The sequence below is a fragment of the Melampsora larici-populina genome (assembly GCF_000204055.1).
Source record: "Melampsora larici-populina 98AG31 unplaced genomic scaffold MELLAscaffold_35, whole genome shotgun sequence".
Lineage (NCBI taxonomy): Eukaryota > Fungi > Basidiomycota > Pucciniomycetes > Pucciniales > Melampsoraceae > Melampsora > Melampsora laricis-populina.
Window position 1 is genome coordinate 210,443 of NW_006768799.1, and position 59,430 is coordinate 269,872.

Below are 59,430 nucleotides of genomic sequence, written 5' to 3' on the forward strand. Positions count from 1 at the left end.
TTGTAATCTCCCCAGATATAATGTATAGAGGACATGTATCTTTGTGTCTTTGTTTTAAATTACAGTTGATCCAGATTGGCTTGACCAATCGAAAAAATCAAAAGTTTTTTTGAGAGTGATACAGGCCAAATACAGGCTTGATTTTAAGCATATGCTACAATCGAAGCATGGGATTTGGAATATCTCTTGACCGTCGAAACCGGTCAAGAGCTGTCTACATACCACACCACCATCACCACCACACCACCAACAAACCACTGTCACCTTCCTCGATGCCCAATGCCGTTCGTACTATACTCACCCCAAATCAAGGCTCTCGCTCTGTCCAAGCTCTTATTGGGTCAAAACACCCAATCAATCAACGAGCAACTGGTTACTGCGATCAAACCGAGAACCTTCTCAAGATGGAAGGCTCTCTACGATGAGACTCGAGCGGTTGTACGGGATCCTGCCACTTACGAACGACGAGGCCGACCAACTCTATACACTGACGAGGATCGAGACTTTATGGCCGAACTCATTGACGCCGATCCTACACTGTTTCTCGACGAGGTTCAAGCTGCCATGTACAATCACACGGATCTCGTGGCTTCTCGACAAACAATCTCCAACGATCTCAAGGACCGTCTTGCTCTTACCGTCCATAAAGTCTCTGCCGTCGATCCGATGCAATCACCAGCCCTTCGATCAGCCTATTCTGCTCGAATCTGTCGAATTCCACATGACTTTCTTGTTTTCCTTGGTAAGTTTTCCATTCTTCTTTCTTTCTCTTTGATTAAAGAAGCATGAGACTGATTTAAACTTGAATTTACTTCAACTTAACCTAGATGAATGTGGTTTACGAGCACAAGATGTGCAACGGAAGCACGTTCGGTCCAAGCGAGGCGAGCGACCGAGAGCGTTGAAGCGCAAACGCAACGGTCGTCACTACAGCATGCTGGCTGCAATATGCGAATTGGGTTTGCTAGCAGTCAACAGCAAGATCAATGCTTATACTCGAAATGAATTCGAAGCATTTCTTAAACACGTTCTTGTAAGTTTTTTCTCTTGCTTCAAAATCTGATCCACTTCAAGAAGCTGACTATACATCTATTGACTGTAGCTTCCTGTAATGCAACCTTACCCGAATCGGAATTCTGTCCTTGTAATGGACAATGCACCGATTCATCGCCGTGGCATCATTCAAGAGTTGTGTGACAGGGTGGGAGTTCTCTTGGTGTATCTACCACCGTACTCGCCGGATTTCAATCCAATCGAGCGGGTCTTCAAGGTGTTCAAGGACAAGCTTCGTCGGGAGGGGAAATTTGCAAATGCCATTAACAGGTTTCGATGTCTTCATAAGGCAATGAGTGATGTCTCAAGGGAGACTTTTATTACAAAACTGTATCAATTTTGTGGGTACAGAAGATGGAGCAATCGACTTCCATAACATCCTTTGTACATTATCAGATCCTCAAATATTTTTTAATTTTAAAAAAAATGTTCTACAGAAATCAAAAGGTCATTGAACCAATCTTTAACATTATCATGTGAGAAAAATACCTGCGAGATAAAAAAGTTCTCTTTGAGAAATGAGAAGGTCTTCAGAGGAAGTGCCAATTTATTGATTGTAATGTCACACTGATAAATGAAGCAACTTATTGATTGTACGCCTTTCATTGATAAATGAAGCAATTTTTCTTGTAAGAAATAACTCAGTTATCAACGCAAGTTCTCATAGACTTGATCAAGTCAAACTGGGGCTCATAGTGTTTATTCAAGCACTTTTTTATTCATTGACACAGACTTTTTTATTGCAGAGCTATCAAACAAAACACAAAAGGGATAATAATATTTTAATGTACAGTACTGTAGCTACAACACTTTCCAAACACACTCTTTGAGAGATCAGTCAGTACATTTTTTTTGTTGAGGAAGAAAACTTTAGACTGGGCAATGGTTTCTTCTTTTGAGATCAAGTCGATAGGAAGCCAATTTCGCATGGAGACGAAGGCGAGCTCCGAAGGGAAAACCAAGCTTTTTCATTTCGTCCACACTGAGTTCTTCAGACTCGAACATCTCAAAGTCGACAATGTCCAAATCTTTGACTATACCTCGAGTCGTGGAGTCGTCCTTGCTGATCGTACAGAAGTCGAGATAGTCTTCGATTTCCGGAAGTGGTCTTGGGAGTGTCATGTCAGTTTGAGCTTCAGGCGGTTGGTGGTTGGTGGTGTTGTTCAAGGCGAACAAACCATTGCCGACTGGAACCATCGTCGCAGAGCTCGTGGATTGAGAATTTGGTGCGGAGTATGCATGAGGGTTGATTGGTTGTTCAAGATCTTCCCAGACAAATTCAGGTCCGGTAGGTGGCTTGTGGACCGAGACTCCTGGAGTCTTATTCGCCTATTCCAAAGATATCGGTCAGTTTTGATTGATTGTGAATATTAACAAAAGAGAAACTTACCACAGCTTCGGCCCATAAGTCGAATGCGATAAAGGAGAGATGCATTCCTTGGCAAGGGTTCAATGGGTTGATCATTCCCATGCACTCCCTCCCATTGATCGAGCACTTTCCATACATGGTCATGAGCTTGGTATGTATAGACTGAACAGTCGGTTCGACACCAATTGACTGTTTGAGCAAAGTCGTTCATTAGTTTGAGTTCTTCAAGATCAAAGGAAAAAGATGAGACGTGGTACTTACTGCCATCTCTAACTGATCGTGTCGAGCGCGATCAATTGTGTCCGGATCAGCATGGGCCAATGCTTGATCGACTTGGAGTTGCTGCTCAGAGTTCAAAGTCAGTTGATCAAAAACGAGAAAATGGAAGCATGAAGAAGACAAGTCACTTACTTTCGAGTTGTTACGAGCCATTTTCTTTGGGTTTTCCATCATTATGCGGAAACCCATTTCTTTACCTTTACATTTCTTGCTGATCGCCATATTCTTGAATGCAGTAAAGATCAAATCGTTTTTGATCACCGGAGGCAAAGTTTTACCAAAGACGCCACCTTGAGTTACGTAAGCTTTGAAAGTGACCTGACGATCATTGTCAGCTTGCTTGAGTATTCGTCCGGTACCGTTTTTGTTGGTGTTGCACAGATCGAAAAGGGAATTCTTGATTTCAGTCAATGACACGCCATTGACTTGAACCATCACATCGATGGAGTCTTCAGTCTCGTAGTCGATGTAGTTTTGAGCCAAACCGTTTCGTCGCTCAGTATCAGTAAGTGGAATGGGTATATAAGCCCTAAAGAATAACTTGGCTTTTGATGGTTTTGATTCGTCGCTGGCAGCAAGGATTGACCCAGATTGGGGGAGCGGAGCGGCGATGAGACAGGGCGAATGAGTGAGATCCAGCTCAATGCGTGGAGCTAACTCAAGGACACGTCAGTTTGAATTTTTCGAACAGGCTCTATGAAAAGAAGAAAAACTTACTACGCTCTTCACCTCGAGCTTGGATATTGTATCCTCCATCGCCAAACCTTGGATCCAACTCGCTGGCATTCCAAAAATGAAGTTCCTCGGCGGCTTCAGATCCAGAATGTTGAGGAGTATTCAATACTGATGAGACACCGTTGATAGGTGGAAAGAAGTGAAAGTATTGGTTAGTTTCATTTAATCCAGAGAAATTCTAAAGAATAGAGAAAGAAAACTGACAATCATTGATATTGGCTTCCGCTTGAAGTCGGCAACGGAACTCACGAGGACCACCTTCTCCATAGGGATTGACATGGATCGACTCTGAATCGAGATATTGGCGTTGACCATTAACTCGAACAAGTTCCCAGTGGTGACCGTCCCTACAAACGAATAAACAGTAGTCAGAAAGAATGCAACAATGATGAGAGTCGAAATAATGAGAACAAAACTTACTTGTTCATGTAATAAGGACTGCCACCGCGGCCACGAGGAGGACTAAGACCTTCCTGTGGAGCCCTTCTTGCTCTTTTTTCAGCGCTAAGAAGAAAGAAGACAATCATTGGAAGTCAAGAAAGTCGGTTGATTGAGTGGTTGGAAGTTGAGAAGATGGATAGATTGATCGGGTTTAAATAAGAAACTCAGGTGAATCCGATGTGATTGAGGTTTGAATGAAAAAGGAAGTGATGTTGAAAGGGAAGGGGATTGGATATCGATTGAAATCAAAAAGGAAACGATATCAAAAAAGGAAATGAGATCGAATGTCAGTTGAAATCAAAAAGGAAACGATATCGAAAAGGAAAAGATATCAAACTTACGCTTCCTCGAGTGCCCTCGCGTCCTCGGCAAGTTGGAGTTGTCGCTTGCTTGGTCCTCTCGGCATGGTTGTGAAGGTTTGGACAGGGTATCGGGGTTTGACGGTGGTATTGAGGTTATTGTTGTTGGTGTGGTGGTGATGTGGTGTGGTATGTAGACCAGCTCTTGACCGGTTTCGACGGTCAAGAGATATTCCAAATCCCATGCTTCGATGGTAGCATATGCTTAGAATCAAGCCTGTATTTGGCCTGTATCACTCTCCAAAAAACTTTCGATTTTTTCGATTGGTCAAGCCAATCTGGATCAACTGTACCTATCAAGTCACTCTAGAAAGGGATAGAAAAGATAAAAAATTTGGAAAATCAAGTATAATATATACAAGTTTTTTTTCCTTTTTTGTTTTTTTGAGCATATCTCATCGGTATAGCTGGCAGACCCGGCTGGCCCGGTCTGTAGGGGAGGGGTTGGCCCCGGTCCGCCCAGATTTACTGGGCCGGGGCCGGGTCGGTGCATTACCCTTCAGGGACATTTGGTCCTTGATTGATAAACACAAGTTCCGGTTCCCCTCATCTGGTTTCCTGTCTTTGAGAAGGCTCATAGTGTGTTACATGTACATGATGTCAAGACTTGATCAAGGTCAGGGAAATGATATCACTGGTTTCTTTCTTTCTTCTGATATTCTCTCCCTTAAAAGTATGTGATTCATGACTCATACATACCTGATCAGTTTGCCACATTCTTGTGATCTCTTGCAGCTCCTATTTGTCTATCTGACTGACCAATGACCCTTTGAGCAAGGCTACAGAATGTAACAGACATCTCTCTTTAACTGATTTCTTTTCCATATTCACTTGGACTCAATGCCAATTTAAGAGATCCCAGGCTTCTCGCACTTTTCAAGCAACCCTTTGTGGTAAGCGAAAGGTAAGGTGGCTTGCAAATCTACATTCAAGGATAAACTGAAGTAGAAAAACTTGACCACAGAATGGCCTGTGAAGGATCAATCAGGCACTAAAAATATATACTATACAAATGTATGACCCTGAGGGACATAGTTTTCTGATTTGTTCTCTGGTTTTGAAACTTGGAAATTTCAACTTTGTCAAAGTGTGTTTTGCACACATTCAGTTTTCCTCAATTCCAAGTGGATAATTGGGAAGAAGTAGACCTAATGCTCCTCGAGACAAAATTGGTTCTAACCTTTGAAAAACATCTGTGGGAGGAGTGTTCTTGCATCTAAAGATGTTATATTGATCAACTTGAAGGAAAGGGGATATTGATACAAAGGAGACTTTGAAATAAGTTTTGACTTTCTGGAAGTAAAGTGATGTACATACTACTATACAGCTGTTTAATGAGGATAAGGATAGTTTTCTAATTGATCATCAATGGAAGAACGTGTTGTTACATGCCATGTGTCGTCCTTTTCCTCTTCATGAAAAACCCTGAATTCAATTCCTCGAGATTCACAGAAAATATTTAACGAAGACAGAATAGGCTCTAAAGATATATTTATAAGATTACACTGAAAGTTTATACGTAAATTCAATACCTTAAGTTTGGGAAATAATTTCGCGTTTGGATCGAACAGAAAACTATCTTCTCTGAGATGGAGGAGAGTAAGATCGGGGTGGTCTTTACACCCATTCCAGCATTGTATAGAATGAAAATCAAAGCAGAATCGTATCGTTAGGTGTGTTAAAGCCGGTAGAGAAAATTGATCGAATTCAATAGAGCTATAGACATCAGCAAATTCGACTTCCAGATGAGTCAAGTTACTTTGAATCTTGAGCTGGAGTAGTCGAGGAGGGACTGGTTGATATCCAGTGCAGCTACGGCAGATATACACACGCCTTAGGACAAGATGTTCAAGATGTTCGAGATTATATAGACAGCCAAGAAGACGGCCAAGATCCTTCATGTTGTCCACTATGATATTCTTAAGCTCGAGTGATTCAAGAAGTTGAAGATGTTTGAGAGGCTCTTGAAAGCACCTTGCGTAGATACGTGAAAATAAAGGGCCTCGAATTTGGAGATGTTGAAGATGTCCGAGTTCAGAGAACAGTGAATCAAGATTGCAACATAAGTTATCCAGTCGTTCTTTTGTGTGACGGCCCCACTCTGGAACTCCAAGATAGAGTGTGGTAAGGTTTTCACAATGAGACAGCACTTTGATTAAATTCTCTTGACACAGACCAAAAGCTGTGCGTATCGAATGGTGCGGTCTGTATGCACGGTTTCCTCCGTCATTGAAAACAGCTAGATTGTCAGAATGAATCTGATCGACTTGCCAATACTCTTTATCTTCTTTTATAAACTTGATTTGCTTTATATCAAAAGATCGAAGTGAATAGCGATGTGATTTTTTGTTTCTGATGGCTTCATTGATTGAAATTGATTCCCGAGGTGTCTGGAGCCATTCCGAGCGCAATAACACATCTAGTACCTGTACGTGAGATCCGTGTTTTGGTAAGATGTCGCTGATCCAAAAGGACATTGGTGCAGATAATACCGAAGGAAAGCTGAGAGACTAGGTAGAAACAGACAAGTTCGGTATCATATCCTGATCAATACTCATCCAGCATGTCCTATCTTGGTAGCTATACTGAGTCAAAGTTTGCTCACATTCCATATCATAGGTTGACTGAGATGATAAATTTTTCGATTCACAACTGAAAACGCTTGAAAATCGGTCAAGAGGGGTGATTCCGGCTTATGCTGATAGATCCATAATCTCGACTGCTTTCCGAATAAGAGAGGATGTCCTTGCCGAACCTTCGTGCATAGATGTTCTTTAAGATCACTAGGGTCATCGATAAGATGTTTCATGATCTGAAGAAGCAGTTCGTTCGGTAGTCGACATAACATATCTGGATGAGTCTGTGGCGATTTTTTGGTCCGAGGAAGTCGAGCTTTTGCTTTTCTTGGGTTTTTCATTTTGATCGATGGTGCTGATCGACGGGTTGTCGATTGGTCACAGTTGATAATAAGAGTTTGATTCAGTCAAATGTGGGGAAGGAATCGTAATTCGTCAAATTTGACAAATTTGACCTTCCAGACCCCCAAAAAGGTCCGCTGACCAAGTGCCGACCCTGGCCGACCCTCTCGGCCAAATCATCAGATTCTCCTTTGCCTTCTCAGAGCATCCACAGTGGTGGGCTCCAAATCGGGGCTATCGCCAAATTTGGTGACTGAGCCCCGATTTTTTGGTGCAATGGCAGTCCCCATCGCCAAATTTTTTTGTAGCCGGCTTCAAATTTCGAGCTTTGGGCTATTACTTTTTCTAAAATGAATGGCACCCCTGGCCCGAGAAAAAAAAAGTTTCCAGTTGCCGCAGTTGCCGCAGTCACCGCAGCTGCTGTGATGAATTTTTTTTTGCTTGAGAATGATCCATCACTCCTGATTTGAATTTCCTTCTCTAGCTCTTGTTCTTTGTACAATCAAAATCAACCATGAGCGAAAACCAACATCTGGATCCAATCTTTCTCGGTATCAGCCAAACCAACAAGAACAAAAGATTGTCTTCTAGATCTGAATCATCTGGACCAGAAGTCTTAGCAGATTTGACTAATGGGGTATGTCTCACTTTCTGTATCTATTCTTTTTTCTTATATCTAGACTGACTCGCCTCAAAATTTCAAAGGTCAATTGTGCTTCAAAGACCAAGGGCAACTCTGAAAATCGTGCAGCAGAAGATGAAGATGGCCCCTTCAAGTTCAACTTTAACTGTGATTTCTACGTGCCCAACAAGCAAAACAAGTCTGGGTTTCACCAAATCACCTGCTCCAACTGTACGATTGAATGGGATTCGAACAATTTCAATTTAGATGAACTCAGGTTAAAATGCGCTGAACTTGCCAAAAGTGACAACACAGGGGCGCACATCAAGTCTGTACTCAACAAGGTAATTTTCGATGAGGAGAGTGGGGGGGTTTGGACTCTATACATTGCTTCAAACCACAGCTTTCCAAAGACAAACAGGAACCGCAAAGTGTTAGATCACAGCAATTTTCAATCGTGGGTTGAAGAGGCACATGCAAGTTATCCTAAAAATAAGGCTGGGATTTCATTTGTAGCTCCGCATCCGAGCAAGCTCAAGGCACGAGCCGAGGCGGTGAGTACAGTGTCCAATTTATCCCTGGATTTGATGCAGCTGACATCCTTACCTTGCAGGCTGCCCAAACTGATGCTGTGATAGCGCATGCCGAACAACAGGAAAAGCGTCAGGCATTGAGGCCATCAGATAACTTTGAATCTGATCCTGAGGTGAGTCTGTAACCATCTTCATTCTCCAACTAAGCCCACGCATACCAATCTCAAAGTGTGTGTAAACACATAGAATCTACACTTTTGAAGTCCGAACGACTGCATCCGGATTGATTTGGGGCCCCACCAAATTTGAATTCGTGCGATTTGGAGCCCCGATTTGGAGCCCACCACTGTGGATGCTCTCACCGACTTTTATCATAGACTTCAGCCTTAAAAAGATTTGTACACTTATGGCGTTCAAACATGCGCAAGAAATTTGCAAGTTGCAAGAAAGTTCTGTGCAAGTTCTTTTAAACATCTTGCATAGAACTTCCACAAAACTTGCAGACTTAAGAAAGTTATGTGTGAACCTAGGCTTCCCCGCTTCGAGGACTCAGTTTGCCCTTGATGAGATACATACAGCAGGGGGTTGTGAAAAAATTAATTAAGCAAGATCCGTGCAAGAAATTGGTTTTGCAAATTTCTTGCACATGTTTGAACGCCATAACTTTCATTCTTATCTGCAGGACCAGGACCAAGGAGAACGGCCGCGGAACAAAGAACAAATTGCCACGAGATGGAAAGAACCAAATTGATCAAAAGAAGAAAAATCGCTGATAAGTACTCACATAACTGGGTTCGATTGAAAAATATCAGAAACAGCGTACTGCTTAACCTCGTTACGGAGTTTGTCGGGCAATAACCGGCGAGGCAGTCTTTAACATCCTTTTACATCCTTAAACCGCTGATAAGTACTCACGTAACTGGGTTCGATTGAAAAATATCAGAAACAGCATACTGCTTAATCTCGTTACGGAGTTCGGCGGGTAATAACCGGCGAGGCAGTTCAATAAAAGCTCAACCTTGTTGTCTTTTAAAAAGGAAAAATCCACCAAACTCCCAGATAATTGGGACGTTTAAAAGGAAAAAACCCACCAAGCTCCCAAAAAATTGGGGCGTGCTTGCACACAAGGGAAAAAAGCATTATGGTAAAAAAAAACAGATTAAAGAATCTGATCATCAACTGGCAACGACACTCTTTGTTCCAACGAGATGGCCAAATTCTCCAAGGTGTACTGGTCCTTTTCAATTTAACTTGTTTAGCTAGTGTTTCATGCAATAAAGCCCAATGCACTTAAAAAGAAAAAAAAATAGACTTCAGCGGAGTACTTAAAGAGAACGATAGTTGGACTTGTTCAAGTATGATAAACTCTAAGATCAAGACAATAATGGGATTAATAAAAAGACAAGCAGCATTTATCAGATATGCAGAACCTTTTTAGATTTTTATAAATTTAATTTGTTTGGATTGAACAAAGTCATGATGAGTTTAACAAAGTCAGAGAAGAGAAAGATATCATAGAAGAAACCCAAAGTTAGATGAAAGTGAATCATATCAAATCAATTGTAATGTATCATATTGAACCGGTCAGTGGAGGGTGTATTAGGGTGAGATCCCGCCGTGTTTGTGCCAATTGAAACTGAAGGATCTTGAACCGAGTTTGAAGTCGGAGTTGGTGTGGGTGTGACTGGTTTGTGGAAGGATTCGTGCGTTGAGCTGGCAAGGAAGGGGAAGTGTTAGTTGAGTCCATATTGAACTCAATTTTTTTTAAGAAACAGGTGGTCAGCTCATGCCGATTTCAACCCATGTGAAAATACCCATGAAAAAAACCCATAAAAAAGTTGGGTTGTCATGGGTTTTTTTCATGGGTTTTCATGTTGGGTTGTAGGTTTGTACACCGCTATTGATTTTCTTGGACAGCAAAATCTTCAGAGCAAAGAAATGAACAACTTTTATAGAACAAAATTCACTGATCAAATAAGAGTCCTCTTGCAAGAGAAACACAAATGCAATCATTGGGGTCAGCTGTCAATTTTATTTCAAAACTACAGTTGTTGCTTGTAACCAAATTTCAACTTCAAAAACTTCTTGTCCTTCTTGGGAATTCTCACAGTGATATACAAGAAATATGAACAGGCATATTTGAAGGCAATGACATGGGTGGCCACAGTTAAAATGGGCACACAGGTTGATTGAGAGGATGTGAGAGTTTAGGTTTTGGAAAACCTTCCTACCAAACTGAAATTTGCCACCCCTGCTGGCCCACCAAGACCAGCGGATAAGTCATACGTCACTTCACAGACATCCAAGCTTGCAAGGAAAAATTGTCTGACTAGAGGGACTTGGTTAACTTGGGGCACCTTTCACAAAACAAATGTACCACCTCAAGTATCCTAGATGTCTTTTTTGTTGGTCCAAGAGGAGTCTTGTGAATCAGTGCTATGTAGTTATTGAATAAAGCGCACACATGGACTGAGGCACAAGATTGTGATACACCATATGTCAAAACATAGAAAACAGCGCATCCTACCTGAAAGGGTTATATTATGAGACAAGAAATTTCCAGAAAATAGACGGAGAAGGATGATCTTGAGAATGGTGATCAAGGTGAACAGATTAATGATGAAACCTTGGATCTCAATCCCTCATACTCACAAACTCTTGAAACTTGATGTTACTATTGATACATATCATATTGACACTTCCAAGTCTGGATGTTGAGTAGCAATACTGGACGAACATTTGCAAATTTAGTACATTGTAGATCTTCAAACCCTCAAATCATCATGAGATCGTTGACATCATCCTGAACTTTCCAAAACATCTACGTACAGTCAACGATGTGCCCCTGAGATTTCTAATCCATTCAACCCCTACTCTTTTGTTTTGGCAACTTCACAAGCTTGAATTCTCGAACCAATAGATTGAAGACAGATCCAAAGAATAAAGCCATCACTGTTTTTCAGGTCCCAACATAGATGTCAATATTGAAGTTGAACTTGTCCGTCACTTTTGAATACAGAAAAACGCGCACCAGTGGAAGTAACAATGATCACATTATAAGGCATCGAGAAATCAGGCGTAGCTAGATAAATCAAACCAGCCGTAGTCCAAAATCTTTCACCAGTCTTAGAGATCAGTAAAACTGCCGGAGGCAGGTCAAATCCACGATTGGCATCTGATGCATATTCAGTGTAAAGTAATAAGGACTTGGTGTACTCAAAGTCAATCCTTACACAACTCTTAGGTGGTAATCTCAGGGTCAAGGATAGAGTCAGTGGACGTTGTCGTGCTCGTGATGGTGTGATGTGTTTTTTGATCACGATTTGATCTGTGTAGGTCAGAAAAATATGAGTTGCGAAGGTGCGCTTAGTCAGACATAGATTTAATAATACCAAACCTCACTTCTCCCGCAGATCTGAGAGGTTTATTACTTACCTGCTTTCTTTTCGTCGATTGTGGTAGTGAGTGTATGAATGTAAGCATTGATCCACCAAGGTAATTGCTCAATATAAACAGCCTCGATAGCTTGATTGGCATTATTCCTGATCTCGACTCCTAATCGCCCATCTGCTTGACCTGCACCGGACCAAAATCGCTCAATTGAGACTAATGAAGGAGCATAGCTTGAAGCTGTCAAACGCCGAATCAATTGTTAGATTCCACAGACATGGTGAAAGCGTGGTCGTTCACATACGGTAAACCAAATGAGACTCAGATGGCCAATTCATCCCGATTTCCAGAGGCAAGACCGCTGCCTCAAGGCAAAAGCAAAAGCAAAGACAACACAAGCAGATAAGCAAATGAAAAAAATGTGGTCTGGGATAATTTCAAATCAGATGACCAGATGAGACTAAACCTGTGGTTTACCTTTCATCAAATCGAAGGAATGAAGACCATTGATCGGTAATCCATCAGCTTCAGCTCTCGGTTCAACAACTGCAGCAGGGTCATCAACGACAATGATTTTACTTGAACGAGCGACTGGGCAGACTCTTTCCACCGATCGATCAAAAGTAGACTTAAGGGACCAATCTAATTCAAGACAAATCACAGAAGCACGGAGATGAGGTTCCTAAAATAGAGTTATCTGAAAGTTTGACTGCCTTTTTCAGACGTAGCCCTCACCTCGTTTTCCTTGCCCACCGGCGCTTTTATCACGCCTTACAGGATCTAAAACAGATTCGATGATCAATTCTAATTGCATCCCTGCTTGTCCATCTCCTGTACCCTTTCTAAGCTCTACCGCAATTGATTGCCAATGTGCTTCAAAAAGTCTATGAGGATTTATGAGCATGGATAAACCAGCGTGGCCTTTACAGGGCAATAATCGCAAGACAGGTGACAGGTTTTCAGTACATGGTTGCTCTAGCGGCAGTAATCCATGAAAAAGTTCGGCTTCAATCTCCTCTCCAGTATCAGTCCTAAAACGTTCCTGATTTCGCCTTGGGAATAGTGATGGAGGTGGCCGAGTGATGTGAGCCGGTTGAGAAAGCTGACCAAGAGAGGCGCAGAATAAACCAGCCAATGTATTCGTTAACCCTGCCCAATTATTATCAATACTGCTTGCATGTTGCATGTCATGGTTCAATTCGTTGAAGCTTGATGCTTTGGGTTCTGGTCGATCAAGCCAAGCCCAAACCTGAGCGCCTCGTGGTTTACGATCAATGGGGTGAGCGACAGAGGTCGGTTTCGCCCACCTGGTATCGTCCCACCTGCCTCTACTTAGTGAGAGGCCAAATTCAGCGATTGAAAATTGATGGATAAGCTCTGAGAATGAAGGTGGAATCAGATCCGATTCTCTAAGTCGGATGTTGGATTGGGTGAAGGTATCGTTAATCACCGAAAGCAGGTGGGCAGGTGTAGTTGGAAGTGATGATTGGAGGCTGAAGTTGAAACGGGCGTGTAGTTTGCCATCAGGCAGAGGCCGAAGGAGCAGTGTCTCGTCGTACACGTCAGGGCTTGATGAAATGAGACAGAAGGCTAATCTGGAGAATGCTAATGATCCTAAGAACTTGCTGGTTTGAAGGTTTGAGATGCGCATCGAGGCCTGATAGTTATAAGGTGAAGAAAATGCTGAGCTCGATCAATCCCAAAGGTTTCCAAAACATAAATCCAAACTACAGTTAGGGAAGTAGAAATGCATTTATCAAACTACGTTTACAGTGATCTCGCTTAAAAATGAGTCAGGTTTGCAGACATCAAGACAGCTAGGCTGATAAGCCCCTCTTCCGACGCGGCCACGTCCTCACAATTTTGCTTAAGATTCCTTTTTGAGGGCTATGAACCCACATTGACATGCAGGGAAATAAATGCCACCACAACACTACTTAGAAGCTTATGGTTACTGGTATCAGAGAAACATAGCTTGAGTTCTAAGCTTATCAAAGTCCCTTACTTCTTGTCACAAACTCCAATGCACAGCAAGGGACTTCACCAAAACTTACAGAAACTTATCGCTCAGAGTAGAGGGTTTGGCAGGAAGCTTTCCTGTGACCCATTTAGAGAATTCCATACTGAAGATCTTTACATGAAGCAAAGAGAAAAAGTGTGCACCAATCCCCTGCGCAGGGTTTATGCTCATTCTTTTAAAGGATTCAATCCCCTGTTGTTTAAAATGTGGTTCAAAGATTGATCCTTAAAGGCAGATTTGTGCTCAAGGAGGACATCACATGCGTGATTGACCGTAAACTCTCAATCTTTGAGATTATTTTTAGGCAAGAGGGAGCTAGCTTTCTTGGAAAAGAATGGTGTACATTATGCGCAAGAGCAAAGTGCACATTTTCTCTCAATAGACCATGTAGTAATCTCTGGTAGTGGCATGTGTAGTCTAGATGGACATGAAGGAAGCTCCTGCAAAAGACTTGACTTTGAGCAATGGGTTTATGCAAGTTTATTGCAAGTCCCTTGCTACCCATCAAAGTGTGCAATAAGCAGTAATGGAGTTTGGTAAATTTACTTGAGTTCTGAGGCAGTGGGAAAAATTGAGGATGGATCAGCCTTGATGCACGCGATGAGCTCAATCTGACTGCCATTGACTGACGGAAATCCCAGAGGGGAAAAATGTTAAGCCAAAAAATTAGGCAGCTCAAATTGTAATTCAGTGCAAAAACTCTATTGAGATTCGAGAAGTTTAAAACAAGTATTTTACTGCCAGCTGTAGGTAAAAAATTTTGTGGTGGTCCCATACAATTTTGAGCAATCAGTGTCCTTCATGATGATCATACCCACAAGTTCATTTCAACCTTTACCTGAAAACAAGCAATCAGATGACGATACGACGATCACTCTACCTATCTGTCTACTCACATCAGCTAACCTCAAGGAGATTTGTAAGAGATTAAGATTAGATCAAACTGGTTCAAGGGTAGCTTGTCTCGATCGAATCAAAACCAAGTTGAGCGAATCAAATGCGATTGGTGAATGTCTTTCTGCTTATCGTAAGATGTGGGGATCTCAATATTCATCTGAGTTGAGATCTCCTTCATATCCTAGATAGTGAAACTTACTTCAATTCTTGACCAATTTGATTTCTATCTCGATCACACAGGTTCAGATACTAGCGTGATACGTACGGATAACAGGAAGCATGAAGTTGTTAAGACTCCACGAGTCGTACCATCAGACAAAAACTCCCGAGTTCCGCCCAAAAAACGCCCGCGTCAGTCTACCGGCACAAATATCACATACGAAATACATCCTGTGATCAAACCACTTCCTTCCACCCGTCAATTCGTGATCACTTGCGAAGACTTAGACAAACTCGTTGGGTACACACCTGATAAAGACTCAAATCTGATCACAGTCTTTGACCTGCATCAAATCCGCGAAGCTTTTTCTATCAGACCATCATTCAATGATCATACACAGTTAGGAACTCCAGTAAAACTTCCAGGTTCTAATCAACTAGAATATCAAAACCATTTAAAACAAGTAGATATTAGAAGTGTGCAAGTTTGTGATCCTCAATCTTTACTCAAAACCCGATCAGGCCCCTACAAATTTCGATCTCATGCAATCCGTTTACGATCAGCTTCTCATCGTCATCGTCGAATGAAATCTTTACCAGCCAGAATCGAAGAAAACGAGATACTATCAACGGCTTGGTGGTACATATTATCAGCTTCAGAAAGTTTAAGTAAAGATAAATTAGAATTCCTTCAAGTTTTAACAATATCTATTGATTTGAATGGTGAACCTAGGAATGAAAATCCAATCTCTTATTTTCTCTGTGATCCTGCTCAAATCAATGATCAAGAAACTATTGAAATGTTAGATACAGTAATGAGTGATTTGTTTTAGTTTTTTTCTTCGGTAGTCTCTTTTCTTAATCCTTCTATGGTTTTCATTCATTTTTTCAAGTTTGAGTGTGTGATTTTCGATTTTCGAGTTTTGTGTTATTATCTCTGAACTTATCTTTTCAAACCAGACTTTGGAGAATTGTCAAATTACTCCGTTTGGGTCATTTTAATCTAATAGTAGGGTTCCATTCCTTTGCTTTAATCTATGGCTCACATAATAGCGGTTGAGAGTTCAAGCGCTACCTTGCTCACTATCAGAATTAGGAAGCTATGTTTGGTTTTGACTTTTAATGTTGGTTTCTTTGAATGCCAAGCTTTGTCTTATCATATCCTGACTAATATCAAACCTGCCTTTTCTCCACTTTTACTCGGCCAAGACCCCATATAAATGGTCTCTAAGTTGAACAAGGCTGTCTTGACCCAACTTCACAGTTCAAGTATTATGTTCACATAAACTGCTTCAATTGATGTTCAATGGGGTCTTCAACATCATTACACACGTCATCATCTTCTGATTTCTGTGGTACAACTATAACTCTCTCCTTAATCTTTGGTTTGCAAACTTGTGAGTCGATGTGCTGGGATCCTGGTGAATTCTTCCTGAACAATATCAGATTAAGAGGCCTTGTGTGTGATGAAAAATTTGGGTATTCCATGTGTTCAAACTAACCCATCAAGGCATTGTACAAATCACAGTGAAAGCTAGCTTTGATGGATGATATATGGGTTTGACAGGGAAATATCAATATGATTGTGTTTTATGTCTCAATCATGATTTTCTTTTCAAAAGCAAAGAATTGCTTGTTTGCATATTGCACTATCCAAACAAGTCATGTGTAGGAGACTGGTATACAAGCTTAGCACAGTTATCTAGTCAGTTCTCAGAGTCAGAGAGCCCTTTTGATTGTTACACAATAGATAGCCATGCACTTTTTGGTATTACTACCTTTTTGTGATTTTGGTTCAAAAGGGTAACAGTGACAATAGTGGGGTTCAAGTTGGAAAAATGCCTAAAATACAACTGTCCCTGTATCAAAATTCTACTTGAATTTTTGAGATTTTGAAAACACTATCAGAAATCTCCACCTGAGAAGCACAATACTAGCATTTTATTTTTCAAAAAAATGTATTTTGTAGGGCTGGGAGGGCAAAATGCATAAAATTTTAGACACTTTTTTGGCCAACTTGGCTGACAATATAGTTTGCTTACACATTCCAAATCTAAGGTGGAAGGAAAGGGCCTTAGGAATTGTATGTTCTGTCAGGGTGTTTACTATTTGCAACTCATCTCTTATTGAGTACCTACAAATGCAGGGAATTGAGCAACAGTGACAGTTCAGTTCCACATACTCATCCTCAATCTAAGGTGGAAGGTAGGGAAAAATGGTCTCTGTGAGCAGTAAATAGACCCCTGGATGGGAACATGAGTCTTAGGGATCAAGATGTTGGTGCAGGGTTTTGCACTGATGGTGTGCTGGCTTCCCACAAATGAAGCCCTCCAGAATCTGTGCCATGGCTGGTGGTGTACCAGTGCACTGATACTTACAAAAAAGGCACTTTTTTCCTTCAAGACTTACAAGGATGAATGGAGGCTGTTTGTTCTTTGATTGTAATCAAAAGAAGAGGTATGTATCAAGATGAATCTAGAAGTCATGGTTCATTCAGCATCTACATCCTCAATTACAAGAGCTTTGAAACCAAGACTGTTGAGATCAACAACATCACCTGCCTTGAATTGGTTCAAATCAAACATCTTGTCAATCAACCCATCAAAACTTTCATCAATGAGGACATTGATGTCAGTTATTTCTGCAGAGTAAGCCCCTGCTTCAAAGATCCACCATGGGGTACCATTGCTATTTGTCTTTTTGAGCAACTTTTGATTGTTGGACATGATATAGTGATTGAAGCTGATGATGTTCCTGGATCCAGAGTTGATGAATGAGCCAAAAATCATTTGTTGTAAGTTTTTGGTAGCTAGCTTCCACCAAGATCTAACCTGGGCCTACAGCCCTTTTTGGAAATCCTGCTGGTGTGCCATTGCACCAGCAGGCCTTATGCCAACACCTTAACCCAGGGACCAGATTCCCCTCTGCTACTGTTAAACAGCGCCATGAATATTTCTTTAGTAGCCGTTGTGATATATGTAGTCAATTTTTAGGAATATGTGTCTCAATCTGAACAAAGTTACAGAATGTATTACATGTGATTTGCATATCTAGATGAGCAGATAACTGAGCTGAGCTATATGTACCTGATAGCTAAGAATTTGCTCAGATGTTTGCACATATGTAGCATATGCTTTCTGGCTCAGATGTGCAGTGCAAGAATCATGTTCCCAGCCTAGGTCATGCAATGCTGGTGGTGTGTGTTATGACCTGTCACGCATGTTACATATAGGTCTTTGCATACTTGTCTCGTGTCCCACATATTGCCTCTCCTCACTTAGCAATCTATTACATTCACAAGACCACCCTTGCTGTTCTCCTTGCATCTCTCTCAAAGCTACAACATATTGCTAAGTCTACTTATTGAGATCCAAGAGAAGAACAACCAAAGAAAGAAGAAATCAAAAAAGAAATTAAAACAAAACATTCAGAAAGAAGTTAAAGGAAGTGAATCAAAAATTTTCAAAGTTCATAAAGTCAAGATTAAAGTTGAAACTATCTGCACTCTGCAATCAAAGTTGAAAGAAGTTAGATCTGATATACATCAAAATTAAATTAATATCCTCCGCGGAACCCGCATAATCTGTATCACCACCTTGTTCTTCCAAAACGCCCAACTTTAAACTTCCTTCTCAATCAACGGACTCCAAGTCTTCCGAAAAGGAGTACTACGAAACGGAGGAAGCTGCGATGAATCCCGAAGTTGCTGAACCCTCGATGGCTGAAGTACTGAGGCAAATGCAGGAGCTCAACTCGCAAAGCCTAGAGGTCAAAGCAAACCTAGCCAAAGAATCTCAGAAACGTATAGAAGCTGAGAGAAGAGGAATGGAGGCGGAACAGCGCTTACGTCAATTTGAAACGGTTCACAATAACCCCGCTCAAACACACCAAAACCCCACTCCATTGCCTCAACCACCAACCCAGCATGTGATTAGTCAAATTAAACCTCCTAAGATTGCTACTCCCAACAAGTTCGATGGCGCTAAGGGACAAAAGGCTGAGGTTTTTGTCAACCAGGTGTCCTTGTATATGCAGATGAATGCTGCAGCGTTTATCAATGAGCAGGCACAGGTTACTTTTGCGTTGTCATACCTTGATGGAAAAGCTGGTTTATGGAGTCAGTTGATCACTGACGGATCAGTTATTAGATCAGGAGAAAATGAAATTGGTTACCTGGAAAAAGTTTATCAAATCTTTTAAAGCAACATTCTTTGATACGGAGCAAGTGACAAAGGCCGAGAAAGAGATACGAGAACTACGTCAAAACCAATCAGTTGTAGACTATTGGATTACACTGTGAAAATAATGTGTTTCTCCCTAGCGAAAAATGATTGCATTTTTGGAAAAATGATTGACAAAAAATTGTACCTGGAATTGTGGGCCCAGTTGTGGCCCAAAACGCTTGGAAAAAGATCTGGAGAGAGATACAACACTCTTTGTCCTGCAATGTTTTTTCGGGGTTGCTTAAAGCCTCATACTCAGCATGAACCCAGCAAGCAATTTTTAATGTTTTTACCAGCTTTTTCCCTCTCAAAGAAGTCCAAAAAATCCGGAAAAATCAGGAGAGATCATAAATCCCCTTTGTGATGTGTGGTGTTTTTTTTCGGATTTTTTGATGCCTTTGTCTTGGATACATGCAGGTTAGAACATTAAAAGTCTGCCAAATAAAGTTCCAATGCATTTTGGTTCACAGGGGCATCAAAATTCCACACACTGTCTTCAAACCATGTACAGATGATCTTGCATCCTTTGTTGTGCTGCAAAATTTTTTTTGGGTGGTTTTGGAGCCTTGTACATATGGCAGTAGCGTTTAAGTACCTAAAATTACACACATGTGATGACTTGCATACTGAGCCAGAAAAATTCTGAAAAAAACGTTCAACAAAGGGGATATTGTCCTCCACTTGTAATTTTTTTTTCAGATTTTTCTTGTCACTATTGAAGGGTGAATTTAGTGCTTCAGTGCTGCATATTTATGTGTTGATCCACAAAAATTTTGAACATCACCAAACTGAGTGCTAGAATTTTTTTACAATGACCAAAATCTCCCAACTGGAAGAAAATAGCACATTTTGCCTTACCAGATTTTTTCAGATTTTTTGGGCCAATATCAAGCAAGGCATTTTGAATGCTATAATCAATCATTTTTTGCCATGGAAAAACACATTATTTTTGCAGTGTTAGATTTTCAGAATTGGTGTTAGTGGTTAAGTGGCCTGAGAATGTATTGATATCACAATTCAAGTCAGGCCTGAAAGGAGAGATCACAGTTCACATGGTTAGAGACCAATTTCAAGAAGTTGAAGAAATGGCAAAGCTGGCTGTAAAAATTGACAATGAGGTTAACAAACATACAAATGATTCTCACACTACAGTAGTTCACACCGCCACCCCACCAGCACAAAGTACAACTATTGACCCGGACGCCATGGATTGTTCAGCTTATCGACTGGACATATCAAATGAGGAGTATAAGAGAAGAGGAAACTTAGGAGTGTGTTATAGTTGTGGAAAAGACGATCATTATATCAGAGACTGTCCAATCAAAAAGAGGCAAGGAGGAAGAGGAGGATGGAGAGGTAGAGGTGGATATGGAAATGGAAGATTCAGACCAAGAGTTGCGGAAGTGGATGGAGTAGGAGATGAAGAGAAAGGAGAAGGACGAGCAGAGGCCTCAAAAAATGGAGGCGCTTGAGAGTGCTAGTGGTGCCTCCCTCGAGCGGTATTAACTTAACAGAAGAATGTAGTGACATAAATTTGCTTGAAATGAAAGATACCCAAATTATCAATCTTGTTACTATTTTTGATGTTAAGAGTGCCACACCCTTTGCTGCGAGAGCCTTGGTAGACAGTGGAGCTACCCATGAAGCGATGAGCGAGCGTTTCATTCTCACTCACAAACTGAACACTGAACCCCTACCTCAAACCAGAAGCGTAACTGGGTTCAGTGGTCACGAATCAAGAATAACTCACATTGTTGACCTTCATGTGAACAAACTGGATTCAACACCAACAACCTTCATAGTCACGGAGCTACAAGACAAATATGATATTATTTTAGGAATGCCATGGATTAAACAAAATTGTCATCTCATTGACTGGAAGAATGGCAAGTTCAAGAAGGATACATCAATCATTGCAGCTGTTGATTTGGTTTTGTCAAGTCCAAAAGAAGCCTTGAGCAACCTATTTAAGGAGCCCATGAGGCAAGTTAGGAAACTTGACGAGGGGGTGGAGTGTAAGAACTCATTGACACCCCCGCAATGTGTGTATAATTTCACTCCTGATTCCACAGAAAAAGAAGCAGCTGGCAAGCCAGCACATCCCTTAGAAAGCTTTACAGATACGACTAACGAAGACAAAACCAAAATGATTACTACTGAAGAAGGATCCAAACTGACCAAGACCAATGCGCAAGAACCCAAAACAATCACCAGTGAAGACTCATCCAAATCTGCAGCTGTTGATAGTACAGCTTTGTCAGTGCTGAAAAAACCCACGAAGGACAACCTGGAGTTGAAGCCCGAGAGGCACGCTAAGCAACATGACAAGGGGGTTGAATTTATTGGAAATTCACTAAAACCCCCGCAGAGTACGTGTATTAATCTATCAAGCCCAAATGTACCCAAATATGCTGGCAAGCGTTCTCTTTTTCCAAAACAGAACTCTTTACTCCGACTCCGAACAGGACTTCCAAGGCTGAATCTAATAATGAAGAAACTACAAGAATCACGACGCCCAGCTGCAGCAATGATTGATGCGGCGAAAACATCTTGGAATGTTTCAGCAAAGCTTGCTGCTGACCAAGTCAAGGACTCACCTGCAAAAAGTGCCGCCGAACTCGTACCGGCATACTATCATGCCTACCTGCCCATGTTTGAAAAAGACAACTAAGAATACAAGAAGTGTTCGTAGAAAGGAAATGAGAACATGCTTAGAGTCTTCAGAGTGAAGCTCAGCATGATGGTCTGAATACTTATGGCCACTAAGTGTCGAGTACGATTCGAGATACAAGTGTTGTATCAACAGGACTGAAAAATGGAACAATCCGACGTACGACTTCTCCTTGGGCGGCGCCTGTCTTATTCACGGGCAAAAAAGATGGTAATCTACGACCATGCTTTGACTATAGGAAACTCAATGCTGTTACTGTCAAAAATAGATATCCTCTCCCGTTCACTATGGAACTTATTGATAGTCTACTGAATGCGGATGAGTTCACCAGCCTTGATATGCGGAATGGCTACAACAACCTTTGAGTACGAGAAGGTGATGAAGCAAAGTTGGCATTTATATGCAAAGAGGGACAATTTGAGCCTTTAACAATGCCCTTTGACCCAACTGGAGCACCTGGATTCTTTCAGTACTTTATTCAAGATATTCTGAAAGGACACATAGGACGTGATGTAGCAGCATATCAAGATGATATTCTCATTTATACTGGGCCTGGAGTTGATCATAAAGCAGTAGTAAAAGAAGTGTTAGATATTCTAAAAGGTCAAAATGTGTGGCTGAAGCCTGAAAAATGCAAATTTTCACAAGAGGAAATATCATATCTGGGGCTAATTATCTCAAGAAATCAAATCAAGATGGATGAAAGCAAGGTCAAGGCAGTTAAAGCTTGGCCAACGCCAAAGAATCTCTCTGAAACTCAAACATTCCTTGGATTTGCCAACTTTTATCGTAGATTCATAGACCATTTCTCGAAAATAGCACGTCCTTTACACGAATTATCATAAAAAGATGTTGTATTTGAATGGACTGATGAGCGGAATAGGGCATTCAAAAAGTTAAAGACGGCATTTACGACGGCCCCGGTATTGAAAATTGCAGATCCATACAAGCCATTTGTCTTGGAATGCAACTGCTCCAATTTTGCGCTTGGTGCAGTGCTTTCTCAAGTTTCCAACAACGACAATAAATTACATCCAATTGCATACCTGTCAAGATCTTTGATTCAAGCTGAAAGGAATTACAAAGTATTTGACAAAGAACTTCTAGCGGTAATAGCCTCCTTCAAGGAGTGGAGACAGTACCTTGAAGGAAATCCGAACCGACTCAATGTCATTGTGTATAGTGATCACAAGAATTTGCAGTCCCTTATGACAACTAAGGAACTAACAAGGAGGCAGGCGCGTTGGGCAGAAATTCTCGGAAGCTTTGACTTTGAGATACGCTTCAGGCCCGGACGGCAGTCGACTAAACCGGATGCACTCTCACGGCGACCTGATCTAGTTCCTGCGGAAGGCACGAAACTCACGTTCGGCAGGCTTTTGAAACCTGAAAACCTACCTAGTGATGCGTTTATTGATGCATTGGAAGTAGCTGATATGTGGTTCGAAGAAGAGATAATGGGAGACATTGAAGCGCATGAAATTGATGAAGATGAACAAGATGAACATCAACCATTCATGACAGACAGTGAAATTCTGAAATTAATTAAAGAAAAAAGCACAACCGATCAAAAGCTCAGTGACTTAATAACTTTATGCGGAGAACTACCAAATTCAAAACACCTCAAGGATTATCAAGAAATCAATGGAGTATTGTATTTCAAGAACAAAGCAGTTGTTCCGCAAGATACTGACCTGAAGCTGAATATCTTAAGATCACGGCATGACAGCAAACTTGCGGGCCATCCGGGGCGAATGAGGACTCTGGCTCTAGTCAAACGATCCTACCACTGGTCTTCCATGAAGGCGTTTATAAATAACTATGTTGACGGATGTGGGTCTTGCCAAAGAGTGAAATCGAGAACTGACAAACCCTTTGGAAGTCTGCAGCCGTTGCCAGTACCAGAAGGACCTTGGCTTGATGTTTACTATGACTTAATCACGGATCTTCCGGAGTCTGGAGGGTATGACAGCATATTGACAGTAGTTGATTGACTAACAAAGATGGCTCATTTTATCACATGTAAGAAGAGCATGACATCAGATGAACTTGCAGATTTGATGATTAAGGAAGTCTGGAGGCTGCACGGAACACCCAGAACAATGACTTCCGATAGAGGCAATGTCTTTATTTCACATATTACAAACGACTTTCACAAGCACCTAGGCATCAAAACCCAGTCATCGACGGCCTACCACCCTCAGACGGATGGCCAGTTGGAAATCACAAATAAGGCTGTTGAATTATACATAAGACATTTCACTTCATACAAGCAGGACGACTGGCTGACATTATTACCATTTGCTGAATTTTCATATAACAACAGTGAACATTCTGCGATAGGAGTATCACCATTTAAAGCGAATTATGGATTCAATGTCAATTTTACTGATGTACCATTGAGTGATCCATGCCTATCTTCAGTAGGACAGCGAATGTATCAGATCAAGAATGTTCAACTTGAATTGAAAGATGCAATGGTAATAAGTCAAGAACTCATGAAGAGACAACATGATGTCAAAGCAAGAAGAACTCCTGATTGGAAGAACGGCAAAAAAGTCTGGTTGAACAACAAGCATTTATCAACTACAAGACCAACAGCTAAGTTCGGGCACCGTTGGGTTGGACCATTTGCAATCTCTAAACGGATATCAAAAAATGCTTACAAAATTCTCTTACCCAAGTCTATGAGCAGAGTTCACCCGGTATTCCACGTCAACCTGTTACAAAAATTCGAGGAAAGCAAGATACTGGGACAACACAAAACTCCTCCGCCACCCATTATAATGAATGATGAAGACGAGTACAAGATTAACATGGTGTTAGATAAAAGAAGAAAAGGAAAAAAGGTTGAGTACTTAATCAATTGGAAGGGGTATGGAGCGGAACATGATTCATGGGAACCGGAGGAAGGCCTCAAGAATGCAAAACAAGTAGTAGATGATTTTAACAAGAAGTATCCTGAGGCTGAATTTAGATATAAAAGGACAAGGAGAAAGCAGTGAGGGTAAGGCTTTTTCCCCACGGGGTTTTTTAATGCCACCCGTGGAAAGATGCTGGCCTGCAAGGGGAGGTCAAGACATAAAAGGGGGGATGGTGTTATGACCTGTCACACATGTTACATATAGGTCTTAGCATACTTGTCTCGTGTCCCATATATTGCCTCTACTCACTTAGCAATCTATTACATTCACGAGACCACCCTTGCTGTTCTCCTTGCATCTCTCTCGAAGCTACAACAGTGTGTGTGTAGTCAGTAATTGTTTACCAATTGCAACAATGCTCTAATGTGCATTAAGAGTGAAATTTTGCCAAGCCATGTACCTAATCTGATTAAAGAGGCGGTAATGGTATGAGCCTATGTTGAGGATTTGGGGATTTGATACTACCTCCTAGTTGCTTAAAAGTTACCACTTGTCCCCCAATTTTAGGAAGGAGGTGGGGATTTGTAAGTTAGTTGGGTTTACTGGAACATGATAAGCCATGTGGAAATTGCAGACCTAGCTTGATAGACCTCTGATCCCCATTCTATGACTGTCTATCTTGATCTAGTTCCTGTAAATAAGAATGAGAGTGAATGAAACTTTTACAGCCAATTTCAGAATGAATGATTGTTTTGAAAAGGGCATCATATTGCAAAATCTGATTTTGTTTTTGATTGAGTTTTTTCTCTGCTGAATTTGAGAATATAGAGAATCCAAAACTTGTAAAAACACTTATTGGTTGGTTTTGACCACTGCAGCAATGACTTTTCTTAAAAAAAAGTGGTCAATCATTCTCAGATCAGCTGTAGTCTTGAGAACAAAATCTGCTGAAAGTGGATTATAAGCATTTGGAGTGTCTAGCGTATCTTCACTTTTGAAGCAACTTTCAGCTTGGATGATGTTGGGCCTCGAGTCAGGGCTTTTATCCAGGTCAGGTCTGTGGCATTGGCAGGCTACGACCGGGTCTATCCTCGGGCACACCTGGCTGATCAAGAGGACTGATCACAGGACCGGATGATACGACGCGTGAGACTTTGAGCCATCAGAACGCAATTCAATAACGTAAAATCAAGAAGGACCCGTTGACTTATTTCAAAACTTCAATGGAAATTTATCAAAAAAACCGTCTCTATCAAATGTGGATCCAACACGGTCTAGTGGTCTCAAGAAACCTCAAGCAAACAATATCATCAACATATTCTTCATAATGAATGTACCAACAAGTTCATATCAACTTTTACCACAAACCGAAAAAATCGAAGCATCAACTACGATCACGCTGCCTACCTATTTGTTAACATCGCCAGAGCTCAGAGAGATATGCAGGAGGTTAAGAGTAGATCGAAGTGGTTCGAGAATAGCTTGTCTTATTCGAATTGATGCAAAAATGGTCGAATTAAGAGAAATTGGTGAATATCTTCATGATTAAAGAGATATTTCCACCTTTCATTGTCATTTGAGCATCCTTGAAACTGACTTGAATGCTTAATTGATTTGGTTTCCATTCTTGATCGCATCAACAGAACAGATGACCCAGAAATACAACCAATGCTATTGCGATACATGTTATCATTTAAGATATTTAACTGAATGTTCCTATTTAGCATCTATGCCGATGGAAATCAAAGAAATCATTGCTTATTGGGTTCATCATCTACCTCCAAATCAAACACAAGATACCTTCGATGAGAGTGATAGCGATGATGAAGGTTAGTCTCATTCGATTTCTAGTAGATACATTACATGTTATTCTGGAACAAGTTTTCGAAACCCAGGTAACAGTCAGTATGTATAAGGTTTCATTGAACAATCTCTTCGTTGTATCCCACTCATTGTCATCCTCATGATTGTATTGACTACTTTTTGAAATGCTCAAATTCATCGCCTTTCCTGCGTGTTCCATGAAGATCATCGTATTGGTCAATTATACACTACTGACAATATTCTCAACCTTTTAAAGGTCTTCCCTTGGATGATATTCGATCTCTAGCATCAGTCAATCGTTCATTTTATCAAGTTTGTCGACCTTATCTCTTTGAGGTAAGTAAACCAACTAATTTCACAGATTTTAATGATTGCGAGTGATCAAACAATTGACCTTGCACACTCTTTCTCAGCGGCTTAACTTCTTAGGTGTTGTACTCAGGGACGTAAAATTTGCACAACGAGAGATCGTGCCCAGGCACTTCCACTATGTAAAGAAGATTTGGTGGAGAATATCATTTACAGAGTTATCTGTGCACGAAGAATTGTGCGAAAGTATGAAGGATGAATCTTGGCAATCGCTTTGGGATCCAGAGGATCGATCTGAACTTTTACTTAAAATCTTATTAGCCTGTCCTAGAATTACTGATCTTGATATCGATATTGATATACCAATGGATCCCACAACCGATATCAAGCGTTCATCAAGGCGAAGATCTAATGGACGTGACATGCTGCACAAGTTCATGACACCAGTCTCTCAACTCACCTCACTTACTCATCTTTCACTTACAGTTCCTTGTCGTCAAAAAGCTTTCAGTGAAGATTCCTTAGTGAGGATTATCGTTAACCTTTACCAACTTCAAAGTTTTACTTGTACAAATATCGATGCCGCTCATCGATATGTCATATACGGTTCCGAACCTCCTCCATCACCACTTGGAGCTCAACTCGCTGGTCTTTCTCACCTAACCCGGTTGGTTTTAAAGGATGTTCGTTGCTTTAATGATAGTTGGGCGCAGTTAAATTGGCGTAGCCCACTTAAAGAACTCGCATTGATAAATTGTTCTGAAATCACCGTATCACTCTTTCATGCCTTTACCAAACTTTTTGCCTCTACATTAGTCGAACTTGAAACATACAAGGTACCATCCGAACCAACTTGGGCAGCACATCCAGAATTACAAGAAGCATTGGGTGGACTATCACAATTTGAATTACCTAGACTAATCAGTTTGAAAACATCTCAACATTTATCAATCAATTTTATAAGAGCATTTTATACATCAAGAAACCTTACCAAACTTTCTTTAGATAAAGTCACCTATGTGAAATATGACGACTTGGTGAAGTTAATAGAGGATCAAATTTGGTCTAATCTCCAAGAATTTGAGATCACACACCGAACAACATCTAGGGATCTACCTTCGGGTCAAATTAAGGAATTGAAGTTGATGTGTCAAAGAAATGGAATCCAGATGAATGACACTCATTGCTATGAAGAATACGAACATCCTGAACCGCAAGAGGAAGATAGTATGGATGAGTCAGAAGAAGAATATGGAGGATTGTATTGGGAAATGTAGCAAACTTGAAAAGACTTTTGTTATTTTAGAAGACGCGAAATAAGTTGAGATATCATGATTTCTCCCTCCGCTCAACTCAATCTGTTCAATAAGTACATATCTTGTTGTCTCAAGTCTTAATTGTGGAAGCCATAATTTGGGCATGTATAGGCATGGTGTTGTATGTAGTATCCAAAAGATTGATTGTTTTGTTTTGCTTGAAATTTCACCAATGGATTCATCATGATTTTGCAGTGGTTGAGCCCAACATTGTTGAGGTGAAGATTGAGATACTTCAAGAAGCAAGTCAATTGTTGCTGTAAAAAGCTCTATTATATCATTACTTAGGCCCCGTTTGGTTGCAATTATTTTACTGTGGTATTCGGACCATCGCAGTAAAATAATCGCAAATCAAATTTGGGCGTTTGGTAGCCCAAATTTAGAGATTATCGTACCACATTATTTGGTCGATAATAGGGGGTTTCAAGTCAGAAATATTTTGTGAAACTTTTTAAAAAACGGACAAGTTTCTTAAATTTTGCGGTGGGACTTTTTTCTGCAAATATACGGTCAACACCATTCGGGACACCTAAAAAGGTGTCCCGATTTTTTTAAATTTACGGTTATTTTGCAACATCGGACAACTTGTTGGACTGTAAAATACCGTAAATTTATTGACTTGAAACCCCCTAATCTCACAATCTCAAGGTAAAAGTACAAACTCCTTTTTGCCAATTATTTTCAATTACCTCCGATTATTTCCGTACGTGAGCAGGGGACTTGTCATATTTCGACCTCTTCCCAGTAATACAATCAAGGAAATCATTTTATCAACATCATCACCACATCGATCTCGTTACTTCATCGATCACTCCACCTGGTGAATCATCAAAATCATCACCTTTTGATATCATCACTTCAACAATATCATCGTGTCTTTAAATCGTTGTTTGTTAATTTCAAGTTATCAACATCATCACTCTTTTTAACCCAACAAGTAAAGGGAGTGAAACTTGAATGATGCAAATAATGAGAATAATGAGGATAACGAGGATAACGAGATTGATGAGAAATATGAAAACATTGTGGATCGAGCTCGATTCAAGAATGATAAAGTAGAAATAAAATGTAATTACATGAAACTTTCAATGATCTAATGACCCGTTTTAATGAAAGCCGAGATAGATAAATTGACTGAGTAAACAAGAGATTTGATGAACCTGATTGATGAAGAATCAATAATGAGAATTTTAAAGAGTTGAATAAAAAATTGTTAGTTGTCACAAGCGCTGTAATTTGGCTTTGGTTGTGAGTTGCCAAACGATGATTCTTAAAAACCACCGTTTATTTTCGTACTCCGATTAAATTGTGAGTTGGAACCTTTCCTGCATTATTTGCTCATTTCCTGTGGTACACTTAGGGTGTTCAAACCTGTGCAAGAAATGTGCAAGACCGACGTGCAAGATCCGTGCAAGATCCGTGCAAGATTTTTTGCACTAATCTTGCACAGTAATTTTTTTGACAACCCGAGTTATTGTGTTCCAAACCGTGCAAAAACCGTGCGAGACCGACTCTTGCAAGTTTTGTGCAAGATCCGTGCAAGTTCTATTCATATCTTGCACAGAACTTGCACAAAACTTGCATGAATTGATTTTGAGGTTTGAACACCCTAACTTTTACTGTAGTACACCAAAATCAATCGCAACCAAACGGGGCCTTAATTTTAAATGAAATATCTGGATTGCCACCCATGCTAGGGCTGCAAAAGTATCCTCAGCCCTAGATTGGGTGATTTTTGGCCGGACCCCCGGACTTACGAGTCCGCCCCAAAATATCCAGGCGGATATCGGGGTCGGAGCTCACATTGTTTTCGCATCTTTCCATGGATTGATGATTTCTTGTGTTGTGACTGCATACAATTAGGAAATCAAGCATGACGAACCAACCAACAAGTTCATCTCAACTTACTGAGAACAAGCAATCCGATGAAGACACCACGATCAATCTACCTACCTCTTTACTCACAGAAACGAGCCTCAGAGAGATATGTAAAACATTAAGATTAGATCAAACTGGTTCGAGGGTAGCTTGTCTCGATCGAATCAAATCAAAGTTGAAAGAATCTAATGGGCATGGTAAATGACTACCTGTTTAGAAGATATCAAGACCTCGATGTCATACAAGTTGGTGAAACTAACCTAAGTCTCGATTGATTTGATTTCATGGGGAAACACATTGACAGACAACAAGACGAAGAAATCAAAACAATGTGATTTGAGCGAGACAATTGGATCTTCTAGACATTCATCACTATCATCTATGCCAATCGAAATCAAAGCAATTATAGTTTATTGGGTTTATCATCTTCCCTCAAGTCATGAAAAATATCAACCCCGAAATACTCTGATCATTCATTCCAGTCATGTTCATGAATGGGTGTCAAATTCGACCACAGCAGATTATCTTCCACGCCCTCGTCGAAAAAGGTTCCAAAAACAAGGTGACAGTTAGTATCAGGTTTCTCTAAACGTCTGATGATGAACAACCTGTATATTGTCCTCATGATCGAGTCAACTCGTCTCTCCTGAAGCATCAAAATCATTGGCTTTCCTAGTTGCGCAACGAATATCATAGGATTGTATAATTATGTACTACTGACAATAGCGCATTATTCCTACTGTTCCAAAGGTCTTCCTTTGAAAGATATTCGATCTCTCGCATCAATCGATCGTTCATTTTATCAAATTTGCCGACCTTATCTCTACGAAGTATGTGAACATTCCAATATCCACCATTCCTGAGATCACAATAATTGTGACTGATCGAATGATTGATCTGAACCCGCTTCTTCAGTGGCTTAATTTCTTAGGTGGTGATATGAGGATCATAGCATTGGCATATCAAGACATCATTCCAAGACACGCCCAATATGTAAAGAAGATCTGGTGGAGAATCTCCTTTTCAGAGATGTGTTCATACGAAGATAAAATGTGCAAAGACATTCAGGAAGAGGATTGGCAATCAACATGGGATCCGATACGAAGATCTCAACTCTTACTTGATATCTTACTTGCTTGCCCTCGAATCACCAATCTTGATATCGATATCGATATGCCAGAGGATCTCTCACCCATCGTCAATTCTCCATCAAACTCACCTACTGATGGACATGAGATGATGTACAAGTTTATCAAGCCTATCTCTCAACTCACCTCACTTACTCATCTTTCACTCACTGTGCCTATCGGCCAAGAAAGTTTCAGTGAAGATTCCTTAGTGGAGATTATTTCTGAACTCTCCCAGCTTCAAAGCTTTGCTTGTTCAAATATTGATTCCACTCGATCTGAGACTACACGGGATTCCGATCACCAATCTTGTCAATCACCACTTGGAGTTCATCTCGCTTCCCTTTCTCATCTCACCCGACTGTCCTTGAGAGATGTACGCTGTTTTGATGCTCGTTGGAATCAATTAAAGTGGCATAGCTCACTTGAAGAACTCACTATGATAGAATGCCATCGAGTTACCGTATCAGAATTTCACGCCTTCACCAAACTTTTCGCCTCTACTTTAGTCAAACTTGAAACAAAGAACGTACCATGGGACCCAACCTGGTTCATGAATCCACATATACTAGATCCCTCGGGTCAACTATTGCAATTCGAATTACCTAAACTTCACACTTTGAAAACATCTATTTATTTACCAATCGAATTCTTGAGAATCTTTCAAGCATCAACCAATCTTTCAACTCTGTTATTAGATACAACTCCTTTGTTAGGAAGTCAAGATTTACTTGGATTGATTGCTGATAACGTTTGGCCTAATCTTCAACGATTTGAAATTACACATCGCACCGCTGCAGCTGCAACGCCCTTCCTCTCTTGGACTGATATCAAGAACTTGGAGATCTTATGTCAAGGACGTGAAATTGAGATGAATTTCAATTCTGAGTATGACTATGACTATGATGAGGAGATGTGGCGACAACAGGAGGAGGAGGAACTGAACGAGACAGATTAAGAGGATCACGACCAAGTAGGGCACTTGGAAATGTCACAAGATTGAGAAGAACTCGGTGATTCAGAAGATGGGGATTAGCTTGTGATGTCTTAATTTGTACCTCTACTTAACTAAATATTCGAGATGAGCTGATCTTGGGCTTCTCAATTCAGTTCACCTTGTGGTACAGATGTCAACTTGCAAAATGATTCACATATCTAACCCAACAAAGTCCCCCTTGGTGAGTGAGCCCGCAAGAGATGGACTTATGGTTTATCCATGAAATTTGGTGTGTGAGCAAGAAACTTTTGGCTGGGGAGTTTTTCAACCTGCCATAACTTCTCACCCTTCAAATAAACAGTCAATTGGCTAAAGAAGGTTGATGTGTGCCTGCTCAACCTACATACATTCATGTATCTAACTGCGTATTTGATGCAATGATTGCAGAGCAATGAAAGGCTGAAGTTTGCAAAAAAAAACCAAGAAAGCTTGCTGTGCCACCCACCCAGTGTTTTGACATGTAGAGGAGAGCACAGGCAACTATTCCTATCTACTCACACAAAAGTTGCTCTTGGTATGTGGAGTAGAAAAAATGAAGATAAGATTGTAGGAAGGGCCATACTGATATCAGGCACTGCTCTGGTTTTTTGGCACATCAAAACCCAACCCAGGATAGTTTGATTAATGATGTTCAAGCCCTACTCATATTCACAGCAGGAAACCACAAAAATATTGAGAAGCTTACATTTGAGACCCCTCTGGCTTCTGTTGGGTTGTGCTGTTGAGCCTTATGTAATAGAAATCATTGACTTGGCCATGACCCTGACATGCAAAGTGCGCCAAAGAGTAGCACATGTGCTTGAGGTCTACCAGCTGGATAACCTGACAGGCTGGCAACAGGCTCCTGGCCCAATCTCACCCTTTGTCGAAGAGTCCTTAAGTGATTCTCATACCTAGTAGTCTTTGTTTGGACTCTTCCTTAAGAGTGTGTTTTCCTTTGATGTCAATATTAAAAAATGGTAAGCACTCAGCCCTTGGTCTTCAAAACTTGCGCCAAAGACAACTTGTGGGTACCTATTGCGGAAATAATGAAATCATCAAAGTTGTAACCATCTAAACTCAACAGGCCTTAGATCAGTCATATAACACAGATGAAAATGTTGGATAATCTTGGGAAGAAAATGAGAAAATTGATAATTTAAAGACTTGATGAAGTCATTCAGACAAATCAATTATCATAGTGATATAAATGTTTGCCAACCTAATTCAATTTAAGTACACACCCTTTAAATCTAAAATCAGAAAGACATACATTCCTGATTTCCAGTGGCTTCTATGTGATATGTCTCCAAAAATCAAATCAAATGTGGTGTGACTTTGAGGATTGAAATACCTTCAACAATGGAAAGACGCCAAAACTGTTGATAATCTAAAACAATATATACACCTTCAACCTATCAAGACCTTATAAATCCAATCAATCATATTGAAAAACAAAATGGAACGCAAAAAACCCAATCAAATCTTCTTACAACCGATTTCCATCATTCGATCTAAATCTTCAATCTTTTCTCTAACTTTTCCTTTTTGGATTCCATTGATTTTCTCAACTTCATCAATTATTTTCCACTGATTCCAATCCATAACGTTTTCCTTACCATTGATTTTTAAATCATTTGATACATTATGTTTATCAAGTTGATTGTTTTGTATATCTTCTATAAGTTTATCTATGGTTAGAAATGCATCATACATTGTATTTGCTATTACTCCATTGGCTCCTCTTGATAACCATCCTGATACATAAAGACCTGGGATCTTGATTTTAACAATCATGTAAATCGATATTAGCATTTGATAGTTTGAAGAGAGAGTAAAATAATAGTCAAAACTTACCACTTCTCCTTTTTCATTGATGACTCGACCATCAATATTGTTCACGGAAGTTTGTCGGGAGTTGTACGGAATTCCTGAAATCACTTCAGGGCGATAACCGATACTCTTGATGACTAAATCGGCCTGTGAAGTGAATGTATGAGACGGTTCCGAAGGAATGGCAGTTGCAGTCGAGAGGTCCATGTGGGGCTTAATTTCTGTAGGTTTCGGGTTCAATAGTCGATTCCTTTGCCATTCGATCTTCTTCACTGGTTGTCTTTCTGTTGATGTAAAGTTAGGATCAGGATGAAAAGCAATAGGTGATCTAAGGAATCTGAATGACCAAGATCGATGGCTAGATGTTTGATTCCGTTGATTGGTCATAGATTTTGACATTAATTCAATTAATCGTTTCCTAAGTCTAGAGTTTTGTAAATGATTCAAGATTTCAGGTTGTCGTATCAATTCAATGGATTCATTTAAGATTTCTAAATCTGTTTCAAATCTAACATCTTTCAATGATAACAGTTCTCGTAGTTCTTTGGTTGTACATGGCATTTGTAAAGGTCCTCTTCTTCCTACGATTTCAACTTCTTTGATTTGACTATTTGATAAGTTTTCTAATGCTCTTTCACTTATATCCGTTTTTGCCAGTTGATCTATATCAGTTAATAAGATTCTAGCAATATCAAGTGCTACATTTCCTTGTCCAAGTATCACCACCTTTTCAATCTTACTCAAATCGATATCAAAAGAATTAATTGGATCATTTGATGATGAACGTGGATAACTGTTATACCAATTCACAACTGATCTTGCAGGTATTATATTACTTAAATTGGTTTCTCCTGGTATACCTCCTAAATCTCGATCTAAACATGATCCATAACTAAGAATCACGGCATCATAATAAGATCTAAGTTCTGAAATTGTAATGGTTGCTTCGGTATTGAATGATATCCTTTCTTCTTTTTCTCCTGTTAATCTTGTATTACCGAAAAATTTCACTCTAGGGTCTTGAGCAACTTCTTCAAATTTATGCTCACAATTCTATAAAGAAAGAAAGAAAGAAAAAAACTTAATTAAAACTTTCAATTCAAAGGAACATATTTTTTTTTGGAGGGGAGTATAATTTGATAGATTTATTACTTTACTTTAACTTCCGGATGATCAGGTGCAACACCATATCTACTTAAACCAAAAGGAGTAGGAAGTTTATCAAATAAATCGATTCGTATATCTTGATGATCATTCAATAAACTTAATAATCGAGAAGCCGAATAAAATCCAGCTGGACCTGCACCACAGATTGCGAAACGATAGGATCGTGCCAAATGTGTTGTTGGGATTTTGGTTTTGGTGGTGGTGGTGGTTGTAGTGAGGTTTCTTGATAATGAAAATGGGTTAAGTTTGAAGCTTGTTGGATGGATAGGTCTTGTTCGAATGAAAGAAATCGAATGAGAGAAGTATAAAGTCATTGGAGTCCACAACCAATTCAAAATTTATCAACCAATTCAATCAACTGCCATCAGAGGCTTGCGAGCTGAGTTTCACAGAATTGGTGAACACTGCGTGAAACCCAAAAAAATGTCAGAAGGTTTGGATCTCAGATAAAGTGTGGCATTGCTCTATCACGTTCAATCACCGTTTCTCTAAATTCTCAGTTCTGGGGACCTCGTATCACGTGCTGGAATGGACATCAAGCCACCTGAACCTGGCCAAAAGGTTGTTCCAACTCCTCGGCAAAACCAGTTGATGAAAAAGGACACGGCAAGCGTATCGATTGCGGCTGACCTAACGGGTCTTTGAAGAAGACTACCCCTTTCACGCGTCATTCTACGGCCCCTCAAATCATGCTCCCTTGATCAGGTGGCCATCGTGGGCCCTGCAGAGTCTATGCCGTTCTTTCATCAAAATTCGAGCAAAGAAATTCGCAACTCGGCACCTACACTCTGAGTCTAGCGTCTTGAAGAGGCAGATGATATTTCAAACGAGTTCCGGGAGTACCAACATTGTTGTATACATATCTGGGAGAGACGTAAGCTTTGTAAGAATTGGTGAAACTGTTCGATGTATCAACATCTCGAACCAGCAAGAACAGGCGTGAAGGTAAATAAAAAAACATGAAACATCAAGTAAGGCTGAGCGAATGAACGGGTAAACCAAGTCGTATTTATTAACCAAGGACCGACAAAGACGTAGGGAAAACTTTTTCCAGAACAAGCTGGCTAAGCGTGGTCGACATCAGTCACATTGATTTGCCTATTTAATTGAATCAAAACCGTGCAAGGACATACCAAAGGTAGATAGAAACCACATGAAAGATTAACTAAAGATGGAAAAATGAGTAGAATGCGGGCAAATTTTGGTAGCAGAGGAGACAAGTGTTGATCCAAATGGAACTACGAGGACTCCCATTAGGCATGCCTACAATTAACAGATTTCAGGTTTTGTTTATCCAAATGTTATCAAACGTACATACACTTGTGCGGTTTTATTTACCTGGGTTTCGAATGATCATCATTAGTTTGTTACAGTCCTTTGCAAGAAAATGCTGATGTTTGAGAAATGCTCAGGGTTACGGTCTGGTATGTTATCTCGTTAGATGGCTATGAGATCCAAATTCTTTGAGGCACCAGACTGCTTGATCGAGCGTTTTGTACAGCCCATATTTTCTATCGGACCACCTGATCGCAACGCTTCATGTCAAGAACAATGACGCGCATTTCTTTCCTTTCAATTCATGTAATTTTGCTGCTGCTCCCTTTACTTTACTGCTTCGCTTTTCATGTCCCTCTTCTATCAAAACCCGCTATCACAAAACTGGATAAAAATGGAGACGACCTCAAGACTTTACTTCTAGAAGACTCTTTCACAGCTTTCCAAGCAGGACAAGAGAAACTAAATCAAGGAAATCTCAAGTCTATCATTGATACAACAAAACTCATAGGAACATTCAAAAACATTTTCAAGGCGAAGACCCGACCCAAGACTCCTGAAAGTGAAGTTTTAATCACCTGGGAAGTATGCTATGATATTGCTCAAAAGATTTTCGAATCATCTGAGTCTTCTGAAGTAAAATCCATGGCCAAAGCTGTGCTAGACCTAGGCTCTGATTTTGATTTTCACCAACATGATCCACGATTTAAAATGGGAGATGTCATATCTGCTATCACTCTTCATTCAATTTCTCTAGAGAATGATTCTCTAGATACAGCGGAGAAGATTTGGTCCGTTGGGGTACTCTGATACCTAAGATCTCGCATTCCGGGGGTGGAATTAAACTCTGCACACTCTGTAATTCCTGATTCCTGGACATCTGCCGACTTGGGTAGGCCTCGGGCACAATTTTTTTTTTTTTCTGCAAGGTAAGTGATGTAGACTTTGAATATAATGACATACCAATAACTGAGACCATGATTTGTCTGAATGTAAATGCCACTGAACAGACAAAGACTTGGGAAAGGTACTTCAGGAGATGTGGTTAAAGTTCCCGTCTAGAGAAGAAACATCCCAATACAGTGAGTGACGACTATGATCTATCAAAATAACTTTCTAATTTCTTCGGCCGATCCCAGTCATCCAGGAGGCAATCCAAAGGGAATCAATTGTACATCTTGTCAAAGGAGAGCTTCTCATGGCCAAGACCCCCAATCTACCATCAGCAGAATTCCAAAGACTTTATCTCGCTTTTATCAACTTGAAGACTCCCATAGATTCCAAGAAAGCTTCATCGTTGATGAACTTGATTATGAAACATCTGAGTCATCCAAAAACCCCAGAGATGGGTGCCTTCGATGAGGACGCGAACACAGTACGATTATTATTACATCTTGAGGAATATCATCAGGAGAGCTATCTACAATCCAAAGCATTGATCAAAACGCAGAAGGTTCAAGAGAAAATACTTCAGAGTGACATAAGTTTCCAACTTTCAGATAGCAGATTATCATCACGCGTCAAACGTCTTTTGAACGAACTTCAAAACACAAAATTTATCAATGAGCAGCATATCTTCACGATATTTCAAATCTTGAAACAAGAAAAAATGTCAGGTCCTCAACTAGGAAGATTTTTCAGAGCCTTAAATCTTGTCTTCAACGGAAACAAGGTGATGTATCAGCACTTTGATCACCAACTGAATGAATATCCCGAAATTGTTTCAAAGCTTTTGAAAATGTTGATAAAGCGTCGGTATGGTCGAATGGACCCTGAGTTGTTTGCGTGAGGATCTCTGGAGAATCGGATATATATTGAACGTAAGTCAATCTAAGTGGTCACTTATGATGAAGCTCACTGATCTCCATCTTTCATTCATTAAAGACGAATATCGTGCAGCAAAGAAGTATAGAAGTTCTCTTGTAGAGGCTTTGATATCCAAAGGAGTGCTTTCAGAAAGTGATACTGCTGAAGATTCCGAAAACTTGCGCGGATCGTTCAAACAACCTCTCCTCACGAGTATGTTGTATGTGATCTTCAAGAAGGTTTCGGAAGCCAAAACATTTCAGCACAACGATAAGGAGACAGAGGCCATGCTTATAGAATATATCCTCCATCTCATCTCTTTTAAAATGGCTGATAGGACGCTATACCATCATCTTCTCACATATCGGCACACAAAGAAATTTTCTACGCATTCGACTCAGGCCTTCAATAGGTATAGTAAAGAAATTTATCTTTTTTTAAAGGATAAAGCTTGGTATCATAGTGGCCGATTTGATAAATTCACTGCAGCTTTTCATGAACTTCAATGGCGGTTGCTTTATTTAGATGTCGTTGTATGAGGTGATCACTTGTCTTGATCGGAAAGAAATGTTGACCATGGGGATGAGCAAAGGTAGCAAAACTTATCACCTGGGCAAGATGTACCAGCTTCAAGACGTGATTTTAGCTTTTGTAACACTTATTGCATTACGTTCAAAAATGGTATCCATAGTGTGAGTAATTGTCTTCATTTTGATGGCAGTGATCACATTGATTGAAAGGGGCTACAGATGCTGAGGCATGCACCTTGTTTTGTAATTGCGCATATCTCATATCACAACAAATTGGGGCTGTGAATGAAAGTTTAAAATTGGAGAAGATGATGAAACATGTGATCAATTATATCTACATGAGCACATTAAATTACAGAACTGTGCCCTCGATGCTCTGTAATGATGAAGCTGAGGTCCTAGCTTGGAGCAAATATGCCGGGAATGCCGTAGTTTTGACAAGGGCTGAGGTGACTTGAAGGTTTGTGATCACCATGAAAACATAGCTCACCGGGTAATTTGGTAAGATAACACTGGCCGGTTAATTTATGAGCTGATTAAATGATCAACGGGATGAATTGTTAAGTAATATTGCAAATTTGGGGCTGAGTGATATTGAAGACGGTGCTGACAAGGAATCTTTGAAAATGTGATGTAGAGATCTCAATGCAAAAGAATACCTCCCACCGAAGTACTACCAAACGGAAGACTGCTGTCCCCATCTGGTATTTTAAATTGCTAGGTTGATGATTTCACCATCCAGCTCAATTAGCAAGGGTATAGAATGACCAGCCATTGATCGTTCGCTATGCGCGTGTTTCAAATTGGCTTGTGACCATACAGAGGTTTTCCGCCTGCGGCCTGTTCAAGCAGGCTAGTATGACGAGCCATTTCTTGATCGCTGACGCTATGCGCGCGTTTCAAATTGTTCCGTGAAGCTGAGGCCCGGGGGGCACGTGAAGGTGAGACCTGTTAAGCAGACATTTTTGCCCCACAAAGAACATTGACAACGTTCAATTCCAAGATCTGATGTGATCGAGCCATTCAATTCAAAGAGTCGGCCGCTGTCGGCCATGACCCTAAATCGAGCAACTCTACCAATACATAATCAGCTTTCAACAGCTGCGGACCAAGTCTTTTGACCTTCAGAAATTTCCTATCTAGACCCTAAGTAGCCAACCATCTTTATGACACAGGCAACATGTCCAATATAAAATTCCTCACGATAGCTTGCATAGTCTTCTCCGTAGTTTACTCTCGATTTGATGGAAGATTATTCTTGCAAGACAAAACCATCGATAGGATTCAAGCCACGCAAGTTTTTAAACCCATGAACCCAAACTTTCAATATCGCTCAGAGAGTCTCCTCAACGCTGAAGTGGAAGTGATCCAAACTGAAAGAATTGAATTTATGAAAAGAAAATTGAAGAATTTCTCGAGTTTTCAAATGGCAGTACATTATATGCAGAAAGGACCTTTTGAAATGTTTTTTCATCAATTTGTTACTGCATTGGGTAAAATCCAAAAGGCACTTAAGAGTGGAGAGCCAAATCAACAATTAGAATATCAGACTATCTCTGAACTTCTTAGATATTTGCAAAGAGATGATCTCAAAGACAACCTCCGGTTTGTCTGCTTAAGTGTACTACGGATTTTTTTAGAGTATTTACCCATGTCATTTCTCAAGTCGATGAGGACTGACATAAATCAAGGTCCTCTGTGCCGAGCTGCACTCGAGCTCTCATTGACAAAAGGTGTGCCCTTTTGTGTGATCTATTTTAGGAAAAACAATGTGATAATAGATCTGACCATCAAGCACTCTAATCAACTCTTCCATGAGTAGGGTTTAAGGGGATGAAACCGATTTTCAAAGCCGCCAAGACTCACGTCTTCAGAGAAGATTATCCAGGTGTGCTTCTCCAAGTTTTTAAAGCCTTAGAGTCAGACGGAAATGACAATAATGATTGCATTTTCCTTCTCAGGTTGGTTAGAGGTTTTGCACAGAGTTGAGCTACTTGATTACATAAGAACAGATCAACTAGAAGCAAATGAATTCCAGTCAAGTAATTCCATCATCAAGCTCCATGATGAACTGATCCAAGAAAGCTTTTCACTTGAAAGAAATGCAATTGACATGACTAAGGTCTGCATTGAGTTCATGAAGGAACCACTAGAAACTCAAAACCACAAAGAATGGCAAAATCACTACATGATACTTACACATCTTGTTAAGTTTAGTACAGCAAGTAGAAGATACCTTAAAGAAAAGAGTACTGGAAACCCTTTACTTCAGGAACTTTTTCAGAGAATTTTAAGATGGAAAGATATCAGACCAGTCATAGATTCTTTTTTGTTAATGAATGATGCTGATCCTTACATAGCTAGTTTACTCCTTCCTTTTGGGAAGTACAAGCCTGTTACTCTGGATCACTATGAGTACATCATCAAAGTGTTGGAGTTCCAAGTACAAGCCAAGGAAGAAGCACAATTAAAATCACAAGTACAGAAAGAAACACATCCTCATGATGAATTAAAGGAGGATCCACTGAGGCATTACTTACCAGAAACTAAAGAGATAGAGAAGTTTGAAGATCATAAGAGCTTTGTTATCAACATTTTCTATGATGCAAGTGCTGAAATTCCAGGCGCTAAGGCCTTGCTAGATAGAAAATTGGAGTTGAAAGGTAACAGTGGATTTGATCCATAGTTTCATTATTGTAGTTCTTGGAAATGATAACCAGATCATATCACTCCATACTGATGAAATTGGTTCTATTTGATTCACTTTTGTAAGAAAATCAATATCAACTGAAGACCAAATCTATTCCCCCCATGGAAGCCCCCGGAAGTCATGAATGTGTGATCTGTCTATCTGACTTTAAGTTTGGGGAGCGTGTAATCAAACCAGATTGGGTTGACAAACATGTTTATCATTATGATTGTCTAAAGGTCATCAATAACTCTTTGTATTCTCATTTCCGTCCCAAAATTAGCTAACACCTTCATCTTGATCTGTTTATATCACAGTCATATATGACTACAAAAAAAACAGAGAACCCATCATGCCCACTTTGTCGTGAGCCAATTGATTTGCCAATTCCTGTTAAACAACATGTATTCTGGATGGGAAAGACTGGTTCCGGAGCAAGTACATCTAGTTGAACAATTTTCTCTCAGTCATCTTCTGTGGGGTATTTACCTATCATAATTTACCCATCAAATCCATACTTTTGATGTATTTCTGTCATATACTTTTTGTCTTGAATTTGGGTCTGATAATGAAGCATTCTATGGCAGTTGTTTTAAGAAAGGTTGAAAAATTGATCAAGAAAAGTTGACATGTGGTCCGTGTTCATGGTGGATGTAGCCGTAATGTGGGCGCATTCCAACAGCCACATACCGCCATTACAGCCCACCTATAGCACTTTTGAGCCTTACAATTGCAATCAATACAGTATCTCACACTAGCTGCCAAATTTTTGATGACACAATGGTAAAGCCACTGGTAGTGATGAATGTGTTTTGCTTGGAGATCACGTTTGAAACATCTGTGTTGCTTTTACTTTTGAGTCCATGGCTCATCACAAAATGGTACAAGTTTTTGTTTGTGAGAAAGTTTTTCCCAAGTTTTTTGCCTCTCAGGTATACCAAAAAGCATCATCTTGAGATAATAATCATGGTGCTAGCACATTCCCATTGAATGTTCTAACCCTTGTTGCCATTGTAGCACTCCTTATACTTAGCCAAGCATCTGTTGCACCATGCACTTGGAATTGCTATAAAGACACAAGATGTTAGAAGCGTGGAGGGATCTGATCAAGGGACTTCAAGGGTATTCAAGTACTATAACGAGATTGCAACGTAAAGACTAGAAAATCTCTGACCAGTGATTGGAAGTACAACTGAGACTAGTACAAGCATAACTTAGTATAAGCATAAAGGGCTCATAACATCACTCCCCCTTTATGTCCCAGCTCCCTCTTGCTGAGCCTGACATCTTTTCCACGGGTTTGCATTAAAAAACCCACTTGAGGAAAAAGTGTCACCCTCTCACTAACCTTCTTGCCTTTCTATATGATTTTTCTTTTCCAGGAAACCTTTTATTAAATTCATCTACTAAGTCCTTTGCATTTTGAACTCCTGCTTCTGGTTCCCACGAATCTTGCTCCGGGCCGTAACCTTTCCAATTAATCAAGTATTCCACCTTTCCATACCTTTTCCTTTTGTTCAAAATTTCATTTACTTCATATTCATTTCATTGTTGATCACTACTGGAGTAGGTGGTTTGTTAGTTTGATTCTTAATTTCACTTTCTTCAAATCTTCTTAATAAGTTTACGTGAAAGACCGGATGTATTTCTTTCATGGAATCTGGTAGCTTCAACTTGAAAGCATTGGCGTTAATTTGTTTAACAATTGAATAAGGACCCAACCATCTATGTGCAAATTTGGCTGATGGTCTCGTCGTCGCAATATTCTTGCTGTTTACCCAGACCTTGTCGTTGATTTTCCACATTGGTGAAGCCTGTACCTTCTTATTGAATTGAATGGTCATCGATTCTTGAGCTTGTTCCATTGCACTTTTAAGTTCTTGCTGCACCTCTTTAATTCTCTTGAACTGTTCCTCAACAATAGGTAGGTATTGTCCAGAGTTCGGCACACCTGTGAAAGTTACGTCAAAACCATAATTAGCTTTAAATGGAGACATGCCTATGGCCACATGATGACTATTGTTGTAGGAAAACTCGGCTATTGGTAGTAATGAGTGCCAGTCGTCCTGCATGTAAGTGGTGTAATGTCTTAAATAGCCCTCTACAGCACGGTTCGTTACTTCTGATTGCCCATCTGTTTGAGGGTGGTACGCAGTCAAAGACTGAGTACTGATGCCTAATTTACGATGGATGTCTTTGGTGATTTTCGATATGAAGACACTTCCTCTGTCAGAAGTAATAGACTTTGGTGTCCCGTGTAACTTCCATACTTGCTTGATCATAATGGTGGTTAAATTGTCTGAGTTCATCGTTTTCTTACAACCTAAGAAGTGAGCCATTTTAGTTAGCCTATCTACCACCGTTAGTATACAATCAAATCCATTGGATTCAGGTAAGTCTGTTATCATATCGTAGCATATGTCGGTCCAAGGGCCATATGGTATTGGTAGAGGTTGTAGAGTCCCAAATGGTTTAGTCATTCTTGCTTTTACCCTTTGACATGATTGACAACCATCAATGTATTTGTTTACATATGATTTCATTGATATCCAATAATATGATCTTTTTACTAAAGCTAGCGTTCAATTTCGGCCTGGGTGGCCTGCTATTCTGCTGTCATGTCTTGATCGTAAGATTTCTAATTTAAGCTTGTCATTATTGGGGACAACTATCCTTCCATGGCGGTACAATAGTCCTTCTTCAGTGTTGTAACCATCTAGTAATCGTGACACCGGCATGTCCTTGCATAATTGAATTAGTTCCTTGATTTTCTGGTCTGTTGTTGACTTCTTCCTAATTTCCATAATGATTTGAGAGTCATTCCACACCTTATCCTGCTCATCTGTGTTGTCTTCGCTGATTTTGTTGGCCAATATCGAGATTTCGTCCAAGTCATCATCTACCCATGATTCAATTAGATCAAGTTCGTCTAGGAATGCGTCGGTCGGGAGGTTTGCAGGTTTGAGCAGTTGTCCAAAGGTTAGCTTTTCACCTTTACTTGGCATCAAATCAGGACGCCTCAAAAGAGCATCTGGTTTTGTGGACTGTTTGCCGGGGCGGAAACGTATTTCAAAATCAAAACTTCCTAGGACCTCTGCCCATCTGGCCTGCCTTCTCGTTAGTTCTTTGGTTGACATTAAGGACTGCAAGTTTTTGTGATCTGTGTAGACTATTACATTGAGTCGGTGCGGATTTCCTTCTAAATATTGTCTCCATTCTTTGAATGAAGTGACTACCGCTAGTAATTCTTTGTTGAATATTTCATAATTCTTTTCAGCTTGTAATAATGATCTTGAAAGGAATGCAACCGGGTGAAGTTGTTCGTTGTCAATTGATATTTGTGATAGTACCACACCTAGTGCAAAATCTGAACAGTCACATTCTAAGATGAATGGCCTATACGGATTGGCTATTTTTAAAACTGGAGCTGAGGTGAAAGCTATCTTGAGTTTTTCAAAGGCTTCTTCTCGTCCTTTGTTCCATGAGAAAGGTTCGTTTTTGCGTGATAATTCGTGTAGTGGCTTGGCTATTTTGGAGAAATGTGAAATGAAATGTCTATAAAAGTTGGCAAATCCTAGAAACATTTGCACTTCGGTTAAATTTTTTGGTGCTGGCCAGTCTTTCACCGCCTTCACTTTAGTTTCATCCATTCTGATTTGATTCCTAGATATCACCAGTCCTAAGTAAGAGACCTCACTGCATGAAAATGAGCATTTTTCGGGTTTCAGCCACACATTTTGCTGACGTAAGATGTTAAGGACTTCTTTTACAACTGCTTTATGGTCTTCTCCAGGCTTCGTGTAGATGAGGATGTCGTCTTGATAAGCAGCAACATTTCGTCCAATGTGATTCTTTAAAATATCTTGAATGAAGTACTGAAAGAAGCCAGGGGCTCCCGTTGGTCCAAAAGGCATGGTTAGCGGTTCAAACTGCCCTGCTTTGCAAATAAACGCAAGCTTGCCTTCATCACCTTCTCTAATGCGTAAGTTGTTGTAACCGTTTCTCATGTCCAAGCTTGTGAATTCATCTGCATCTAATAGACTATCAATTAATTCCATTGTTAATGGTAATGGATACTTATTTTTGACCGTTAACACATTCAATCTTCTGTAATCGAAACAAGGGCGTAAATTGCCATCTTTTTTCCCAGTGAACAGTACCGGAGGGGCCCAAGGTGATGTCGTTCTTCTGATAGTTCCATTAGATAATCCTTTCTCAATCATTTCGTTGAGAGCATCATTTTCTTTTGGTGATAACGGAATTATTTGACCTGCTTGCGGAGTAGCGCCAGGGATTAGATCCACTCTGAAGTCATAAGGTCTGTGAGGCGGTAGGACATTTGAATTATTCTTCTCAAACATATGCAGGTATTCATGGTAGGTAGCGGGTACTAGCTCAGCCGCGGTCTTGACAACTTGATCCTTCTTTTCATCAGCTGCTAATTTTTCTGAAATGTTCCATGACGTTTTGGCAGCAGCGATTTTATAAGTCGGGTATGACTGATTAAATTTGTGATGAAATTGGGTCGGCTTTGTGTATCTCTTCTCAATGTTCGTTAATCCTTGCAAGATTCGTTGTCTGTTCATTAAAGGAGAAACAAGATCGCTACCGGTCTTTGAAACTGGATTTGATATGGTTGCATTGCACTCACATTGTGGGGGTGTTAAAGAGTTAAACTTGAACTCCACCCCCTCGTCACGGTTCTTAGCGTGCCTGAGAGGCTCCTTAGACAACAACCAGGCTTTTTGCAGACCTGACAAAACTGTTTCAACAGTTGCAATTTCTTCTTCTTCTTTTTTGAGTTTACCAGATTTCCAATCAATGATTTCATAATTTTTCTTTATCCAAGGCATACCCAAGATTAAGTCATACTTGTCATGGAGATTAGTGACTATGAACGTCGTGGAGTCTTCATCTTTGTTGATCTTGTACTTGCCTACTTCATTGATACGTGACTCATGTCCACTAAAACCTACCACAGTTTGTGATTCTTGCAACTGAGAGGTGCTAAGTGAGTGGGTTTGAACAAAGCTTAGGCTTACTGCTTCGTGAGTGGCTCCGCTGTCAATGAGGGCTCGGGCAAGGGTAGTTGTGGCTTTTTGTGGGTCATGTAGGGTTATGATGTCTATAATTCTAGTGTCTTTCATTACTAAACTACTAACATCTCCTAATTCATCCACAAATTGATTGCTCGGGGGAGGCACAACGTTCACTCCCGAGTATCGCCATTTTTTGAAGACTCTGCTCTACTTTCATCCTTCTTTTCACTTTCACTTCCTCCTAAGCTACTTTCCATTTCCGCCACCCTTCCTTTAAATCTACTACCCCCTCTGCTAAAGCGACTGCCTCCCCTTCCCCTCCTTGATCTATCTGGACAACTAGCTATGTAATGATCGGTTTTTCCACATGAATAACAGGCTGATGAGGTTCCTCTTCTTCTATACTCTTCTCCTGATATGTTTAGTTGATAAGCCGAACAGTCCATAGCGTCGGGGTCAATAGCTGGCGTAGAGGCAGGAGTAGTGATGTTTGACGTTGTCGGATAGGAGTTGTAATCTTGACGCTTATTGATTTTATTGTCTAATTTGATAGCAGTCTTCGCCATTTCATCAGCATTGTCAAAAACATCTCTCACCATGTATACCGAGATTTCCGTTTTTAAACCTTGCTCGAATTGAGATCGTAACACAGCTTCTGGCCATTTTACTACAAGTGACAGTTCTGAAAACTTGATCCAATAATCGGATACTGATCCTTTTTGTTTTAGGGACGTAATTCCTTTTCAGCCTTCGCAATTCGTTCCGAGTCGAAAAAGGTTGCTTTGAAAGAGTTGATATATTTCGTCCAGGTTACTAGATGCGCATTCTCAGAATCTAATAGTTGATCTACTAAGCTTTGACCCCAGATACTAGCTTTGCCAGTCGTGTACGATAATGCGAACGCTACTTTTGCTTGTTCATTGGCGAATAAATTGCTGTTTAATTGCATGTAAAGACCTAACTGATTCATAAACACTTCTGCCTTTGAGCCCTTGCTACCGTCAAACTTGTCAGGAGTTGACATCTTCGGGAGTTTCTGAGATGGCGTCGTTTGATTAACATATACAGGTTGAGTAGGCAATGTTGAAGTAGTAGGATCGGGCATCATAGGCATAGCAGGTTGTGTAGCGTTCGACATCGAGATTTCATACTGTTGCAGGCGTTGCATAGCTTCTTCGCTTCGCTTCTCAGCTTCTTGGCGTTTCAGAGATTCTTCGGCTAGGCTAGCTTTGACTTCGGTGAATTGAGCATTCATTTGATTTAATTGCCGTAGAATTTCGGCCATAGTGGGATCTCCCTGAGAGTCCATTGTCAAATTACCCGGTTCGTGAAAGACTTCTATAAACTTTTCAGAGCTTTCACTCGACTCCGAGGCCGAAGAATTAGTAGGAGCTTTGAAATCGGGCGTTGTGACTGATTTTAATGATGTGGTGCGAATATGAACGAGGTTGGTTGAATACTGCTAACTTTACTTGCGGTTTGTGAATGGTGAGTGGTATACTTCGGATTTAGAGAGATCTAGATTTCTACTTGATACTGAATCTTGAAACTTTAATTGACTTTTAAACTTTTAAACTTTTAAACTTTCTTCTTAACTATTAACTTTATTCTTCTTCTTTCTTTTAAACTTTCAACTTGAATACTTGTACTTTTGAGCTTAATCTAATTTTGAATGAGTCCGTTGATTTTGTATTATCCTATCTACAATATGTTAGAAGCGTGGAGGGATCTGATCAAGGGACTTCAAGGGTATTCAAGTACTATAACGAGATTGCAACGTAAAGACTAGAAAATCTCTGACCAGTGATTGGAAGTACAACTGAGACTAGTACAAGCATAACTTAGTATAAGCATAAAGGGCTCATAACACAAGACAGCAATATAGTTCTATGCCAATGTAATCTTGGCCCATTTTCATCTATTTATTTGGCCATGGTGACAATAGAAAGAGTATGATTCATTAGTCAAGAAGGATCCCATGTTGTGGCCTCCATTTTGACTTACCAGGGTAATTGGGCTAGCTGTTCCTGTTGGAGGGAGGATACAGTTCACACCAATGGTCACAAGCCTCTGTCTTGAGATGATGCTGCCAGTTTGGGATGTGTACTTGTTGGTAAATACACTGGCATTGGTCTTGTGGCACACTGTGTGAGGGGGGACCCAAGGGTTTGACCTTCCACTGCCAGCGTTAAATAGGTTCCTTGGCATGATGAGAGTAGAATGGGTCATCAAGTCATCTTGCACTGCATATCTAAGCCATGAAGTGGATCCTACATATGTGCAAACATTCAAGTAAATCCTTAACAATCAGCTACAAACAGGTCTTCTCAGGTATCCGCTTGTCTGGATAAGCAAATCACATGCAATTCATTCTGTAACTTTCTTCAGATTCAAACCCACATTTCAAAAAATTAAGGGCTCATTTGGCTGGAACCCAAAAACAGTTTCTGGTCAAAAGCACCACCAAAGCCAAAAGTTGTTTTTGGGTCAAAACAGGTTTTAGTTTTCATCAAAAACACCGGTGCTTGACAACTTCATTCGACCAACAACAAAAACCGGTATTGATCGAAAACTCTTCAATTTTGAAAAACAGCCCTGAGCCAGTTTTTGAGACCAAAAAGAGTTTTTGGCCTCATATCCCCCTCTATTTCAATTTTTTTTGATGAGCTCTTTGGTTGAGTGTTTGGTAATTGTATAACCAAATTTCCAGTTTTTCATTCCGCCCCATGAAAAAGGGGCAGATTGAAAAAGCATTTTTGTGAACACTTTTTGGCTAAACCAGCCAAATGGGCCCCAACTACATATATCATAATGGCTACTCAAGAAAAATTCATATAGTTGTTGGTAATGGATTATTAACAGATGGGAATGTGATGAATTCGGGTTTTAAACATATGTTATAATACTAACGGGTCGGACACTGGTTTGTATTTGTAGATTTACAACCATGACATCATGGCTGTTTACCACTTCCGAATTTCATCTTATTCTTTCCCATCGTGTTCACATCCGATTTCCTTCTATTATCCTTTTCTCTAGTGATATTTTTTTCAAAGTTATAAGGTTATCGTTTGAGGACAGAGTGATAGTCTTCTAAGAATCTTAGAATCTTATCAAAAAACCGTTCTAAAAGCCGTTAAAAACCGTTCTACTTCTCAGTTCCACTTATAATCGTAAATGAGTGATGTCAAATTTGATTTCGAAGCTGTGGCAATGGTTGCCGAAAAACTGGCCTCCCTCATTACCGAATATGAATTGGCGGGTGGGTCTGACCAACACCACCGGCGCTCCGCCCGAAATAGCGGCAGCGGTGCGGTAGCGGTGCGGCCGCACCGCCTGCACTATGCCTTTAGCCATATAGCGTGTGGGGCGCCCCACTATAGCTATATCCACAACCTAACCCAGATAGCGGGCTACCTTGCCGCACTGTATAGTGAAATATCGCTGTGCTATCTGGGGTCATAGCGCTTCAGAGTGCGGTTTTGCACTATAGCGTCCTAGCGCCGCACAGCGCCCCAGAGCGCCTTATATCAGCACTCAGACATATTAGTGGTTGGACAACAACCAAAATTCAACCCTTCCACAACCCTGCCACCTCACCTCACCACATCAACAAGCATTTCTACATTGGCCCACCACCCGGTATACATTATCGATTCAACTACAATCTGGCAATTCCACCACCACAAATGCAGGTTTGAGATGTATTCATTTTCTCTTTTGTTTTAATTAGTTTTCTTTTTAGGAAATCTCGATCGATCTCGTTTATTGGATTTCTTTTTGTTCGATTTCACTTTTTGAACTTTTCTCGTTTACTTTTCCCATGAATCATTCACTCCTCCCTTCTTAATTCTCTTGTGATCATCTGTATTCGCATCATTCCCAAATTTCAATCTCAAAACTTCAAATCTCAATCGATCCTTTGTTTTCATTGATCAACTTCATTTGTTTAGCTTGGTCTTTGCCTCAGTTAGTAAGTTATTTTTCTTCCAACTTATATATCCCTTCTTTATCTGATACTAATGTTTTGATCTGTTAACTTCTTCATTTAATCTCATCAATTCTTAAAAACCATTATTTTCCTTCATTTTTAGGGAACGCAATCGATCGATCGATCCTTTATTTAATATGTATCTTTTTGTTTGATTTTCTTCAATCAATTGTTTATTTATGTCATTTCACATTATTTGATCAATTTATCAAAACCAACCTTTAATGAAATCCTTTATTTATGTATAGGTTGGTTCTTTTCTATTCTTTCAATTCCTTTTCATTTATTTCCCCTAATATTAAGTTTGTTTCTTTTAATCTCAATATCATTTTCTTGTAGAATTTTGTTTGATTCTTTTTGAACAATTGATCCTTTCAAAACTTAATTTCTATAGCTATTGATCATTCCTTTGGACAGCTATTCTTGTTTTCTTTTTGGCCCTCATGTTTATTTTCCTTAGAGATTTGTGCGCATTCTAACAATCCCCACTCTGCCATCAATGATCATACAAAGTGACCAAATTGTGTCAAAACCAATCTTGACCCACCGTGCGCGCTTTTTTGCGCTATCTGACCAAAAAAAAACAGAGCGAAGCGGAGCAACATAAAATGTCGCACCGCTCTAGAACATCATAGCGACCGCGAAATTATAGCGTAGCGATCTGGCCTCTTATCATAGCGCCAGACCGCTCCGCTCGTAAAATTGGTATTTTTAGCGAAGCGGAGCGAAGCGCGGTGGTGTTGGTCTGACAGCAAGACCATGGTTTGGGTTTGATCAAAATTTGCAGAGATCGTCCCTTACGAGTCTAGAAATTGGCATATGCAATGGTCTAAATTTGCGTCCAAGCTTATCGATCAAGACAAAGCGGCAAACCGCCAGTTTCATAAAAATGAAAGTCCTATGCCTACGGGACCTGTGGTTTCAGATGATGATCCCGTGTATGTCTTTGATATCAACAACAATCTGGTTTATCCACCCGATCCTCCAAAATCGCCTCGACGTTCACCATCTAAGAGCAACCAAGGTGATAAAGATATCCCTATCCTCACTCAAGCTCAAATCAATAATGCACAGAGGGCCAGGGATATGCTGGACCGTCAGAATAATCGCCAACGTTCCGGATCTTTGTCTCCGTTTGTTCCAAGAGTCGATAAAGGGAAAGATAAAGGTCAAAAATCAGATCATGATTCAGATGAAGATGATTCAGAAGCAAAGAAACATAAGATGCAGAAGTCCTGGGAGTTCATCGAACGAGTTGAGACTGGACCTTCTGCTTCAGAAAATATGTCCGAATCAGTGTTGGTTTTCTCTAAGGCAGTTAGAGGATACGCGCCCAATATTTCGAAAGCTGTCAAATCATTCAACGATTTGGTCAAGCCAGCCAATTTCCCAGCTAATTTGTCAAAAGAATTGTTACAAGGGAAGTTTATTGATCTTCAAAGGATTAAGGGAGAGTACATGGCTGAAAAGAAAGGAATTTCGACAAATCTTATGGTTGCTGGAAAAGATAAAGATATCGAAATCCAGAACAAAAAAGTTGCTAGCAGATTGGACAACATTCAAGATTGGTTCTATTATTTTGATATTCTGCAGCAAGCTTATCAAGAAGCGTTTCCTCAAGGTTTTAAATATTTTCTTAAATATGCTACGTGGATCAAAGAAGAGTTTATGTCTTATGGCCAGAAAGCAGACTGGACTTGTGTGGCAAATTTTGATGCCGCTCTTAGAGGCCAATTTGCTATTCGTTGAGAAATATCTTTTGCAGACTGGAATCATCAAAGTCTTGCAACGATCAGAACAAGATATATGTCAAAAGCTTTTGATGAGAAACCTCCGGTGGCATCAACTAGCAGTCGTCAATTTTCTCAACCTCAACGTCAAAGGTCAAATCAACAACATCAACAATACTCTCAAAGAACTCGAGAATCTCCTTTGCATTATAAATCCTCTTATAAGCATAAAGGTCTTTTCGAAGTGGAAGATGGGGATGGTTTGGAAGACCACGAGCAATTTTGCTTTGCGCATAACCTGGGGCACTGCAAGCTTGGGAAACCAGCTTGTCCTCGCATCCACCGCTGTGTTGGTGACGGTTATCTTCTCTTTTTTAGTCCAAGTTGGGCAATTATTTGTTTCTAATTGTCTGACATTTGAGTGTTTCTTTTAGAACGTTAAAGGTTGTCAAAAAGATCACAAAGGATGCGACCATGTCTGATGACATTGGTCTTCAAGAACCTTGTGATGACAATTCTATTGACGGGTTGGTATTCTCTTATCAATTTTTTTGATTAGTAGTATGTGCAAAAAACTTTTCATTGTCTGACGGTGTAGAACTCCTACGCAGTGTAGCGTAGGCTGAGCCGGAGAGGGGATGAAGTACCGCCGGAGAGAATGGAAGTACAACAGGTGCAGTTAAGCTGCCCTCAACCTTATAAGAATCTCAAAAGTTCACGCAGAGGAGCACAATTCTAGACAAATCTTTCCTGCTACACACAATCAATACCTGTAATAATGTTATTTTATCCTTTCTACTGATAAAATCAGTACCGAACCTGGTCCGAAACAGCTCAGACAAGTCTAATGACTGTACTGGGTGGTCACCAAGGTCCTTAAACACTAAAAGTGTTTAAGCTAGGGTTATAGAAAGTCTAACACAACACTACACAACTAGGTTAATTATGCTTCACAGTCAAATTGCTTTTGAAATACACAACTGAGATCTTTGTAAGGATTAAAAAATAATAATGAAAAAAGCTGATAATGATGATGATGATAGAAGTTGATTAAACTTCTATAGATAGAGTTGAGATGATTGAAGTTTATTTGCCAAAAGAATTCCACTGAAAAAATAAGAACTACCACTAAACTTGAGACACACACAGATACTACTATTTGATTACTATCTTTCCTAGATAGTTAACACAGACTCTTTCTTTGTTCAGACTTTAAAACTAAGAAATAACACTTTTAAAAGTCTAATACTTTTAAAGGACACTTTGAAATAAACACTTTAACACTTTAAATAAAACACTAACAAAAAACTACTCAATAAGCACCCACACACACACTTGAACAAATTGGACAATTGGACAATTAAAACTCCCCAAATTTCGCCTCCAGACCCCCTCCTTATATACCTTTCATCTCCCTATTCGCACCATCACACTGTCTAGTAAATTTAGTCTCCTATCCCCCCAATTTACATAAGATTGACGCTTTCACACACTACTTTCCTCTCCCGCAACCCCTATTACATATTTCAATTTGTATGTAAGTTCCTTTCTCATGTCACTTCCTATTCTTTCTCTACTCATCTGTTTGTTCTCTTTCATTTCGATTTGTCACTTTCATTTGATTCCTTTTAACTTTTCTATGCAATTTAATAATTTGAATTCATTTGATTTGATATGTAATTTGATCTATTACTAATTAATTTAGTATGTAATTGAATTTGTTTATTAATTCGAATTGACTCCAAATAGATTGCATCATTGTTCTTCTAATGATCTAGCTAGTCGAGTTGATGTAATAGACTTGTTTAATTAAGTTGATTTTAGTAACTTCTCAGCACTTTCTCTCACTCTAATCGACCAATCTTCCTTTTCCTTTGATTCAATTTTAAGCTTCTTTTGATGGATCTTTCAATTATGATTTGTAAGTGATTTCGCATCTGTGTTTCTTTCCAGTTTCTCTTGTACTAGCTAAGTTGCTTCAATTTAATTTTGATTTAATTTAATTAATTGTTGCTATGTATTTCTTCTATTTTATTTAATGTTGTCTTTTCTCTTTTGATTATAATATCTTAAGATGTTTTCTGATTGTGTATCTTGAAATAAAATAAAATAAACTGAAGGAATTGTTGAAACTGAATTGTAATAACCTGATTGTAAATTGATTTGTGTATATTAAAATTGATCCAAAATGAAAAAAATGAAAAAAACCAAGTTTATAAAAAATGATCTTGAAGATAAAATGTAGAATTGAACTATGATGTTAAAGATGATCTTCAATAAAAGAAAACTTTGAGTTTCAAAAAGAAAATGAGGTTTTTAGAAAATATGAAAAGTAGACATGTTTTGATTTCCACAACGGTTGAGTTGTCTTTTAGATGGCCAATGGAAACGGATTCACCTCCAAAAGTTTCGGTATCGAGCGACGAATTCTTACCTCAAAAATTTCTTCGCGGCTACTTATGGGACGGCGTAAATCCTTTAGGGTATTCTCCGGCAATTGACTCTAGTTTCTACGCAAGACCGTTTCCCGATGCCCCTCCTCTTTCAGAAGATGTTCACGCGGACTTCGCCATCCAACAATATCCAGATCTCTTTAAGATAGTTACTCCTATCAAGGTGGATAAGTTCGAAATTCTTCTATCCAAACATCCTAATCGTCTTTTCGTGAATTCAGTGATGAAAGGCCTTCGACTTGGGTTTTGGCCGAATTCTTCCTTACCTAATGCAGCTATAATTGATGGGCCGAATCAAATTTCTTCCGCGGCTGATCAAGTTGTGTTGGAATCCCAATGTCAAGATGAAATTGACAAAGGAAGATACCAACACCAGAACCGCTCCGATACGCTATGGATTTCAACCCATTTTGGTATCGGAGCGGAGTAACCGCTATGAGATCACCGATACTCGACCGATATTTTTTTTAAAAAAATATCACAAGGTATCGGAGCGGAAGGTATTTTACCGCTCCGATACCGCTATATATCGCTGCTATAAGGGCTAAAAGGCATATTGAAGTGCCCTCAGACCCTTCCCATATCGGAGCGGTCAGACCGCTATTGGTTTTCTCGCCTTGGGATGGCGGAGCGGAGCCACCGCTACGTATAGTGGTCAATATAGCGGTGTAAAAACCGCTCCAATACCGCTCCAATACCGCTATATGTTGCGGAGCGGTTCTGGTATTGAATGCAGCAGGTGCCCAAAGGAACGACGGCACCTGCGTAGTTGCATGAAAGAGGAAAAGGCGAGCAAGGCTCGGGCAGACTCGGTACCAGAGGAAATGAGTACCGAGACGGGTTGGGGAAAGGATTTCCCCAACGGAAACTAATTTTGAAGAATGTAATAATTCCATTATCAAAATTCTTTCCCTCTGAATAACTCACTCACATCATCGCATCAAAAGAAGGAAGAGTAAGAAAGTCTCACAATTCCTTATAAAATTTTTCTTTTCAAGATTACTATCATCTAAATAACCAACAAGATATAGTCAAACCTATATTACCACATACAATATAATTCATATTTCATAAGACAAGTGATTAAAAGTAAAAAGAAAAGAAAAATCACTGAGACTCAGTAGCACCAATTCCCTGATACACATTAAACTGTACAATTCATCGTTTTATTCCAATCCAGTTCATCTTAGTTCTTCCTTCGATTCTTCCAGAGTAATCAATTACCCCAAGACTATCTATTAACTTTATCGAAATGTCAAACACGAACTCGGCGTCAGTACCGGATAGTATTCCTCCAAGAGAATCGACACCTGGCCAACTGACCGAGACTGTGAAGGATAGGACTAGGAGCGGAAAGAAAAACAAAGCCATGAATGTGATGAACGAAGGAGGTAGCGGTGAAGGGAAAGGAAGAGGTGAAGGAGGTAACTCAACTATCAACCCAATCGATCAATCATCAAGTGGTCAAACTGGCAATCCAAGCAATCAAACAGAAGGAAACCTGACGGAAGATCAAAACCAAAACACCGAAGGTCAAGGAGGTAGTGGTGGAAATGAGGAGAATAATCGAGGTGAAAACATAACAGGTTTAGGTTAGTGATCCATAAAGCATTCTTTAGAAATTTTTCATTCAGAACTATACCAGTCGTAAACAGTTGTGGTCATGGTATCTATATAAGTCCTCTCCACAATAATCTCCAACTTCAGATAATTAAAAACATGACTCACAAGCAGAATTAAGTTACGAACCCACCGTATCCCGGGTGATAACTGAGACAATGTCTCCTGTACGTGAGAATTCCCCCCCAGTGTGGCCAGAAGATACAATGAAAAAGTGTGGCCTGAAAGATGATTTAGTGTGGCCTGAATGATAATCACGTGTAGCCTGAATAATATATCCCAGTGTGGCCTACAGAAATCTCTAGTGTGGCCGGAAAAAAAAAAAAAAAAAAAAAAGAGAAGTCACCGTATGAAACAACCTTAAACAAAGACGTTTGATAATCCAAATAATAAAACTCAATAATAAAACTCCAAAAAAAAAAAAAAAAAAACGTACTTACCAAAGTGATCCTTCTCTCAAAAACTTGATAATGATTTGGTGCAGGTCCTGATATAGAGAATATGCTAGAGCCTGTCCATATCGAACACGGCCACGCTAAATGGCTTGCGAACATTCGAGAAGCGTTCGAGAGAGACATCGGCCAGTATAGAGTCTTTTGGGAAGAATACCAACACTGGTGTCAAAATGAAGACACTGAACCACGTGATATAGGCATGATCAATTATACCTATAGAGTGAAGACCGCTACAGAACCAGTTCAACCTGAAACCGTCAAAGAAAAATCAAAATCCAAGATTGAAACAAACACTAAAATGACATTAGGCTCCTTACCATCTAATAACATGCCAGGTTTATCACAGTACTTCCATGATATAATGCTTAATAAAAACATCCACATGCCAGTTTCAATTTTTGACCCGACTTGGATTATACAAGACTCTATCTTCATGAAAAGTAGATCATTAAAGACCAGCTGTTCGACAAATATCATTTCTTATGTGGGATTACCCTATGTAAACGAATATAGATTAACGCCAATGCAGTGGTCAACTCGTTACGATTTAATGGTCAAATATCAAGAGGAGAAGTACGATGTATTAGATTCTCAAAAAGACTCACCAATAGCACCAAGATTGAAAGTTCATAAAGAGAATGTTCTAGCTATCCAAGCAAAATGCTATGGGAAGTGGACTCCTGCTATGCGTTATGATATCGCACATCGTCGCAATGTCTGGGAGAATCGGTTACCAGATGGCTCAATGGCCGATGTCGGAATGCTGAATGAAGAATTGGCTGATCGAGCGAAAGAAGATGCAAAACATTTCAACGATTATAAGTACATCGATAACCCATATGCCTTTGGAAATGTCATGCAACACATAAGCCCTATTAACGGGGAGACTTACCCGGAGAATGCCTCGTGGGACTCCAATACTGCTTTAATCGACACTCAAGCGGATATGTTGACAGGAAGGAGTTTATCGTCAATCACTAACCAACCGGTGTCGCAACCTTTAGCAAGAATGTCAGCGTCGGGTAAAGTAGGAGGTAATGGATTTAAGGGTAGACATTACAACCCGGCCTTTGACCGTACTAGCCCACTTTATGACCGAAATGCTACTCATCCTGCGCCGTATTATAATCCGAACCACTATACAAATCCAAGTCCGACAATCTACCAAAATGACTTTTATCAGAATACTAGAGGAGGTCGAGGAGGTGGTAGAGGCAGTGCGCAAAGGGGAGGTAGAGGATGGACAGCTGGCCGAGGTGGAGGCACTCGTCCTGCAATAGGCCCTGGGAGTTATGACAAATCAATGGCAAATAAAGGTGGAGAGAAATCTGTCGGAGGTGCAGCATCAGGTTCAACGTGAGTTGTATTAGACAGTTGGAAACAACAGTTCAAAAAAAAAAAAAAAATGATGCATGTATAGATGTTTATCTTACTTGTTTTAGTTATTCCTCTGATCTTCTGTTTGTTCAAGTTGTCTCCCTATTTTGTTTGAATTTGCCCTATTTCAATTTAAAAAAAAAAAAAAAAAAAATGTTGGCCCTTATAAATAGCTAATCAAATGTGTTGTTCTCTTGTTTTCCTTTTCTGTTTAATTGAATCTGAGAAAATCTAACAGATCATTTGAGTTAAAAATTCGTACCGCGCCGCATGTTGAGAATCAAGTACATGAACCAAAACTTCCAGATGCCGACGAAGACGACAGAGTTGACACACCTGAATCTCTGAGTAACTGGCCAACGGAAGCAAAGAATGAAATGAACTTAAATGAGTGGAAGGCTTTATTGACTGAATATGAGCTACTAGAGAAATGGGAGAAAGTGTGGGAAGGACTGACCGGTGGATTTAACCAAGGTATCCCTACACATACCTGGAAAGAAGAGAAATGGTTTACCCCCGATAACCATAAATCAGCAACAGCGGTTCAAGACAAGATAATGAAAAATCTATATAAAGAGAGAAGATTCGGACAAATCTTTGGGCCTTTTACTCATGAAGAAGTATTTAAGAGGTTCGGCTTCTTTCGTTCTAATCCAATGGGGAGCGTGACGAATAACGATGGATCACTTCGGATGATAAACGATCTATCTTACCCCAAGGCGAAAGTTGTAATCAAGAAGAAAAGGAAGGAGATCTCAGGAAGTGATGATGAAACGGAGTCAGAGGATGAAGATGTAAACTCACGGACAGATGTAGCAGTGAAGTGGACGCGGACGGCTAGATACAATTCACAAGAATACGATATACCTTCAGTAAATTCTTTTGTAAATAAACATGATTTCGACACCACTTGGGATGATTTCAACCAGGTAGCGAATTACTTTAAGGCGAATCTGAAAAAGAAGATCTTGTTAGCAATTGTCGATTGGTTGAAAGCGTATAGGCAGGGGTCAACTCAACCATCGCAGTGGAGGTACCTAACAATCAAAGACTTTCAAGGCCGGATTTGGGTAGACACTCGGATACCTTTTGGAGGTGTCGCCGGCTGTGGGACATTTGGGTGGATGGCAGACGCATGGAGAGATATAATAAAAGCAAAGTTCAACATTGATGTGGTGTTCCGTTGGGTTGATGACAATATGTTCGCAAAAAATTGAAGGTGACTTACTTGAAATGAGAGATGTGATACAAGTTAGTAAGGATTTAGGAGTCCAGTCCAACGAAGAAAAGTTTTGTGATTGGAACACCGAGCAAAAATACCTAGGGTTTATATGGAACGGGGAAGACAAGTCAGTTAGGCTACCTGAAGAAAAATTGTTGGAACGGATTGAAAAGATAAAAGACTTACTTCAGCCCGCACGGAAGTGCTCAAAGAAAGAGGTTGAGAAAATTGTCGGGCAGCTCAGTCACTTAATATACTTGTTACCTTTCATGAGGTGTTA

The 59,430-nt window shown here is 40.0% G+C and overlaps 10 protein-coding genes across 10 annotated transcripts; 7 read left to right on the forward strand and 3 right to left on the reverse strand.

Moving 5' to 3' along the window:
* Positions 1-5,448: 5,448 nt before the first annotated feature.
* MELLADRAFT_72547 (uncharacterized protein) lies at positions 5,449-6,168 on the reverse strand (the record flags this gene model as incomplete). The annotated part of the gene is made up of 1 exon (XM_007413277.1): positions 5,449-6,168. The coding sequence occupies one exon, from the start codon at positions 6,135-6,137 to the stop codon at positions 5,568-5,570; it is 570 nt and encodes a 189-aa protein (XP_007413339.1).
* Positions 6,169-10,736: 4,568 nt separating this feature from the next.
* MELLADRAFT_78546 (uncharacterized protein) lies at positions 10,737-13,365 on the reverse strand (the record flags this gene model as incomplete). The annotated part of the gene is made up of 5 exons (XM_007413276.1): positions 10,737-11,261; positions 11,341-11,637; positions 11,745-11,939; positions 12,177-12,381; positions 12,475-13,365. 5 exons carry the CDS (start codon positions 13,348-13,350, stop codon positions 11,173-11,175), a joined length of 1,662 nt encoding a protein of 553 aa, XP_007413338.1.
* Positions 13,366-14,523: 1,158 nt separating this feature from the next.
* Positions 14,524-15,608, forward strand: MELLADRAFT_109201 (uncharacterized protein; the record flags this gene model as incomplete). The annotated part of the gene is made up of 2 exons (XM_007413129.1): positions 14,524-14,746; positions 14,857-15,608. The coding sequence occupies 2 exons, from the start codon at positions 14,524-14,526 to the stop codon at positions 15,606-15,608; spliced, it is 975 nt and encodes a 324-aa protein (XP_007413191.1).
* Positions 15,609-25,860: 10,252 nt separating this feature from the next.
* On the forward strand, positions 25,861-27,943 carry MELLADRAFT_109202 (uncharacterized protein; the record flags this gene model as incomplete). The annotated part of the gene is made up of 3 exons (XM_007413130.1): positions 25,861-26,062; positions 26,787-27,056; positions 27,528-27,943. The coding sequence occupies 3 exons, from the start codon at positions 25,861-25,863 to the stop codon at positions 27,941-27,943; spliced, it is 888 nt and encodes a 295-aa protein (XP_007413192.1).
* Positions 27,944-29,855: 1,912 nt separating this feature from the next.
* MELLADRAFT_109203 (uncharacterized protein) lies at positions 29,856-31,945 on the forward strand (the record flags this gene model as incomplete). Its single annotated transcript, XM_007413131.1, has 4 exons — positions 29,856-30,057; positions 30,343-30,428; positions 30,776-31,057; positions 31,823-31,945. The coding sequence occupies 4 exons, from the start codon at positions 29,856-29,858 to the stop codon at positions 31,943-31,945; spliced, it is 693 nt and encodes a 230-aa protein (XP_007413193.1).
* A 1,151-nt stretch (positions 31,946-33,096) lies between these two features.
* MELLADRAFT_49489 (uncharacterized protein) lies at positions 33,097-35,277 on the reverse strand (the record flags this gene model as incomplete). Its single annotated transcript, XM_007413275.1, has 3 exons — positions 33,097-33,742; positions 33,821-34,849; positions 34,954-35,277. The coding sequence occupies 3 exons, from the start codon at positions 35,275-35,277 to the stop codon at positions 33,443-33,445; spliced, it is 1,653 nt and encodes a 550-aa protein (XP_007413337.1).
* A 1,237-nt stretch (positions 35,278-36,514) lies between these two features.
* Positions 36,515-37,048, forward strand: MELLADRAFT_109205 (uncharacterized protein; the record flags this gene model as incomplete). The annotated part of the gene is made up of 1 exon (XM_007413132.1): positions 36,515-37,048. One exon carries the CDS (start codon positions 36,515-36,517, stop codon positions 37,046-37,048), a length of 534 nt encoding a protein of 177 aa, XP_007413194.1.
* Positions 37,049-37,277: 229 nt separating this feature from the next.
* MELLADRAFT_109206 (uncharacterized protein) lies at positions 37,278-39,032 on the forward strand (the record flags this gene model as incomplete). Its single annotated transcript, XM_007413133.1, has 5 exons — positions 37,278-37,320; positions 37,378-37,989; positions 38,123-38,283; positions 38,570-38,736; positions 38,867-39,032. The coding sequence occupies 5 exons, from the start codon at positions 37,278-37,280 to the stop codon at positions 39,030-39,032; spliced, it is 1,149 nt and encodes a 382-aa protein (XP_007413195.1).
* A 722-nt stretch (positions 39,033-39,754) lies between these two features.
* On the forward strand, positions 39,755-41,260 carry MELLADRAFT_65520 (uncharacterized protein; the record flags this gene model as incomplete). Its single annotated transcript, XM_007413134.1, has 3 exons — positions 39,755-40,307; positions 40,397-40,462; positions 40,587-41,260. The coding sequence occupies 3 exons, from the start codon at positions 39,755-39,757 to the stop codon at positions 41,258-41,260; spliced, it is 1,293 nt and encodes a 430-aa protein (XP_007413196.1).
* A 15,337-nt stretch (positions 41,261-56,597) lies between these two features.
* Positions 56,598-57,911, forward strand: MELLADRAFT_90115 (uncharacterized protein; the record flags this gene model as incomplete). Its single annotated transcript, XM_007413135.1, has 1 exon — positions 56,598-57,911. The coding sequence occupies one exon, from the start codon at positions 56,598-56,600 to the stop codon at positions 57,909-57,911; it is 1,314 nt and encodes a 437-aa protein (XP_007413197.1).
* Between the last annotated feature and the right edge of the window lie 1,519 nt (positions 57,912-59,430).